General features: G+C 37.9%; 1 protein-coding gene across 1 annotated transcript; it reads left to right on the top strand.

The window, feature by feature from the left end:
- The first annotated feature begins 41,481 nt into the window (after positions 1-41,481).
- LOC137254343 (uncharacterized) lies at positions 41,482-68,638 on the top strand. Its single transcript, XM_067791995.1, has 4 exons — positions 41,482-41,660; positions 67,929-68,160; positions 68,253-68,420; positions 68,474-68,638. Exons 1-4 carry the CDS (start codon positions 41,482-41,484, stop codon positions 68,636-68,638), a joined length of 744 nt encoding a protein of 247 aa, XP_067648096.1.
- Positions 68,639-72,089: the final 3,451 nt, after the last annotated feature.

The following is a 72,089-nucleotide window of genomic DNA, read 5'->3' as shown; positions in this document are numbered from 1 at the left end:
CGATCTCATCAATTTTTTTAGGCAACAATATGTGCAATATACGAAAGCATATGGTGCAGTTTGAAGCTTCAATCTGTTAAATTGGGTAAGATATTACAAAAATCCTCTTTTTCTGAAAAATCGGTTGTATGGAGGATATATGCTATAGTGGTCCGATCCGGTCGGTTCCGACAAATGTCTAATCGGACACCCAAATACACCCGCTCACCAAATTTTATCAAGATATCTCAAAAATTGAGGGACTAGTTTGCATACAAACAGACAGACGGACAGACGGACAGACGGACATGGCTAAATCAACTCAGCTCTTCAACCTGATTATTTCGGTATACTTAATGGTGGGTCTATCTATTTTCCTTTAAGGACTTACAATTTTCGGTTTCGTGACGAAATTAATATACCATTTCATTTTCATGAAAGGTATAATGACATGAGCGCGATTTAAATTTTTTAAAATAGGTTTTAAGTTGGTGGTGTGCTTTTAAAAGTTGCGAGAAATTAAACAATTTGCTATTTAAACGCGTTGAACTTAAATGGAAGTGAAACAAGTAAGGAGGGCTAAGTTCGGGTGTAACCGAACATTACATACTCAGCTGAGAGCTTTGGAGACAAAATAAGGGAAAATCACCATTTAGCAAAATGAACCTAGGGTAACCCTGGAATGTGTTTGTACGACATGTGTATCAAATGAAAGGTGTTAATGAGTATTTTAAAAGGGAGTGGGCCTTAGTTCTATGGGTGGGCGCCTTTTCGGGATGTCGCTATAAAGGTGGACCAGGGCTGACTCTAGAATTTGTTTGTACGATATGGGTATCAAATTAAAGGTATTAATAGGGTTTTAAAAAGGAGTGGGGTAGATGTGTAGGTGAAGGCGTTTTCGAGATATCGACCAAAAGGCTTGGACAAGGTCAAGGTTACCTTCATTCCGAAGGCCGGGAGAAACTATGGTGTTTTTTATTTGCAATAAAATATATTTTGTATTTCATATTTTTAATTTTAAAAATAATTTGAATCTTGTTAGCTTTTGTTTATGAAAATTTTTTAGCATTGTGGATATCTTATCCGTCACTGCCTGACAGGATGTTCAATGCGGCTAATTTTTAGCGTTTTTGCAGCGTTTTGACAGGGTGCTCAATATGGCGGCGCATAGAGCCTGCAATCTTCAGCGGGTGATAGAAAGAGATACAGAATGAGACAGCGATATTCAATTAAAAATCAGGTGATCCATTCTATTTGTAATTTTGACGTCTATGCAGAAGCTATCACACTTGTCTTTTCCACAATTTTTTTTAGTTTTCTAAATTAAAATTTTTGATTTTTAATTTTCTAACTTTCAATTTATTACTGAACTTTTTTTTAAATATTAAAAGGTATTTAATTGTGGGTTACCATTATTGGCGATATTGATATACAAACGAACCATTACGAATTCAATCAATGTGAAAATAATTGGATATTTTGAAGCCATTCCGAATTGAATCAACGAAGCTCTCATGTATAATCTAAGGATTTCAGGCTAATCAGTCTATCTTCGTTTCTTCTTAAAACGTTGGAGGTCGATGATTTATCCGTACCTATGGGAAAGGAGGTTACTGTCGGCTTCACAGCATGCCTATAGTAAAGGCAGATCTACGAGAACGGCTCTCCGTTCAATTGTAAAGCAAATAGACGAGGGGTGCGTAGAACACAAAGAATTTGCTCTGAGTGCCTTCCAAGACATCGAAATATTATTTAAAATATGTTCAAACTTATGTATATTTTCGTGCAACAAATTGTGGGAAATAAAAATCAACCCTGCTTCAAGGGCATTCCTCTCGTTCTTATATTTCGCTCACCAAAAAAAGATTGAGCCAAGGCGAATTCAGTACGGAGGCATGGTGTTGTTATCCCAACAGCCGATTGATGTCAGTTAATCAAAATCTTTGAAAATTTTCTTTTGACTTGAAATTCTTCTGCACGGGGAATTGGGTGAATTTGCTTTGCCACCACTTGGTATGGATTCGCTTTGCCTTGGATTGACCAATTGTTTTTTATATTTTTTCGTCATTTTATGCTTTTTTATCATTTTTTGTTATTTTATGTGTCAAAAGCCAAAGTAGTCAGCAAACATTCTAGTTCATTGGCTAGAATTTTGTGGGGTTATTCATACTAGTTAGTGTATGAGTAGTTATTTGACTAGAATTTTGTGGGGTTATTCATACTAGTCAGTTTTAGAATGGTTCATTGACTATGATTTTATGGTGTTATTCATAGTAGTTAGTATTGAATAATTTATTCGACTAGAATTTCGTCTGTCGGACTCGAGAAAATGCGCGAGTGCCAGTTTGCAATCCATACTTCAATTGACAATGCTAGATATCGTCCAAATCAATGGGCACATAAACACAAGCATGACGAGTCGACCCTCGCCGTTACATCAACAGAGGTTAAAGCAGATATCGAAAACGCCAAGCCTTCCATATCAATAGTTCCAGACGGATAACCTATGCTGATGCCAAAACACCTTGGCCATGAGGGCATCAGCAGCCTAGCAAATTTCTTCTACTTGGCGTTAAAAGCCTTTGCCATGCCAGAATAAAGAAGAATGGCAAGGATAAAACCACTACCAAATACCGGAAACCCAGCCAGTACCTAACGATATTATGCGTTTGGTCAGTAACGAAAACGTTTGAAGCCGTTACGATTCCCTCAATTAAATGAAATTCTTCGGTTATCCAGCCATCAGCATGACTTCCGTAAAGTGCATATCACTACCACCGTTCTGAACTCCATTAACACTAATCATAGGACGGTGCTAGTGCAGCTTGGCCTGTTTTGACGTGGTCAACAACGACTGGTTCGTCCTTCTCCGTTAGATAGATAGATACTTTATTGAAGATTGCACTGCGACCACTGGTCTATTGTGCCCTTACCTCCTTCGCAGTACATCATCCAAGCCGACATCCTTGATGAACCCTAGCCGTTCTCTTGGCTTGAGGGATTAAATGTGGGAATGTTCTGGCCATGGTGAGCTCATAAAATTAGCCCTGTGACTTGAGATTGCGTCACAGGATATGGTCCGCCGTCTCCGCTGATCGATCACAAAATTGGCATGTGTTATTCCGTTACTTTTTAGGTTTAATATATATGTACATATTTTTATCAAAATTTATTCCAAAGTATAATGTATTGAAGTGATAAATTTTAAAGTGATATATGCACGTATATTAACTTGGGTCAATTTGTTAACCAATATCGCGCATCGATTTTTCGATAGGATTTGGGTTCTAGAAAAAAAAGTTCCACTACGCATACCCAAAAAAATAATTTTCGAGCTTGCGAAAAAAATAATGGCGAAAGAGTAAATTTTTCGACCAAAACACTCCCCAAAACTCAAAAAATATTTTTTTTTCAAAAAACTGTTGTAAAAATCAATGGCGCGATATCGGTTGATAAATCGACCTAGTCTAATATACATACTTTTTATATATATGAAATATAATGAATAAAATGAATTTGAGCTAATTTATCAATTTTCAAGTAATTTCTCAACTCAACTAGGACTAGTTATTAACCAGTAGGATGCTGATGCAAATATCGAATAATATGTCAACTGATATTACAATGATGCACAGACTGAGTAGTATACCAACTGGTATGTTGATGTTGAATACACTAACTAGTATGTCAGTTGGTATGATATTGATGTATATAATAACTAGTATGGCATCTGGTACAATGTTGGTGTATATAATGACTTTTTTGTCAATTGGTATGATGCTGATGCAGAGACTGGCAATTGACATTTCGTAGGACATCGCCATGTTAAAAATACCAGTTGCTAATATGAAAAATTTACAGAACTCATACTAATTGGGATTTTTGGCAAACTAGTATTCATCTAGTATACATCTAGTTGGTTTGACTGCAGGGATTTTAACACTCCGTGCACCTTGCCAGACAAAGCAAATTGCTTTAAAATATTTGCTATACAAATTTTTATTAAATTTTGGAAATTAAAATATAATATTTTCTTGATAATAGTAATTTACAAAATTACATCTTAGATATTATTAAAGTCTATATAAAGCAGCGACCACCGTGGTGTGATGGTAGCGTGCTCAGCTTACCGCACCGAAGCTCCTGGGTTTACGCCCAGTAAAGCAACATCAAAATTTTAGAAACAGATTTTTTCAATTAGAAGAAAATTTGTCTAAGCGGGGTCGCCCTTCGACAGTGTTTGGCAAGCACTCCGAGTGCATTTCTGCCACGAAAAGCTTTTCAGTAAAAACTCTTCTGCCTTGCAGATGCCATTCGAAGTCGGCATTAAACAAGTAGGTTCCGTCCCGTCAACTCGTAGGAAAAATTAAACGGAGCACGACGCCGAAGGAAGAGAAGCTCGGCCTAAAAACTCTTGGGAGGTTATCGCGCCTTAAATTTATTTATTTATATAAAGCAGTGAGCAAAAAATAGCAGCAGCAGTTTTTATCAAATTTTGTTTATTAAATCCGTCTTTGTTTGTTTTCGATATTTGAAAAATCCCTTCCATGAATTAAGTAACTAAAACTATGTGATTGTTTTACATCAGAAATATTTTCGAAAATATTCGAGAAATTTTTAAAAAAAATTTGGAACGTTTTATTTGGAGATAACTGTTTTTTTTAATATACAGTTTTGTAGCCTAATGAATTTAAAACTAACAAAGCTCAAGTTATAGGGCTCACAAAATTCGAATTTATTTTTGAAAATGAGAGGGATAAATGAAATACCCCGCGGAAAACAATTGTTAAAAAATTGTTACAAATAAATGCAAATATTGATAACCTGTTACTTTTTCTTTCTTATACTAAAACTAGTTTGACTATATAGCTGCATATTCGAAAAATTCAGGGAACTTCAAATAAAAAGCTCGAAACCTACGGAAAATTTGGTCGAAATATTTCGGAAACGTTTCTGAGTCTGGTTTGCATAGCTTTAGTTACAAAATTCATAGCAGTTTTGTCTTAAAATATCGAAAATAAGAAACAATGAGCTGAGTTGATGAAAATTCATTAAATTAGGACATTGAATGCTTTTCATAAAAAGCCTTTTAAATTTTCAATTAACACGAACTAGTTAGTCTAGGTTAGGTTGAACTGGCCGGTCCGTGAGGACCATGAACTAGTCTAAGTTATCATTTGTTTTTTTATGCGTTTCATCAGATCATATATGTTTTTAATTATTTCTTCTTATATAAGCGACAAGTGACATCACTCCATTGTTTACTTAATTTACTAAACGAATCGCAATGTGAAAACTTGTTTATCGGAGTCTTGAAGCTTAATTAAAATAATACCATACTGTTATTTACAAAAAAAAAAAAAAAAAACTTAGCTAAGTAGAAATAATAGATAAATTTTAAAACCAATGGACACATGTGTGCTTATCTTTCCACACGCGCTACATACAATTTTTAGAAATAAATAGCAAAACTTTTTATTTTTTGTTTTTAAGATAACTTTTTAGTTCAAACACCTACCAAACACCGTTTTCCCTACCCATCCATAACCCATTTGTTGTCTTGCTTATCAGTTAAACGAACGTTTACAGTTATGTACATACGTATTACAAATAAATTTTCCTACCGCAGGTGGTTGCACCGACAATAGCGAATCTTATCTCAATGGCCATGTCAGGCACTTTTATGATATTACTTGAAGCTTATATTATTGGAACAATTTTTTTAAACAAATACATACATATGTACCTATGTATATATAGGGGGTTACAAAATTAAGTGAACAGACTTCCTCCACGCCTACCTGGGAATAAGACAAACAAAAAACAAGTAAGGGCGGGACTGTCTTCGGCTGTGCCGAAGACTTCATACCTTTCATGAATGGGGCTGAACAATAATCTTATCCCATTCGTAATCTCCAAATACATAATGCGCTGTATAAGATAAGAAATATATAGTGAACAGATGTACATACCTAAACAATTTTAAGATAATTAAAAAAAAATATGTCAAAAACCCCCTTATCTGAACGATCGGTTGTATGGGATATATATCACATATAGCTCCGATCGAAATGATTTTTACAGGAAATCTTCTATGATATGTTATAATATACATATATCACCAAGTTTCACGTTTTTATATTGGAAACTAAGGGAGAAATGGCCAAAAATCTTTCTATCTGAAGGATCGGTTGTATGTGATATAGCTATATATAGCTCCGATCAAAGTGATTTTCTCAGGATATCTTCTATGATATGTTAGAATATGTATCACCGAGTTTCACGTTTATACTTTCTAAATTGCGGCAGGAATGACCAAAATCGTCTTATCTGAACGATCGGTTGTATGGGAGATATATTAAATATAGCTCCGATCGAAATGATTTTTACAGGAAATCTTCTATGATATGTTATAATATACATATATCACCAAGTTTCACGTTTTTATATTGGAAACTAAGGGAGAAATGGCCAAAAATCTTTCTATCTGAAGGATCGGTTGTATGTGATATAGCTATATATAGCTCCGATCAAAGTGATTTTCTCAGGATATCTTCTATGATATGTTAGAATATGTATCACCGAGTTTCACGTTTATACTTTCTAAATTGCGGCAGGAATGACCAAAATCGTCTTATCTGAACGATCGGTTGTATGGGAGATATATGTTATAGTGGTCCGATCCTACCGGATCCGACAAATGTCTAATATAATACAAAAATACATCCTTATGCCAAATTTTCTTGAGATATCTCAGAATTTTTGGGACTATTTTTCGTTCAAACAGACAGATAGACGGACAGACGGACTTGGCTATATCAACTCAGTTCGCTGCCCTGATCAAATCGGTATACTTAATGGTGAGTCTATCTTCTATATTTCTCAACGTTACACACATCGGACCAAAGTTAATATACCATTTCATGTTCATGAAAGGCATAATAAACGATGCGTTTTTCCCTTAAAATTTTTTCGATAAATCGGTGCTTAAAGTTTATCATCAATTGCGAGCATACTTTACTCATCGTAAGGAGATCAGATATGGCGCTTTGGAAAAATATTTCAAAAATTCCAAAAATACTCTCAAAAATTTCGAGTTAAGACCATTAAGACTTTTTGCAAAATTTGTGTATGCTAATTTGCGTTTTTCTCGCCGGAATCGAAAAGTTCAGAAAAATTCTACGGAGATCCACCAATTTTGCGACACACCAATTTCAAAATCTAGGAAGCCAACAAATTAACAAAGATGTAACAAAGAAGACGTATGTGCAGACGTTCTGCAGACTTCCCATTCGTCTTGGTCCCAGCAAAACGAAGATGTAGTATGTGCACGCAATGTTGTATCACCCTGTATATATGTAGGTATAAGAATTTCCTGGGTGCAAAGTTATAAATTAATAAAAATCTGTACTAATTGAGGATAGATAATAGCTAATCGATTTTTAAGTAGGAATTAGCTATTTAACGCATTAAAATATAACGAAAGTTAAGGATTTTTTATAGCTCAATTGTGCGTATGAAATTATGTTTTTAAAGACGACTAGCTTTACCAGGCGCACGTTGTAACGCCCGAGATCGAATGAATGTTGCGTTATTTTTTCTGTTTTGTTTGTTGATAATTTAATTTATTGTTCTGTTAATTGAATTGATATTGAATATTTGGTTAAATTTTCTGTTAAAACATTTTATTCTTGTATCTTATTTTATATTATTGTATTGCTTTTACCGCTGATGATTGTTACTTTGATTACATTCCGAATAAGCATGACTGGTGAGCCAATTTTCAAAGTTGATATATGCGCAGGCATTCCTTTTGGTTCTAAGGAGTATCGAAATTCATTTGGATAATTCACAATTTTATCTTCATTTGTAACTGTGTCGATCGATTTTTATTTCGTCACTTCACCAGGAAATTGATTTTGAAAGCGATCATTGATCTTTTTAACATGATCATTTTTGGGAGCTAAGATAGTTCTTTCGCATAGCCAAAAAACAAAAATATTTAAATTTAAAATTCTTAATTCTGAAATATAAAAAACTTTTCTCTTGATCGAAGGAACCTCGAGCCAAAATTTGGTGATGATCGAGGTATAGCAGACACGCTTTCATAGGGAACACATACACAGAATTTGATTTTTATAGAAGATGTAGATAGACTGAAGCTAAACAATTTTTTGAACAGCGGCAGATTACTAAACGTCCAAAAGGCATAACAAATAAACTCAACAATGCAGTCAAACTTTAAGTGTTAAAATAACTTAAGTTTGTACGGCAGCCATAGTTTTTCCCCATTCCACATTTTACTGGAGGTTTTGGGACTTAACGTCACATAGCTCCTTACCAATTTTAATTATCCTACCATTACGACATCCAGATATATGCAGTATAATATATTCCATTTGTATGGGAGGTGCCACGCCCTCTTTTTCCCAATTCCATATTTTCTTGGTGGTGTTAGGGATTGACCTCATATAACTCCTCATTGAATTTCAATGTTCTGGTATGTATACCTTCAACGGTATGCAGTACTAAATATTCCATTTGTATGGGAGGTGCCACGCCCCTTTTATATATCGAAATTATTTTTAGCCTAAAACCTTCCCGTTGATCGAAGGAACCCATAACCAAAATTTGGTGATGATTGATGTATGGGAAATACGTTTCCATAGCGAATACACACACACACAGAATTTGATTTTTATATATATATATGGCTAAACCAGTTTGGGATTTCAAAATCAATTAACCATCATCTCTCCTTCCTGTATCTTTCCTAAAAATGTCACGGCAATCTGTCGAGCCGTTCTCGAGTTATGGAGTGACAATCAAAATGTACACTTCTTTTTATATATATATCATTACGAATGTTTGTCAATTATTTTTTCTATGAAATCAGCCAAATTGTAAGGTCTTGCCATTATGCTACCGGAGGAATGGCCTTATATTAAACACTTTGCCAAATCGCTGCTCGATATGGATCACAGGGTTAACTCTCAGTTGAGCCATGGGCAGATATATACAACATATAAATCAAAATCTTAAATTTTGGAAAGATTTAACCTCTGCCAGTACAGTCTACAAATATGGCTACTTGAAATAAAAATTAGCCCATATATTTCTGAAATATTTAAAAGTTAAGTATTAAAATTTTCACATCACACACGAGTGCTTAATCAATGCTGTAAAATTTGTAATAGTGTGAGCAGTAAATCAACTTCCTTTCTTCAATTCGGCTAACGAATTGCTTCGTCGTGTGTGTTGCTTACATTTAAGATAATTCACCATCGGCTGTAGCCTACTCGAATAGGTATGAGCTAAATACCAATATAAAAAGGAAAGCGGAAATTGGATGCTACCACACTACCAACTTGCTAACGACTAAAAAGGATTACGTTGGTCAAGATTGAAATTTAGATCAGCTAAAGTGGATCTTTTTAAGCTGTTTATATATACCAGCAATGTATTTTCGGAAGTAGCCAAAGACCTTTCTATTCTCTGCGATAAGTTCAGGCATTAATGACACTTGCTTACAACGTGTGTAGCCGATAGATCTATTAGAGCTAATAGCCGTGATAACGAAAGAAACGAAGAGATGCCTCGGATGCCGTTCTGACCATGGACCATGTTGCAAATGTCCCCAACTCAAACGTTCAATACAAACGTTCCTGCACCTCATATACTGAAACTTATAAACCTAGTATCCCCAAGTCCCGTAACAGTAGAGCCTTCAACATCAAGGCAGCTTTAACCAAAAACAAGTAAGGAAGGCTAAGTTCGGGTGTAACCGAACATTACATACTCAGTTGAGAGCTGTGGAGACAAAGTAAGGGAAATCACCATGTTGTAAAAGGAACCTAGGGTAACCCTGGAATGTGTTTGTATGACATGTGTATCAAATGGAAGGTATTAAAGAGTATTTTAAGAGGAAGTGGGCCATAGATCTATAGATGGACGCCATTTAGGGATATCGCCATAAAGGCGGACCAGGCCTGACTCGAGAAATTGTTTGTACGATATGGGTATCAAATGAAATGTGTTAATGATAATTTTAAAAGGGAGTGGGCCTAAGTTCTATAGGTGGACGTCTTTTCGATATATCGCCATAAAGGTGGACCAGGGGTGACTCTAGAATTTATTTTGTACGATATGAGTATCAAATGAAAGGTGTTAATGGGTATTTTAAGAGGGCGTGGGCCTTAGTTCTATAGGTGGACGCCTTTTCGGAATATCGTTATAAAAGTGGACCTGGGTTGACTCTAGAATGCGTTTGTACAATATGGGTGTCAAACGAAAAGTGTAATAAGTTTTTTAAAAGGGAGTGGGCCTTTGTTCTATGGGTGGACGCCTTTTCGGGATATCGCCATAAACGTGGACCAGGGGTGGCTCTAGAATGCGTTTGTACAATATGGGTATCAAATGAAAGGTGTTAATGAGTATTTTAAAAGGGCGTGGGTCTTAGTTCTATAGGTGGACGCCTTTTCGAGATATCTCCATAAAGGTAGACCAGGGGTGACTCTAGAATTTGTTTGTACGATATGGGTATCAAATGAAAGGTGTTAATGAGTATTTTAAAAGGGAGTGGGCCTTAGTTCTATAGGTGGATGCCTTTTCGAGATATCGCCATAAAGGTGGGCCAGGGGTGACTCTAGAACTTTTGTGTACGATATGGGTATCAAATGAAAGGTGTTAATGAGTATTTTAAAAGGGTGTGGGCTTTAGTTCTATAGGTGGACGCCTTTTCGAGATATCGCCATAAAGGTGGACCAGGGGTGACTCTAGAATTTGTTTGTACGATATGGGTATCAAATTAAGGGTATTAAAGAGGGTTTTAAAAGGGTTGTATATGTGAAGGCGTTTTCGAGATATCTACCAAAATGTGGACCAGGGTGATCCAGAACATCATCTGTCGGGTACCGCTAGTTTATTTATATATGTAATACCACGTACAGTATTCCTTTCAAGATTCCAAGGGCTTTTGATTTCGGCCTGCAAAACTTTTTCATTTTCTTCTACTTAATATGGTAGGTGTCACACCCATTTTACCAAGTTTTTTTCTAAAGTTATATTTTGCGTCAATAGACCAATACAATTACCATGTTTCATCCATTTTTTCGTATTTGGTATATAATTATGGCATTTTTTTCATTTTTCGTAATTTTCGATATCGAAAAAGTGGGCGTGGTCATAGTCGGATTTCGGCCATTTTTTATACCAATACAAAGTGAGTTCAGATAAGTACGTGTACTGAGTTTAGTAGAGATATATCGATTTTTGCTCAAGTTATCGTGTTAACGGCCGAGTGGAAGCACAGACGGTCGACTGTGTATAAAACTGGGCGTGGCTTCAACCGATTTCGCCCTTTTTCACAGAACACAGTTATCGTCCTAGAAGCTAAGCCTCTACCAAATTTCACAAGGATTGGTTAATTTTTGTTCGACTTATGGCATTACAAGCATCCTAGACAAATTAAATGAAAAAGGGCGAAGCCACGCCCATTTTGAAATTTTCTTTTATTTTTGTATTTTTTTGCACCATATTATTACTGGAGTTGAATGTTGACATAATTTACTTATATGCTGTAAAGATATTAACTTTTCTTTTAAAATTTGAATTAAAAAAATTTTTTTCTTAAAAAGTGGGCGTGGTCGTTCTCCGATTTTGCTAATTTTTATTAAGCAGACATAAAGTAATAAGAGTAACGTTCCTGCCAAATTTCATCATGATATCTTCAACGACTGCCAAATTTCAGCTTGCAAAACTTCAAAATTACCTTCATTTAAAAGTGGGCGGTGCCACGGCCATGGTCCAAAATTTTACTAGTCTTCTATTCTGCGTCACAAGCTCAACTCACCTACCAAGTTTCATCGCTTAATGCCTATTTGGTAATGAATTATCGCACTTTTTCGATTTTTCGAAATTTTCGATATCGAAAAAGTGGGCGTGGTTATTGTCCGATATCGTTCATTTTAAATAGCCATCTGAGATGAGTGCCCAGGAACCTACGTACCAAATTTCATCAAGATACCTCAAAATTTACTCAAGTTATCGTGTTAACGGACAGACGGACGGACGGACGGACGGACATGGCTCAATCGAATTTTTTTTCGATTCTGATGATTTTGATATATGGAAGCCTATATCTATCTCGATTCCTTTATACCTGTACAACCAACCGTTATGCAATCAAAGTTAATATACTCTGTGAGCTCTGCTCAACTGAGTATAAAAATATTGAGCCCACAACTCGCTCTGAGGCGACTGAGCCTGGGGCTTAGAAGAAGCTGGTTGTGGTTCTTCCCAAAAAATTAGTCTTTGTGCCAAGATTTGTAAGGGAAATTACTGAGAAGTTCTGTATATCCTTCAATATTGAACCCGATGACATTTTTTGTAAATTTAATTTTAGTTATCAAAGAAATATATTTATCAGTTTTAGTTACTTATTTTTTGTTGCTTAATCGTTTAAACAGTTCAGCATGCCATCAAATCGTTTCCAGTTTTACATATACCTGGATTCAACTGAAGATTCCAAAGTATCTGAACTCCTTCTCCATATGGTCCTTTAAACGTGGATGTCTCTCTCTCTCTATTTGTACAACCTGAACTATCCAACACAGCCCATTGCTCTTAACTCACTGAAACATGCCGATGCTTGCGAAAAGCTCTAAAAGCTGATCGTTAAAAGTTCTTAGGTAATTTCTTTCATTGAGGCGTAGCAACCAATAAATCTGTCGAAGAGCTTTTCTTTGAAGTACCACCATACCGCCTCGTATGATGTTGTCAGCGGTCTTGTTTCAGCGCCATAAATATAACTGTTCTAAGTAGTACAGCTTTTTAATAAACGCAGGTGCGCTGACTCTTCGACGTTTAGACCGACGATAACAGGGGCCCTTATGTCTTAAACCTCGCCTTGTTGACAACTCTGACTGACCTCAAAGTTATAGGTTAGATAAGGTTAAGAACGCGTTCATGGGAACCTCACACACTCCACTAGAATACATTTGTATCCTTTGTGAATTCACTCAGAGAGTGGCGGGTCAACTTCAACGAACTACTTTCTTTCTCAGATGAACTTAAGTGGGAGCGAAGGATTTACCTAACTACTTCTATCAGACTGTCGAAAAACCAAGACATCGGGAGAGCAAGTTAAGGATCTCTTCTTCCTTCTCCTCCTAACAGCTTCTGCAAGTGGTGCTTGTGAGCATGCGTCACCACCGGAGCATCGGTTAAATAGTGCAATGACCACAGGTTTTTTTTTTTTTTTAGCTTGAGAAGAAAGCCTTTCCTATCTAAACATGACCATAAGGACTTAGAGACCTCGCAATTATAACGGTTGGTTTCCGTAAGTCCGTTGCCTTGTCTTATTTACCTCAAGAAATAACCAGGCAGTGGTCGCACGGTGCTGTTGGTCGCACTTATGTCAAATTCGCTGTGCTTAGGGACTTAGCAAAGGGAGATATTGAGGTGACTTATGAACGACAGCGAGGCTCGATACCCCCGCACGATATACAAATTCACCTCGTTAGATTCTAGTACTTTTAAGGCGGTGCCCACCTGGAGCAGCGTAGATTCTCCTTCTATGGCATAGACCTCCGCCTGTAGCTAAGAAGTCGGTACGATGGATTTGCCTGCAGATGCTTTAAGTACAGTCCAGCCGCAGCTCCCCTTTTTTCCGATTTCGCACAGCAGTAAACGAGCATAATACCACGACTTGTATCATATCGCTCATTGGCACCTACGTGTTGCTTCTGGATTGAGATGATGGAAGAAGGGTATCCTAAATTCTATCTGCCACGAAAAGTATGATCATATCAAGATAGCTATCTTGCCTACTCGCTGTGTGTGTAACTAAATGCATCATCCCGTCATCGATGGTGTATAAAGACCCAGCGTGCTAGATGTGCCGACTATCCGCTATCGCCACAGGCTTTATAAGGTAAATCAAATAGAAAAGAACCGAAATGATGGCTTTAGTCTTTTTACGTCTCTTACCAAGGTACCGGTTCTAAAGCCAGCAAAGACCCGTTGTATCGATAACACTCCCTAAAATAAATCGCTTCGTTTTACTTACGATGCGGAGCACATAGATGTATGTATGTATGAAATAATTGAGCCTGTCGGTGTAGAATGAGGCATTCTCTACACATTCTCAATAGCTGGCGTCTCCACCCACAAATATTTACCTCCGCTAGACAGTTTGTACGCAATTTGTCAAGAATGATCTTTGAACTTGAAGCTAATAAAACATTCCAAACGAAACTAATTTTAACGCTTTACTGAAACACTTGCAAAAATATAAAAAAAATTGCTAAACTACAACAACAAGTATATACAATTACAAAATCGAATGTTTGTGTGGCTGAGTTGGTGAATGTGCGAATTGTGTAGCGCGATTTTTTAAGGTGAATGAGCGCTAGATTTTAACGAATCTGTCAACCGGCCAACAACAACTGCATGAACGCAAGATTTATGCGAAAACGCGCAAAGTGCAACACACGGCGCATGCGCGTATTCTATATTCACATAATTGACATCAGGCTGGATATGTTTTGCAGCATTTTTGTTGTACACCAGTGACTATCAAGCGCAAATTGATGCCAAACAAAAAGAGGTGGAGCAGTTTGAATGTTTAGAAGGCATTACGACTGGCATGTGCGCACATTTGAGAACAATTTACTCGAAGTGATTTTTGTTGTAATTGTTTTATTTTTTGTATTTTTTGTTAGTAAATATGGGTAGGTGCGTGACGCCCGTTAGCGTTTCATTGAATGCTGTAATCGCATGAGTAATTTAAGACACAAAGTGATTACATACGATGGGGATATAATTATATCAAAAAAAAAAAAAAAACACACAGAAGCCCAAATTATGGAATTTAGCTCGATATATCGCGCCTGACTCATATATCAAAGACTTGAGATTATTTTCAGTCAACTGGGCTATATTAGTCGGAAAAAGCTCCGAATGAGTTTACAAGATACAATATTACACTAAAATGCAACATAGGACTACTATTCAATTGAACGTCTGCATTATCGTCGTTTTGGTACATTTTCAATCATTCTAAGGGCTATCGGATTGTAATCTTAGTACCACAAGATTATGAGGATAAGAATGATGATGAGGACTAGGTATCTCAAAATTCACCTAAGGTTAGATTAGGTTGAACTGGCCGGTCCATTAGGACCTCGAATAGACTGAAGGAGTCCGTAGTGTTACCAGAAGTTTATATATAACGACCAAACTGAAAAACCCTATCAAAAACCAGGACCTATGTTATAAAATAACTCCGTCCTGTTGGCATATACTAGACGCTTTCTAGGATTTACGCCACTTGCTGCTTCTAGATCTGACAGCTGTATCACTCTTAATAGCTGCAGTCTTAGCTTGGCAAGCGCAGGGCACGGGCACAAAATGTGTTCGATCATTTTCTCCTCCAACCCGCACTTACTACATATGCTAGCACTGACCAAGCCTAATTTAAAGGCATGTGTCGCCAGAAGGTAGTGCCTAGTCAGAATACCCGTCATGAGTCTACAGTACACTCTTTTTAAGAATAGCATCAGCTTTGTTAGTTTAAGGGTGTAAGACCTACACATAATCTTCAACTCTTTACAGCCCCGCGCTTGGACCCACGCCTTTCCCGCTTGGTCGATTATGTGCACCTCGAAGGCGTTCTCTTAATCTTACCCTATCTAATTGGGATGCCTACGGATCCGCTTTTTCATTCCCATCTATTCACATATGCCCTGGGACACCATATAGATGTATGCTTTACCCCGTCCCGACTCTTTCCATGGATTGCTCGCACTCTAAAACACTTTTTAAATGCTGTGCTTTGCGAGATTTTTGCCATAATTGCTGCTTGGCTGTCAATATAAAAGTTAAAACGGCTGCAGTATAAGCTATTCACATTGATCGCTGAAATTTTGTTCCCGAAGGGTGTTTAGATTTTCTTCCACATAAAAAAGTGACTCACACCTTGCATGGATTTGAATGATTTTAAGATTTGTTTGCAGTTTCAGTTAAAATATCGAAAATAGAAAAATAAGAACTTAATTTATAAAATTTAATAAAAATTGTCACTGCCCTCTTTCGATTCGTTGTTGTGAGTGAGGAGGTAAAGAGTGGTTTAGTGGTCTGCATGAGGCAGTTTCAGATATCAACCTCGCAAAAGAAATATATCGCCTTTGAATCACAAAAACCCCTCTCTAAGATTCAAAGTATTGCTCCGTGTGGACAGATCCTTGTCGGATATGATTTCGATACGCTCCGGTACTATTGTGACGAAGCATCACTATGCTGTTAGTAAATAATCACAACAACAAATACAGTAAGCAGCCAAACATATGTACATGCACACATATAACTTGTAGCTCGAAGTGAAGAGATATATCACATACACATATGTGGCCATCAGCTAAGAGAAGAAGTAGTTACTCACACATATACACGCATATGGCTACAAGAAAAGCATAAACAACAAATATACATGTATATAGCTGGGTGACCAAGCATGAGACACGACTATTCTCGAACAGTTTTTCGCGAAACAACTAGACCTTAGGAGAAATGGGCGAAAGAGAAAACCGAGAGTAAAAAAGCAGCGCAAGCTGAGGAATGACGAATCAGTTTGATTTAAACACGCTTTTGTGAAGTTCGTGATATCGAAGTATAATTGTAATACTCCCAAAATAGACTAATTAAAAACCATATTGCAATACTGAATATTGGAGTTATTTATTCGACAGTTCAGCGATACGAACGTTAGCAGAAGGTGCATTATAACCAGGATTTCCTTAAATTCGTTACACTATTATATTCTGGTACTAGCCGACTGCTCGAACCTACGGTTATAATTATTTCATTTGCCTTTTCTTACAAAAGCTATGTATAAATAATATTTGATTTGCAGCCTAACTTTCCAATTTCCAGTTCTACTCCCTCTTTTCTTGCTCCGCTTGTAAGTTTTTTCTTCCCTCTACCTTATTGTTGTTTCTCTTTCTTTTTCCCTCATTCTTCTAGTTTTCCTTCATGTGCTTCAACTACTACCCGTTATTTCTTTCACCCACCTTATTCCCGTCACATTGAAAAATAGCGAAAGATTCACGGAAAGTTGCTATGAATGTACGACGAAAAAATATTCCTATAGACCATCGAATTCTGAACCAGATTAATGAAGAGTCGTTAATAAATTATCTTTAAACTTGGTCCGATCCTGTGAATTTTTTTCTACCTAAGCCAACACCTAACGCATTTATGTCTTGAGACTCCGTCTCATCACCGAAGCCTCCACATTGACCAAAAAATTTGGAAAATTTGCTCTCGCCCTTAGCGAAGCTTTTTTGGTACTCTCAGGTCGGTATGAGTTTTTGTGCCTAAATTTTCTGCCCTTTGTCTTAAGGTTAGATATTTAGATCAAAGGACATCTTGGCCTTACATACCAAGCCACTGCTCCTATGCTAAAGCCTATCATAATGCCACCTGTGCTGTGGTATAGCAGCAACCTTCACGGCGCAGTGCTACATAAGGCATTTTCTGCAATTCACAGGGACCCAAAGGTTTGTTCCTCCTACGCAAGGCATCTGGCAGTGCTGATCCATTTTCACTTAGGATTTTATTACATCAAAAACGTACTTGTATGGTTTGTCGACACCTGTCTTGAGGTGATGCGAATTTGGAAAGACTTTAGAAAAATGTCCAATTTTTTAGTAATTTACTTGTAGGGATTTTAAGGAGTCCTTAAGGGACTCTTTGTTGAATTTTTCGGGACTATTTCGGTACCATTTCGGAATTATTCGGGATCCTTTCCACATTGTTTGACGGTCGACGTGCTGTGGTTGTAGGGTGTGGTAATGGGGTGGTCTGCCTACCACACCGAAAGTTCTAGGAGGAGTTCGAAGGAAATCAAAAATACTTTTGAACGAAATCTATTATTCTATGCAACTTATTTGTAAGAACTTGTCGGGACTCATAGGGGATATTTTGGCACCATTTTGCAACAAACATGGAGACCATTTCATAAATGACTACTTCCAGAGATTAATTCGAATATCAGCTGAGGTCGGCATCGGAACTTTTTCGGGACCATTTTGGAAATGCTTAAGGAACCTTTCGAAACTACTTAGGGAACCATGTAAGAAATTTTTCAAGTTCCTCATGGATCTAGGGGGTGCGAGGGCGGGATATCCTAGAAGGTTTTATGTGGTCATACTAAAACGTCTGTTACCGGAACGTACCGGATCTGCATCCGGCAAAGGACATTAAAATCGATAACATTCTCCAAAAGCTTTGGCGGGTGTTCTTATCGCTACAACAACAACAACATTAAAATCAGGAGCTACGGGTGTCGCTGAGTTTTTAAATTTTTATCGGATTTTTATCGATAATAGATAGACCTGTCGACGAGTCATTAGTTTATCGGCGAGTTGTAATTGCTCTGTTATCTGTAACATAAAATGCTGGCTATGAAAGTGTTATTAAATTGCTATGCGCGAAAATCTGCGAAATGTGCTCGAAATCAATTTTCTCAGTTCACTTTCTCTAGATGGAATGGTACAGTTCCTCGACATAAGGAGTGTGCATTCAATAGGACAATTGTGCTCCTATTGCATATGCGAAAGGAAAATCACTTTTGATTTTTGAAGACTCATACTCTATATGATTCATCTTAAAACCCTGACTTTCGCCGTATAAACATAATTTTTGTTGGCATACTTATTATTCCCACTGCCATTTACAGGCTAGGGCTGGATCCAGTCCTGCCTGCGAAACCTGCTTCATCGACTTGAAACAAATGCTTACGTTGTGAAAACAGTTTCGTTATTGGTTGTCGCCATTTCTGTGAAGATGCCTGATATACGATTGAATTGATACATTTCATTCGATAATTCATTTATTCGTTAACATCCAAACAATCGATTACATGACCAACATATCTACATACCTTTTTGAGTGTATCTGGTCACCTCTGCAACTTTTTCGTTAGCAACAAGTGTCTACAAAATTATTGTTCGCTGACAGGCATTAGCAATAATAGCGCCATGAATATGTTTGTATGTATGAGTGCAGCATCCGCTAGTGTTACTTCGGACAAGATCATGTGCATGTGCAACAAACGCCAAGTTGCTAAGTGCTTTGTTGCAGACTACGTCAGGCAACTTGTTGTTAGCACATTCAAATATAACAACTTAAATACAAAGATAACAACAGCAATAATAACCATTTGCCTTATAAGAATTAATTAAACAAAATTATAGTATTTAGTTGCTATGTTGTTCTTTATTGTTATTGTTGGCATGATTTTGTGAATAAGTTGTTGCAGCGCATGGCTTGCGTGCAACCGAAGAACTTCCCATTTGACGGACATGACAGCACGTTATTTTATGTTAATGTTGTTTTTGTTGTTGTACTTGTTACGCTATTGTTGACTATTGCCATGTCTGTAAGTGTTGTTGTTGCTTTTGTTATCATTATGACGATCAAATGATGTTGGCAACCATTTGTTTAAATGCACACGATAAAGATCTAAATTAGACGCTAATTTTTAATAGCAACACTAAGTTGCAGAGAACGAGAATAATGGCGTGAATGAGAGAAAGAGCGTTAGAACGAACACATCAAATCTGAATAGCAAAATTAGGGATTGTGACAGTTATAAATTGAAACAAAAAAAAGTTAAATAAAAACAGTCCCACTATCGACGCTCCTAGTGTAGGACTACCTTCTTATCTTGATGGGCAACCCCCTAAAACCTAACCTTCCAAGACTCGTGCATTTTCCACACGCGGTAATGCGTTTTGCATTACTAGGGGTACGGCAGCACGCGGCAAGAGCACTTAAGCTACTCTCCCGGAAGTAGGCGTGGCTAGTTTAAAATTGCTTCAGATAGAAGTTAACCCCTACAGCTCGGAAATCAGTTCGCTTGTCCATAGGAAACCGATAGTCTGCGCAGTCATCTCATTTGCCTGTTCAAAGTGTTCTGAGCAGATTTACTGGCTAGCCATTCTTACCATAAGGCATTTCGTGGAGCTGCATTTTTCTACATGCTTGTCTCAACCGTTATCCCATTGAATATGGTGGGAACTAGCTCTTCGTGAGAACATTACTTACACTGCCAATTTCTTGATTTAATTTAAGCTGTGTCACCTCTCAGTTACGTACTGTAATTGTGGCAGCCATGGCATCTGCGATAGCGATAAGAAAAATGCTTCCTGACATATGCAAGCGGAGGAGGCTGTCAGACGTGGCGTACCAGAGGTCTGGACCTAACACCGATCCAGACGCCAGTTATTCGAACTTGATTTAGGTAGTATCTTTAAAATACAAATAGATATGTGGATACTTTGAAAGAATGCTTAGGCTCATGAAGCATTTCGTACCACCTGACGTTGTTGAAGGCATTTTCACATCCGCTGTACCCAATAGGGCAATTGGCATTGTTTAGTGTTACACCATTTTCGCTTTTCCTACAGAATATATGAGTATAACCACGGCCATGGCGTCTATTGTGAGTGGCCATTTCGTAAGCCATGCCGCCACATCCTCATTTCCTGCTGTCAGCCGTAGTTTAAGGAGACTTTCCATCATTTTCCCGGCCCTGTCGGCGGGAGTCGGAGTCTTCTTTGCCTTTCAGTATGAGGGCGAGGTGTGACATCTTCCTCCTTGCGAGGAATGTACTGACCTTTTTAGCTCGCCATTGCTAAAAGGTTGCGTATCGTGATCTTCGTGAGAGACGTGGTTGCTCTCTCTGTCTGGGCGGGTTAGAAATAGAGCATCGACGTTACTTCACAGCTTGCCCTGATTCACCCATTCATCGCTTGATTCGATCAAAGGATTTTCCCCATTACAATTGTGTACTATTGTCGTCAAGGATCACGATTTACTTCTTGGCAAAGGTTTTTTCCAGCAATTTAGTTTGCTTTGCTTTTTGGCGGCACCAGTTGCCCGTACGCACTACGTGCGAGGGCTGGGAGCCTTCGCATTATGTGGCAAACCCTACGTAGCTTAATAATTTCATTGCTCCACCTATACACTTTTTTATCTCTCCAAGTGTGGCATTGAGGTGCTGCAGACGTGGTTCAATCAGCGCATGGTCACTTCTACCGTACCGTTCACAGTTTCGGTACTTTTGACTATCTGTCCAGCGCCAGTGTGAGCATTATTTCTTTAATTTTGTAGCAACAACCTCAGAGGCATCTCACCTGGCTTTAATGGGGGCTGCTCTTCTTGTTCGACTTTTTCCTTTGTTGAAAGTTGCGGTAGTTGTGTATACTTCACGTAAAATCCTCCATCACTCTCTATTCAGCAGCGCAAGACAACACTTTTTCCGATACTAGTGATGCATCATGGATAGAGTTAGCAAAGCGTGGCCAACGATATGTCGGGTAGTGCCGTGCTCAAAACTACCCATCTGGTATCCATTTGACAGATCTGCGTTGATGTCTCAAGCGACCACCTGGGTACAAGTTTGTTCAGGGAGGTCGTCTATAGTCTGAGTAACAAAGAACGTACTAGTGTACATCTTATGATGCTCTTTTGGTCTAAATTTTTACAATTCACAGTCAATCCCTGTGCAAAAGCGAGAAGAAGCAAGTTAAAATATAAAGAGAAGGAAGTGGCACACACCTACGTAAATTAATAGAAATACCAAAAAAAGAAAAATATTTATACAGTAGCCAGATAAAGCTGTAAGCTACGTTTCTAATTTTTTTTCTATTTTTTTCCTTCATAGCTTTTGTGGCAGGCGTGCCGTTGCAAGCAGATGGTTGGCGATTAGGCGACGCATTAAACACGTTTTCTTGATTAATTATACAGCCATCGTATATGTGAATGTATGTGTGTCTAACAAATTAAAGCTAGCTAGGTATGCTGCACATTCAACTTTGTACGTAGGTTCATATTTACATAGATCTATGCATTCATAGTAGACGTTAACGTTTTTTTTTTTGCCACATAATTGAAATGGCGTGGACACATTAGCCTGGAATGTTGACCACCGCGAAAGAGGTTAATGCCGATCGACAGGTGCAGACCAAATGATCATAAAAAGGTGTGCTGTTGACCATTTGTATAGCCATTAGACGAGATAAGAGCAAAGGAGACGATGGCGGCTATTCGGACTTGTCGATTTTAATTGCAACTCATAGTCGAATATGTGGGCCAATTACGCACACATATCTTTAGGTGCGTGCATTTATTTGTTTTTTGTAGAATTTATGCACTTTTGTAATTTGACTTTGTACTTCTGCAGAGATTTATGTCCCTATCGTTTGTTGTTTCACAACCATGAGTTGCACTTAATGACTTTAGTTAGTGTTTGCACTTTAACTGCGCCGTGCGTAATTTTCATCGCTTCTGGCACACCGTAAAAATAACAGAGCATTGTGCAAATAAACCTGACATATTACTGACATTGCTTTACCTTGAAGTGAAACACCAAAGTTGTATGAAACAAGTAAGGAAGGCTAAGTTCGGGTGTAACCGAGCATTACATACTCAGCTGCCAAATTACAGCTTGCCAAACTTTTAAATTACCTTCTTTTAAAAGTGGGCGATGCCACGCCCAGTGTCCAAAATTTTACTAGTTTTCTGTTCTGCGTCACCTACCAAGTTTCATCACTTTATCCGTCTTTGCTAATGAATTAAATCACTTTTTCGGTTTTTCGAAATTTTCGATATCGAAAAAGTGGGCGTGGTTATAGTCCGCTTTCGTTCATTTTAAATAGCGATCTGAGATGAGTGCCCAGGAACTTACATACCAAATTTCATTAAGAAACTTCAAAATTTCCTCAAGTTATCGTGTTTACGGGCAGACGGACGGACGGACGGACATGGCTAAATGAATTTCTTTTTTCGCTCAGATCACTTTGATATATAGAAGAAGTCTATATCTATCTCGATTCGTTTATGCCGTTATGGGGTACCGTTATGCGAACAAAAATAATATATTCTGTGAGATCTGCTCAGCTGGGTATAAAAATATATATATCTTGTAGTCACAACATTCAGAATCCCGCCAAAAAATTTTCCCATACATTTCCAAAAATCCTGACATAACAGAGACTAGACAGATATTTATTTCCTCACTATGACGTTAGCTCTCACCCTGCCTTCTGGTTTTTCATGGAAAACGCTGAATTCTCAGTAGCAATGAGTCAAAATTCCTTTCGCAAGTATTAGGAGAAGACTGCTGAACGCCATTTACTGTGTTTATCTTTAAGACTCACATAAAGCTCTTTGTCACCCTCCAACACCTTCGTGAGTAAGTTTACGTTATACTCTTTCCCCTTCTCGAGGCACAGATAAACACAGCCTGAGGGCAAGCTCCGTGTACAACACATCCTCCGACCACTTTTTTTGGAGTATGTAGTTGTGACCCTTCTCCGGAGGCCGATATACGCCAAGTACTTTCCAATCCTATGCCGATATATTGAGTTTCAGCTGCTCCAGATGGAGTGGCGCATTCTTCGACTTCATCGTAGATAGAAAACATGCCACGCCTTTTAGTATTCTAGGTTTTGGCGCTCTCTCAGCCTCATCCAATTAAAAGCGCGCATCCTTCCTATAGAAATTTGGGAAGTTTGAAACAACTTCCTCCACGTTTTGGAAAACATTTAGCGTCACAGTTATTGCTATGAAACGTCACTATTTCGCAACGTCATTCCTCTTGGGAATAACGGGAGCTTTGGTAGCACTGAGCCCTTTGCCTTATCACCCACTTTCACAGCCGTGCTCTGCAGCTAATTAATATCCACAACTTTCCACATCTCTCAGACTTGCACCTTTCGAGGTTGTTGCTTCTCCCTTATTGGGCTCCCTCTTTTTCCCAGTTTTGAACATGAATCCCTAGTCCATATGGCTCACCTGTTGCATAGCCCTGGGGCTGGGTCCTTTGCGCCTTTTAAGAGGAGACGAAAGTTCGTTTCCACCAATTTTTTTTGCAGTGAACTATATTTGCCTTTTTTATTGCCTCGCGAGCCCAAGCCAAGGGCGTTCTCCAGAGCTTGCATCCACTATGGCTCCCAAGTGCTGAAAAATTCATAATGGAGAGTTCCAACTCCTGTGAGGGGACAATCTCATTCTCTTTACTACTGCTGCACTCTCCTTCTCTAATCATACTCTCCTACCGGCCCATCTCTTAACTCATTGGTTCTCCGCTACCTACACTCTCTACCCCCAACGGGTTAGGGGGTTAGAATATACCCACGGTAGGTATGCGTGCCGTAAGAGGCGACTAAAATACCACACAGATTCAAGGGGTTGTGTAGAGCAACCCTTTCATGTTGCCAGCGCAATATATAGCTTCTCCAAACCCAATTGTCAACCTCACCTATCCGTGGACAACCCTCCTTCATTTACAGCCGAGGCTCTGGCGACCCAGAACTCCTCATGGATCTAGCGGGTAGGAGGGCGGTATGGCTTAGAATGTCTTATGTGGTCATAACAAATCGGTCCCGAGATGGTCGGGCTTGGTACTGGAACATGCCGGATCTGTATACAGCAAAGGACCATCAACATCGATAACACTCCCCAAGGCCTTCGGGGAGTGCCCTTAACGCTACAACAACAACAACAACAACAACAACGTCAGACTTTCCACTTATTGCAGCCTTGCGACTCTATTTTCTCACACACATAAATATGATAAGGGAAAACTGTCCACCACAGTAGCGCCTCTTGCTGTGGTGGCCTGTTATCGGAAAGGCTCCAGTACTATACAGCCGAATATATCCTCTGGTTGCAAATCATCTTATAAACACCATCCCTATATCTCTCAGATTTAAGGCTTACAAGTTTTTGGTCTCCGGCTTGCTTTCAACCACCTTAACCAGCGTACATTCGTTCACTTAAGCAGGCGGCAGGCAAGGTGCTTACTAGAAACTTTGGGAAAGTACGAGCTATTTTTTAAATCTTCCTTCTTGCTACTTCAAGACCTGATAGCTGTCTCGTTCCTAAGAGTTGTGGCCGTCCTTAATTGTGTGAGTGCGCAAGTCAAGAACACAAAACATGCTCAACCTCACACTTACAAAGGTTGTTTATATAGCTACCAGCGTGCTGCAGCTCTCGCACTGTCTTTCTGTACACGCATCTGGAATATACGCATGACGCATCCTCGAATACTCGTCCAATGTATAAGTATCTCCCCTTAACCTTGTATAAATTGCCACTACCGCTCCTGCATACAATTGGGTATGTGAAACTTTCGCTATCTTGTGCTCACGTTGTCGTGATTGTTGCTATCGCATCTTTAGTTTGCTAGTGGTGATTTCTGTTGAAAATTATTCCCAATAAGTTTTTTTTCGGCACGCAGAAGTCAACAGCAGGAAATATCACCGGTGTCTTTTAACATTCCAACCACCGAGTGGTTATCGGCTTTGACGTCTTTAAAATACTGTCCCAATGAAATAGAGATGGTCTTTTTGACACCTTAGATTAGGAGGTTAGCATGTCTTGATCGCCGACATGCTGCCTTCTGTAAGGTGGATCAGCGTAAATGTGATCCCACTAGCCCCCATATCATACACAATGTTCTACCATAGTGTGGAAATACTAGAAACTTTGGGAAAATAATAAAAACATTCTCCTAGGAGAAATCTACCTTTCTAATAGCTATCACCGGCTTAAATTATGCTCCCAAATGCCTGCTAGTGTGGTGTGGTTTCTTCATTTTCAACTGGATTCAAGCTGGATTTATCACATTTTCGAATACTCCTCTGATGTATCGGCATCGCCCTTCGCATTGTATTCATTGCCACTGGTGCTCATGCGAACAAGTGCATATGTTTAATTTTCGTTATCTTGTACTTATGTTGTCGATGTTGTTGCTGTAGCAGATTTAGTTTACCAGTGGTGATTTCTATTGGAAATTATTTCCAAAAAATTTGTGCTAACACACAATGACAGCAGTGGGAAAAATTTCCACTCTTTTTTAAGATCCTTACACCGCGTGGCTATAAGTTTTGATGTCCTAAGGGTATTGTCTCAACTTCATCATTTCGACCTATCAAATATTGAAAGCATAAAGAGATGTCTGTCCAAATTGCAAAACCAATAATAACATGTGCCAAAACCATTACATATTTATTTCTAAATTTGCTCAGAGGAAAGCTGTAAAACCATAAAGTTGATATAAAATGTAAAAGCTACAGCCATAATCGAATTCGCTCGTCTTAAACATCTGTCATAATCTCCTTTTATGATATTAGCTGATAGTGGCTTATCGATGGCTGGTATCTACGAAGATGAAGAAAAGGAAAAAAAGGGATGATTAAACTCAAGTGTGCAACTCTCTTGCTGTATACATCTGAAATTACTCTATTATTTCTCAAAGTCATACCACTTTGGTCATACTTACATATATCAAAATACAAAATAATACATACCTACATCCACATTAGGGTGATCCCAAATGTAAATAATTTTTTTAATAATTTGGGAAAAATTTAAACAACGTGACATCAGGATGGACAAGGCGACAACTGTTTCGATTATACCTTGCAAATCTCTTCAAAGCCTTTTCTCCCGGGAGTGGGAGTCGAACCCGCACTCGTACGACAGTTGAAATGGTTACAAACGCATTCAGCTACGTCATGCCTTAGTTGTTGTAAAGTTTTACCCAATTGCCTTCTTTTGTATATTTTAATCCCAAATTATTAAATAAATTATAAAATTAAAAAAATTGCTTCAAATAAATGTTTTCATACATTTAAAAAATCAATACGGGCAATCCCCGATTAAATCATACAAACAGAAAAAATTGGCTAATTCGTCGTAGTTCTATAAATAGAACAAAAACAGCAACAATACCAAGTTTCTCTGAAACCGCCTTACCAACATGCATAACTTCAACACATAATTACATACGAGTTATGTGATGGGTAGAAGATAATATATGCAAAAGAAGGCAATTGGGAAAAACTTTACAACAACTAAGGCATGACGTAGCTGAATGCGTTTGTAACCATTTCAACTATCGTATGAGTGCGGGTTCGAATCCCACTCCCGGGAGAAAAGGCTTTGAAGAGATTTACAAGGTATAATCGAAAGAGCTGTCGCCTTGTCCGTCCTGATGTCACGTTGTTTAAAATTTTCCCAAATTATTAAATAAATTATAAAATTAAAAAAATTACTTCATATAAATGTTCTCATACATTTACAAAAGCAATACGGGCAATCCCTGATTAAATCACGTAAATAATTTTAGTTTTCTTTTCGTCAACGGGCTCCGTGGTGGAACTGCTGTTGAGTGCAATTGGAAAAGTAGGGTGGAGAAGGGTACGGAGCAAGAGGGAGTGAGGGAGCTATCTTGTACATGCAGCATTAGGGATTGTCCAGAGCAACAGACCTAGAAAGTTTGCGCTTGAAATGGGTCCGTGTCAAGTGGTAAAAAAAGGCCGAAACCGTTCAAAAAGCCTGGGTATTACAACCCATACGAGGAGGAATAAACTTCCAACGGCAGAATAAAGAAACAATGTTCGGCTGGAGACTAAAAGCCGGCTTTTATGGGTAAAAAAGACCACGGTTGACGGGCAGGCCAGCCACATAGATGTTACAAGTGGGTCTTAACTTTTAGAATATATGGGCCTCAATTGCAAGTTAGTAACTACCTTGAAAGCAACATCCTCGAAAGCTGCAATTCAGAGAAAGGGTGAGAAAAGTGGCACTTGCCAAACGCGGATGTGAAACCAAAAGGAGGATGGAGGACCTCGAAAGCTTTAAACCAAAACTGTAAGAGGAGGACGTTGACGTCACGATGAAAGTGTTGGGGGGAAACAAAGTGCAAGAGAAGGACGTTGACGTCACGATGATGGTATTGGGGGCAAATAGCCCAATGGCGCTGCAAGTTTTACAGATAAATCTCCCAAACAGGAGAGTGACATCGAGCGAACTCCTCCCAACCCTTGAGGAGGATTTGTTTGACGTGGCGCTGTCCAGGAGTCATGGCTCCCATGAGGAGAAAAAACTGACGGAAAAACTAAAGGGCGATGAAGCACCCCTAAACCATAAAGCAAAAAGCTGTTGTTTTTACAGGCTATCTTTTTCGACGTCCTGAATAATATGTTCAATATATCAAAACGGAAAAAAACATATTGGTTTGGCCCACCCTAATATATACAAATTCGTAAATATATGTCCCATTTACTACCAGTGCGCTTAAAGTGTGAAATGTGGTTCAGCATCGCTTTCTTATTTTTTTGAGGCAAAAAAATAGCCAACTCAATTAGTGTACGTCTCAAGCATCGCACACCTCATCGATTTGGTCGGCATCATCCAAGCTAAAACCTTGACAGCTTGCTGTTTACGCTTACATGTAGTGGCTAGAATTACAAGTGGCCAATGGCGCTCGAGAGCTCGTCATACAACTGTCCGCAAGAGCTTTAGCCGCATGCCACACATGTTAACATATGTATGCCTCGGTCGAAGATTGCTTCTACGTGAGTTCGTGTCATATGCGTTGATCGATACGGGCGAGTACAAGAAAGTTATGAATAAAATATGACACCTGGCATCCTGCTGTTGCCTTCTTTCCATAAGTTTATGTATGTAAGTCTGTATGCTTATTCATATAAAATGTGTTGTTAGCTTAACCCTCCCTTATTAATTTGACCGCCCCTTCACTTTCTAAAAATGCTGATTTCCCAATGGAGTCGCTTAGCTTAGCAAAAAGGGAAATCATGTCTTAAAATAAAAAATTTCCATCGTTTAGTTAATGCAATTGCCATGAACCAAATTTTCGTACATCTGAAAATGTATGGCAAAAAGTTACATCGAAGTGACACTGGCTGTCTCAAACCCCTCATACCACAATCTCGCAATGAAGTCATCAATAATACAACGCGGCATCCAATGGCAACAGCAAAAGTCATCAGCCACTTGACACAAGCCATCAACGTGCGATGCAAAGTGTAAATATGCCGTGACTGTTGAACACGCCTCATTTTAAGATATTTTAGCGGCAGTAATTAACGAGCTTTACTTGATTTCCATTTCATTCATCGAACTCAACACATACTGTTACATATATGCATCCAAATTCGAAAAGTAATAAGAAACATTTTTCGAAAAGGAGCCGTTGTTAACCTCTCAAGCAGATCTTTGTCTATGAAAACGAAATTTATCGCCCGCATATAATGTCAGCCAAAAAAATACAAGATGAAGTAGCAAGAGCTATTTTGGCCTAACAAGGTTTCCTCTCGATGAACAAAACTCACACTCGCAATAGCATGATATTCTCTCTTTAATATAGGGCACTGAAGGCAGCACATTAATGACATTTGGAGTAGGAGGAAAAACCATTTTGAATCGACCTATTGTGTCACCCGGAACCGGAACCTAGAAACATTTTTATAAGACTGTTATCGTTTGATCTCTTCGGCTAAAAAAGTTTTGTTTTATCGGAACCCGCCAATGGAAGCAGAGGAACCCCACATCGCTGAAAGGACTAGGTGAACAACAATTTAAACTCCCTTTGTGTGACCAATTGGTACCAGTTGGCAGAGCGAAGATGTGACTGGCTCGCCTTGTTGGAGCCATATCTCTTTAAACAGTTAAGCGCCAATTAAGAAAGTAAGTAAGATATCGTTTGATCGACATTTTACTCCAACCATTTGAAATGGAAAATGAGCCTATCAACATCATTTAAGAAGTGCGATGGTAATTCCTTGCAATCAGCCAGAAGGAACACGTTCCAAGCATTTCTCTTAGTTAGTCTCCAGTCATAGAACAATTAGTGAAGATTTCTTCGGAGCATACTTGGCCACTGCTAGTATGAATATCTATTTTTATACTCAGTTGAGCAGAGCTCACAGAGTATATTAACTTTGATTGGATAAATGTTGGTTGTACAGGTATAAAGGAATCGAGATAGATATAGACTTCCATATATCAAAATAATCAGGATCGAAAAAAAATGTGATTGAGCCATGTCCGTCCGTCCGTCTGTCCGTTAACACGATAACTTGAGTAAATTTTGAGGAATCTTGATGAAATTTGGTATGTAGGTTCCTGAGAACTCATCTCAGATCGCTATTTAAAATGAACAATATCGGACTATAACCACGCCAACTTTTTCGATATTGAAAATTTCGAAAAACCGAAAAAGTGCGATAATTAATTACCAAAGACGAATAAAGCGATGAAACTTGGTAGGTGAGTTGAACTTATGACGCAGAATAGAAAATTAATAAAATTTTGGACAATGGGCGTGGCACCGCCCACTTTTAAAAGAAGGTAATTTAAAAGTTTTACAAGCTGTAATTTTGCAGTCGTTGAAGATACCATGATGAAATTTGGCAGGAACGTTACTCCTATTACTATATGTATGCTTAATAAAAATTAGCAAAATCGGAGAACCACCACGCCCACTTTAAAAAAAAATTTTTTTAAGACAAATTTTAACAAAAAATTTTATATCTTTACAGCATATAAGTAAATTATGTCAACATCCAACTCCAGTAATGATATGGTGAAACAAAATGCAAAAATAAAAGAAAATTTCAAAATGGGCGTGGCTCCGCCCTTTTTCAGTTAATTTGTCTAGGATACTTTTAATTCCATAAGTCGAACAGAATTTTACCAATCCTTGTGAAATTTGATAGAGGCGAAGATTCTGGGACGATAATTTATTTCTGTGAAAAAGGGTGAAATCGGTTGAAGCCACGCCCAGTTTTTATACACAGTCGACCGTCTGTCCTTCCGCTCGGCCGTTAACACAATAACTTGAGCAAAAATCGATATACATTTACTAAACTCAGTTCACGTACTTACCTGAACTCACTTTGTATTGGTATAAAAAATGGCCGAAATCGGACTATGACCACGCCCACTTTTTCGATATCGAAAATTACGAAAAACGAAAAAATGCAATAATTCTATACCAAATACGAAAAAAGGGATGAAACATGGTAATTGGATTGGTTTATTGACGCAAATATAACTTTAGAAAAAAACTTTGTAAAATGTGTGTCACACCTACCATATTAAGTAGAAGAAAATGAAAAAGTTCTGCAGGGCGAAAAAAAAAAACTCTTGAAATCTTGGCAGGAATACTGTTCGTGGTATTATATATATAAATAAATTAGCGGTATCCAACAGATGATGTTCTGGGTCACCCTGGTCCACATTTTGGTCGATATCTGGAAAACGCCTTCACATATACAACTACCACCACTCTCTTTTAAAAGCCTCATTAGTACCTTTAATTTGATACCCATATCGTACAAACACATTCTAGAGTCATCCCTGGTCCACCTTTATGGCGCTATCTCGAAAAGGCGCCCACCTGTAGAACTAAACCCCACGCCCTTTTGAAATACTCATTAACACCTTTCGTTTGATACCCATATTGTACAAACGCATTCTAGAGTCACCCCTGGTCCACCTTTATGTCGATATCTCGAAAAGGCGACCACCTATACAACTACCACCACTCCCTTTTAAAACCTTCATTAATACCTTTAATTTGATACCCATATCGTACAAACAAATTCTAGAGTCAACCCCGATCCACCTTTATGGCGATATCCCTAAATGGCGTCCTCCTATAGAACTATGGCCCACTCCCTCTTAAAATACTCTTTAATACCTTTCATTTGATATACATGCCATACAAACACATTCCAGGGTTACCCTCGGTTCATTTTCCTACATGGTTATTTTCCCGTATGTTGCCACCATAGCTCTCAACTGAGTATGTAATGTTCGGTTACACCCGAACTTAAGCTTCCTTACTTGTTTCTACTTGCTTAAGCTTTGGTCTGTGTAAAGTTGTTCTAGCTGTTTCCCTTTAGATTCTTTCCTGGGCCTGCTTAAAAAGCTGCATGTTTTCTTCGTTTTGCAACCGGATTATGTTTGCTTAGAGTACCAGTTTCTAGTGACGATTTTTTTATATCTGCTGATGTGTACCTTTTGAGCGAATGATGCAAGTTTCCTGTGATGTTACTGAATAGTCGGTGTAGAGTAAGATAACCGCCTTGAGATAACCACCTGCTCACTGCCTCAATTACCACTTCAGTCCCTTCTTGAAAGGAGCCTTATTATAAAGTTATTGAGAATGAATTATACTGAGGATACCACCATTGCCAAAATGCCTCTCGTTCCAATATGGAAGCTCTCTGTTACTTATGGCTGAAGGTTATGTGGTCCATTTAGTACGTGAGTTGGATAACATATAAGAGCAACTGTTAGGCCTGCATAGGCTGTGTATAATTTAAATATTGCGTCTGCACGGATGGCTATTATACCATGCTACGACATCTGCGTACAGCCCATGAGAGGTTTGGAAGGGCGGGCTTGGGCGACGAAAGCTGGGGAAGCACTTAACCAATACAAAATCGGTTCGAGAACATATTTTATTTACTAAAACACGTAAATTTGTTGATGTTATCTAAGAGAAAGACACACATCTACCGCATCAGAGCGTTTTAAAAGGGGATGAGCGGTATACGCGATGCGCGAAAAATTACTGGTTGCTGAACAAAAAGCGCAAACCGTGTATCGGCTGACGTAAGCCGAAAATTAACGGTGAATCGTTATAACGGTGAGCGTTGGCTGATATACGGAGCGAAGAGCGTAATTAGGTGATGGTGCCTGGTGATTGCTGAATGGTGGAATGACAAGTGGCTAGTAAGTGTCAAAGTGCCCACAAGATGTAGAACGGCGGAGCTGGTGCATTACAGACCGACCGATGACGATGGTGGACGAAGGAATTTTATAATAATTTTCGAATTGATGCATGATGAGCATATGGCCAGAGTAACCAATGGATGGGAAAACCCATATGCGTTGAATGAGGTGGCCCCAATACGTATGGTTGCAGCGGATGCAGTAGTCTCTAAGAGACAAATACAGTAGCGAAAACGAAAATAACAGTAGTAATTTATTTTTTATTTTACCAAATAAATTCTTCTTTATTTTGATAATTTAATTAAAAATATGAATGAACTTCAACTGAAACTATGAAATCCAACCTCAAAACAAGTTTTTGAACAAATTAGTTAAGACAAGAAAATTTTACTTGTTTAGAGCATGCGGGTTAGTAGCCCAATCCATTTTAGTCAAGCAGAATATTAGTTACAACAATCAGCTCAGTCAGAATTGGAAAAAGAAGTGGTAAATATGGGTTTGATGGTGAATGAGGACAAAATTGAATACCTGCTAACATCGGGCAAAGATTCAGCGCATTTGCGCCTTGATAACCACGCTCCTGATGGCAGCCATAATTTCGAAATAGTAAAAGACTTCGTTTATATGGGAATCAGAATTACCACAAACACCAACATCAGCTCTGAAATCCAGCCAATAAATGCTACTTTGGACTAGGTAGGCAACTGAAAATTAAAAAGTTCTCTCTCGGCAAACGAAAATCATGCTCTACAACTCCTTAACGTACTCGTCCAGCGATATGGTGGCAGAAGCATGTACAATGACTACATCAGATTTATGGACCCATACGCGACAGTGAGCACCGAAAAAGATTTAATGATGAGCTGTACGAGCTTTACGCAGACATCAACATAGTCCAGCGAATTAAAACGCATCGGCTACGCGTGCTAGCCCACGTTATGCCAATGGAAGATGACGCTCCGGATAAGAAAGTACTTTTATCGGAACCCGCCTATGGAAGCAGAGGAAGAGGGCGGACCTCACTTCGCTGCAAGAACCAGGTGGAAAACGATTTAAATCCCCTTGGTGTGACCAATTGGCACCTGTTACCAGAACTACTGGTGCGCCTTGTTAAGAATAGAAGTTACAGTTCTCTCAAAATTGGTACTGATTCTTCACAATTTTTTTAAAGGTTGTTGTATTTATATTTTCTTCCATACGAAAAGCTCACAGTTTTGCTTTGTTAATAGAAGAAAGTATAGAGCATCCTTCAAAAAAAAAAAACTTCAAAAAACAATCCAAATTTCGGGAGATCGATAACTTATAATTTGTTAGACTAAATTTGATTACGCTACAAAACTGTTTGTAAATTTTTTTCTTATTTTCGAGTTTTTCCAAAAACGTTTTAGAGATGGGTTTACATAGCTTTAGTAAGTTTGTTTGGAAGTTTTTCTTAAATAATAAAAAAAAAAAAAAAATTATTAATCGACATAAAATGATACTGAAGATGGCATAGCGACGAAACCGGGTTGTGCCTAGAAGAGGGATGACCGCAAATCCATCCAATAAATAAACATCAATTATCTACCTTTTCGGATAATCAAAAGATAAAATGAATCAGTTAATGGTGATTGTTATGGGTCTAGCACAGATATAGTACGTTAGAGTCAGGATTATATTTTATGAGCTATAGATAGCTTTTAATGAAACTGTAAATTTTATGAAAAATTTATGAGAGTGAAAATTTAAAAAATGTGACACAAAAGTCACAGGTTAAAAATGCAGTTCGTGTGTTTGTTCGCTGTGAATTGTACGACCACACTTGCTTTGATTGGGATGTATTTATATGGACGTATTTTTGTGATCGAAAAAAAGCTACCAACAACATAGCCCTAGCGCCTAAAGTTTTGTTTTGTTTGTATGTATATATGTATATGCATGCCCGACGAGAGGGAGGGAGGAATGGAGGGATTCCCCCGGCCCGGGGTTTCTCACGGGGCCCGCGATTTAGAGGTACTAAGACATTTTTTTAATTCAGGAGAGTCTTTAGTTGTTCCATGTGCAAATTTTAAGCCGAATTTCAAAAGCAACGAATATTGATCAAACAAAAGTGTATGTTTACATGAATCCGAAATCGTAGAGTTTTAGTGGTGACACTGATGAAGGTTCATCTTCAAAAAGTCTTCCAACAATACCACCAACTCTGTATCAAAGTCCAGATTATTTAAACGACGTCGATATCGGTACCGTCAATAATGAGTTTTTGCGATCTGAAGAAGTCAACGAAATAATTCGTCGAGGTCATCAAAAGTGTCTTGTTATTTTTCCTCGTGATTGTCATGACGAGGCATTTCCTACCTCGTTGTTAAACAGGAGCGGGACTGGTTAGAGTGGAGTGTCACTAGCAATGCTTTTTATTGCCTACCATGTCGTCTGTTAAGCACAAATACTTTAAATCGACCTAAAATTTGTTGTCCTGGTGGATATTCGAAATTCCAGGTATGGAAGAAACTATACGATAAACTGCCATCACACGAAAATACTCAAGATCAAATTAAATGTTATATTCAATGGCGATCTTTACAAAATCTAACTCAAAAGGAGGCTATAATTGATACAGTTATCAATGAACAGCTAATCACTGAAATTTAAAAATGGAAAGAAATGTTATATAGAATTTTGGACACTATTTTATTTTTGGGTGAAAGAGGCCTATCTTTCAAAGGCGAAAGTATATATCTTGGTGAACGAAACAATGGACATTTTTTGGTCATCTAAGATCTCATAAGCCAATATGATCCGATACTTAGAGATGATTTGGAGGAAGTTAGGATTTCACAACAGCGGCACAAAGTTCACTATCTTTCCCCAGACATTCAGTACGAGTTTATAGAAATTTTTGCAAAGCACGTGAGGGAAACTATATTAGAACAAGGCAAGAAATCCAGGTATTTTGCTATTATTACCGTTGATGCTATGCCTGATGCTAGTCACGTTCATTTTGCGCTAACTCCATTTCAATTCGAAAGCACCAAATTTTACAATTCAAGAACGGGTTTTGGCTTTCGTGAATTGTAACCAAAAAACTTGTCAGAAAATCTCTGATTTAGTTTTCCATACTCTAGGTAAACATGAAATCCCATTAAACGATTGTCGTGCACAAGGCTACGATAACGGCGCCAATATGCAGGAAGCTTACAATGGAGCACAACGTCGCATTATCGACAAAAACTCGAATGCTGATTACTCGCCTTGTGCAACCCAGAGTCTCAATTTATGTGGTGTTGATGCTGCAGAATGTTGTACGGCTACAATTACTTTCTTCGGAGTTGTACAAAAATGTTTTACTATTTTTAGCAGCACTCCACAACGATGGGGCATCCTCAAAAAAAAAAATGTACCGAGCCCTCTTGATAGTCTTTCAGACAAAAGCCAAATTTGACTGCGCAAGCATACGGAGTTATTACCGGCATTCTCAAGTACATCAAGAAGTTCGAATGTATCTTGCTGTCCTCAGTTTGGTTCAAAATACTGACTACCATTAATGAAAGAAACGTGGTCTTCCAAGCTAGAGACGCCACCATAGATGTTGAGGTCCGACATCTGGATGCTAGCTGATTTGAAGTTGACCGGGAACCAATGGGAAGCAATTTTAAACGAATGCAAAACAGTTGCTATTCAATTGAACATTGAATTGCTAAATGCCATCTACATATTGTAACGAATTTACTGAAATTCCTCTTATTTGCAACCTTCTACTAATGTTCGAATCACTAAACTGTTGAATAAATAACTCCAATATTGAATAATGCAAAAATGGCCTTTATTAATGTACTTCACAACAACACTTATAATTCGCAACTGATAGCTTGCTTAAACCAAACTGATTGTCATGCCTCTACTGTTGCTGCCTTTTATACTGTCTGGTTTCCTCGTTGCATATTTCTAGGCTTTTCTATTCTAGAATTTACTAGTTAGTTATCAGCTATAAAATTACCAGCTATAACTACGTTTATAGCTTCTCATATGCACGTGTATATGTGAGTAATACTTGCACAAATTATTGCCTTCTTTTGCGAGCATCTCAGATAAGATATATGCATGTGTTTGTGCGTCTCTTATGGGTAGACATAAAGATTGATTTGTTGATGTGCATACGAGTGACTGCTTAGTATCAGCTTAGAGATGATAGTACCCCTTAGTGTTCTTGGGTATTCGTCACAATATGTTCAAAATCTGTATACAATTTTTTCCAACATTTGTGTTGCCTTACGTATCTTTTGCCTATACCTGTCAATGTAGCTAGTGCAGAACGTTCCTTCAGCGTCTTTCAAGAATCAAAAACTTTCATAGATCGCGATCATCTCAAATGCGAGTTTCAGGATTTGCCACGCTTTGCGTTGTATCCGTTTTGGCAAGAGAGTTAAATTTTGATATTATTATAAAAAAATTTACAGCGAAAAAAGGAAAAAAGCCACTCTTTGATATCCGAATCTTCTATATTGAATAATTAAAATTTATAATCATCGTTAAATTTATCAGAAATGTACTAAAATGTTACCAAATAACTAGAAAAGATTATTTCAAATAATAATATGTGACTGTTAAAACATAATTTTATTTCTATGTTACAATAAAATACATACTATAAATAGTAAATATTCTGTGTTAATTTTATTGTCAGCTCTTAGTACAAAAATCATTTAGTTGATGTGGCAAAAATTTTGCTTGATGTAATCCATCAATAATGATTCATGAATGAGACGTCATTAATTCAAATTAATCAAATGTATTAGTGGATGTTTTATAGGGGGCCCGTAAATTGTTTAGTCCCGGGCCCGGATTTTCTCTCTACGGCCCTGTGTATATGTATATATGTATGTATACATTTCTTCTGTTTGTCACTGAACTCCTCCTAAACGACTGAACCGATTTTGATAAAATTTTGTGTATATATTCAAGGGGACAGAGAATGCTTTAGGTTCTCAATTTTGTCCGGAAAGTGGACCAAGGCCGAACTGAGCCAGAAATTCTTATTTATAGTGCGATTTGCTTGAAATTTGGTATAGGGGTACTTCCTTTCATTTCGGAAACTGAACCAGGGTCTGATCTATTGTAGTAAACCGTATTTATTGTGCGGACTCGGAAAGTGTTCCTATGAAGTTTCTTTCCGGGAAGTGGGCCACGAACCGATCTATTTGATGAAATTATATTCACTGAAATTTGGATTGCCTGAAATTTGGTATATTGGCAGCACTTTTCATCATAAGCCACTGATAATTGAAGTTCCGTTTCAATCATTACCGGAAGATGATATGGCAGTGGATATTATTTAAAAATAATAACATTCAATTAATAAGCCAGTTCATACTAAACTTAGTGTAAGAAAATAAATATCTATTTATTTAATTTTTCAAATATAAACTAAACTTTATTGACTAGCTTTTTCCAGTCCTATACTGGCCTTAGCCGATAGCTTGCTACAAATGGTTCCATTCAATTGCATGGAAAACCTTCGTTTTGATTTCAATCATACTTAATATCTTCTAATCGAGAGAAATACGGAGCCTTTAAGATGGATTGCGAAAGGCACCTTAACGTTAATCCATGAACAAATCGGCTCCACATGAGCTGAAGTGAAATCGACTCTACTCGAATCTATCCGTCAACGTTTTCACATATGCTTCACATTCAATGACGAGCTCCTAAAAGACTAAAGCATGCGTGTGCTTGGTACCAAATGATGAGTAGCAAAAGTGGCATAGATCATTAATAATAATGTGTATCTACTTAGTGATAAAAAACAGATAGAGAAATGGAAAAAGAATCCAAATCAAATGCGGCTTCTTGTCGGCGATACCTGAATGGTGAATATCGAAATACAGCTGTGCGCACTCAAGTGCGGATAATTAGCATTTTAGGACAGTAAAAGCTGCAGAAGTAATGTGGGCGGCTTTTTAGCGTTTTTGTTGTCATTTTATTTTTGTTTTAGTATTTTCGTTTCATATTTGTTGCTTTGTGTGTGTGTGTTGAATCCCAACACGTGCGGGGCAAGGTTGCTGTCACAAGCACTTAAGCGTAGCGTCACAGCTGCTTCTAAAAGCTTTGTTTGGCAGCTGTGACCGTTACCAGGTGGGCGTATTGTGCTGCTGACTTTGATTTTTAACTCATTGAACTGGCTGTTGTTTATTTTACAAAACAAACATACATACATATCATATATCTACACTTCTTCTGTATGTATGTATGCATGTTAATTCATTGCCTATTTGATTTACATACACACAAAAGCTCTAGTATTGTTTATGTATTGTTATTGTAATGCATCACAGCAGCAACAGCAGCAGCCGGGTGATCTAGAGGTGATCATTGAGGCATACGATCGTCACACGTCAACGACGATGTCTAAAATTACTCATAGCCTCATACGGACTTACATAAGTGATCTCATATAAATTCGTATAAATATACAAACAATCATACATACATACACACGTTGCATTTGTAATGCAGTTTGGAGGTCTTGCCCGTATTGGCTTTTGATGCTAACGATTTGTTTATTATTTTAAGAAAATTTTGCTTTTTTATTGTTGCAGCTGGTGGCCGTCGCAGGCCAATACATACATTCAGTACACACATAAATATATTTACGATCTTTTGTATATTTGACTTAAGCAAAATTTTTCGCCTTTGATCCATTTATACGCTTATTAAATTGGGGCTGTAAGTCAATTTATTGGTTGTGACGTTTTTGGCGCGACTGCGTTATTGTCTTATGACTTTTTACGGCAATTTTATGGGTTCTCTGCATTTAACGGATTTCAAAATTGTTTCATTGGGTCGATCGGGCGCAAAAATGTATTTATTTATAGTGTCACGGTAGCAATGCAAGGGAGGTGTAAAGGGGTGTCAATAGGTACCAAGGTTAAATACTGACTCATTCAATCACAATGCTTTTTTGATGTTTGCCGGCGAATCCAGCGTTTAACACCAACTGGGAGCTCAACTTAATTATACCTTTTATGAAAATGATATGCTACTAGCAGACCTGGCAGACGTTGTTCTGCCCTAAATTTGGCATATCTGCATTTTTTAATAAGCTTTTTCCGTCTAACTCTGCCTTCCCCCACCCCTCTTCACTTTTTCCTGGTCCTTTTATTCACTCCTCCTTCCGCCTTTTTCGCTTCATCTATCTCCATATTCGTCTCATTCTATTTCTGTCTCAGTATCCTTCTACTTCTCTCTTTTCTCTTCTCTCACCTTCTTCTCATTCTTCTTCATCCCTTATTGCCTGTCCCAGAGGGTGGTATGTATTTTGTTCCAGTCCCAGTCCCACTCCGAGTCTCAGTCCCGGTCCTAGTTCTAATCCCAGTCCCAGTCCGTCTCTGGTTAACTTCCCGGAAAAAAGGATCGTAAATACTAATATAGGCAAATTTATGTACCAAATTTTCAAATTTTGAATTTTTTCTAAATAAAAATCATAACTCAAAAATGGCTAAACCGATTTGGGATTTCAAAATCAACTAACCATCATCTCTCCTTCCTGTATATTTCCTATCCGGGCAATCTTTCTATACGTTCTCGAGTTATGGAGTGACAATCAAAATGTACACTGTTTTTTATATATATAGATATTAAGTCTGCCACTAATCTCAAAATTGTTAGTCCTTAAAGGAGAAGAGATAGACCAAGGAGTATACCGAAATGATCAGGACGACGAGCTAAGTTGTTCAGCCTTGTTCATCCTTGTTGTCCGAACAGACCGATTCGCACCACTATAGCATATATTCTTTATACAAACGATTTCTCAGAACAGATGGTTTTTGTCATATCTGCCCCAATTTATCAAACAGAAGCTCCAAATTTCACCAATTTTTAAAATTATGCTGCGTTTGTTTCGTTTAGTTTCATAGGGATTTTTTAAGCAGGTATAAATTCCATATATGAGCCCATTTCGGGGATACAGATCAAAATGTGGACCATTCCAAGGTATGTTTTTACAATATGGGTATCAAACAGAATGTGCTTATGATGGTTTTAATAAGAGGCTGTGGTAAAGAGGAATATCGAACGGGAATCCCTTTCGCGAAAAGCCACAGGCAGAAGAAGTGGGAAATGGAAAGGAAGAGAAGGAGAGGGGGAAGTGGAAGAAAAATGGAGAGAGGATGAGGAAAGAAAGTGATAGTTGGAAATGGAGATACAAATGGGGAAAAAGCAAAAGAAAAGGGAAAAGTAAATGTAAAAGAAGATTACAGAAAAGAAAGAAGATGAAAGGATGATGATGGTGGTAGTGTTAATGAAGAGGCCAAAACAATGCCGAATACGAAGATGTAGACGAATGGTATAACGAAATAAAAAGTAGGAAAATTACCTTTACAGTTTCTCACTGTCACGGTTAAGGTTACAATTGCAGTTACAGGCTCGGGTACAGTCACATTTGCAATTATTATGGTTTTATAGCTATGGTTATGATTTCGTTTAGTGCTATGGTTTTGGTTACGAACACGCCGTTGGAAAGTTGTAAATTAGTTTAGTGAAGAAAAGTACTTTCACGTTTCCTTACTGTTACTGTTAAAATTGGTTATCGCTTTGGTTATGGCAATGGTTTCATTTAGTGCTTTTCTTTCAATGGTTAAAGTTACGAGGCAGCTATTATAATCTAGAGTTATGGATACGGTGACGGTTCTGCTGACTGTGAACCTTACGTTTTCAGTAAAGGTAATTGTAATGGCAACGATAACGGTTAGGGTAGGCAAAACGGTAAAGTTGGATTATTGTTAGCGCTGATAATATCTCATTTATTGTTACTGTAGAAGTTATGGTTACGTTAATGGTTTCGGGTACGATTGGGTCATTCTAATAATGAGAGTTATGAGTATGGTGTAAGCTTTATTGCCTGTCATGGTTACGGTTTCAGATAAGCACATTTTTATGATAACAGTTACGGTTATGGATACGACAATTACGGTTATAGTTACGGTTATGGCTATGACAACACGTGCTATTATCATTAAGGTTATGGATGTTGCTTGCTTTGCTTACAGTTCACAGCACGAAGCTTCAGAAATTCTTGATATTAAGTAAGTATTCTTGTAACTCTCAGATGCATTGATCCCAACATTAAGCCATAAAAATTCGTTCGGCTTTTGAGTCACTGTTAAGAATAACGGCAATGTACATTATCATTCTTTCGGGGTTTCTCTTCAGTTTTACATTCAGATGTGGCGACAATTCCAAGCATGTTCATTGTTGAGAAAATCTGCAGGGTCTAATGCGTTCCTCTAACTACTTTAAAACTGATCCAAAATGACGCTTAATAATGTTTCAAGACAAAAACTGCGCATATACAATTGAGAGGTTCGAGTTTCCCTCAATGAAATTATCAAATGACCCTTTTTCAGGCATTTTTAGATACAACGATCATATGCTTTAGTAACTTTTATGGTATAAGTATATTACTTAAAATGGTTCATTCATTAAATGTACATTTTGACTGTGAACCTCGTTGAAATTTTCAACGAAAGTCAAGTCATTATCTGTATTTAATTAGCGGGAAACTTAGAGACTAATTGCAAAGCGAGCAGCGGGGCTAAAGGCATCTGCCTTTACACTAGTAGAAAGTGGAGTCATCTATTTCTAATTCATTGGGATTTTGTGCCTCCTTCGAAGCCACCGGTGGTCAGTGCGCCAAAAGCTTGTACTGATCCACATCAAACCTCTCTTTTGTATTCCTTGATTACTTTGTTCTACTAAGTTGGAACGATAACCTATTGTGACGAATATTATCATCACTAAGCAATACTATCATCATTTAGCCGATACTAAGCAGCCACTCGTATGTACGTAAACAAATCAATCATCATGTACACACACACATACAAGGCAGCAGAGAGATACTCAAAAACGCATGTCATCATCAGCGGAAGCAGGACTAACATATACATACGCATATGGCTACAAACTACAAATATACATGTATATACTAGCTAGTAACCAAGCATGAAATGGGTGAACGAGGAAACTGAGAGTATAAAAGCAGCGCAAACTGAGGCATGGCTAAGCAGCTTTAATTTAAGCACGCTATTGGTTGTGAAGTATACGTGTTATTGTGAAGTACTTTCAAAGTAGTCTAATAAAGACCATTTTGCATTATTGAATATTGGAGTTACTTATTCAACAGTTTAGTGATTCGAACGTTAGCGGAAGGTTTGGAATAAGCGCAATTACCCTAAATTCGTTACACTATGAAAGTGCCATAAATCGCTCATAACGCAAGTAAGAAAAATCGACAAGGTTAAGTCGTAATGGAGTTGTCTTTAAGAAACTTCCATTGGCCCATATTTTGGCAGTATGCCGTTAACGGATAGCACTGTTAGTAAAAATGTCCAATATTATACTTATTTGCTAGTTTTAAGTGAGCCGAAGACGAATTCACAATTTTAAAGAACGTTGTTTTCGTCATATCGCACATCGAACGCTCAAATGAGTAAGTTCATTAACATTTAGCACTCCGAAGAAATGAAAATTGCTGTCCAACAGTGACAGTTTCCAAAAAGTCTGGTGGAGCATATTTTTTAACTGTGCTTAACCTTTGTATCATCTGTTTTCCCTGCTTGTACCTATTCTCGATTATCGGATAACAAAATTGAATATCTTAGGTTGGGTTGTGCATTGAAATCGACTCGAGTGTTAAGTTGATAAACTCCCTTTTTTTAACTGAAGTTTATTATTGGAAATATAATCTTTGGATCAATGCTTCATGTGTGTAAAATGCAATATTTTCCCTTGCTATTTAACAGAAAAATCAGATTATAACTTCTGTTTCTCATTAGTTTTCAGATCAAACGAATATCGTTTCATTCACATCGAAATCTATTTGTTTTACCACGTGACCAGTGTTTTTTGATCCTGTCCACATGACCTATACATAAACAAAAACAAACATCATTCATCTAATTGCGCGAATGTGAATAAACAACAGTTTTTGAAAAAAAAAAAAACAACAATATAAAACAAAGGGACAAATTTAAAGTTTGAGAACAAGAAATGTGTATTGGAAACACAAAAAGTGCAGAAATTGGCGTTAAAAACATATTGGACGTAGAAGATGGCTAAAAGTGGTGAAGTAAGCGTTGCCATACTTAAAAAATTTACTCCGAAATGATTTTCTTAGCTGTTTATTGCAAAGAAGTTGCGAAGAAGTTTCTTGACAGGAAAATAAGAATTTTCATCCAAATATTTTCTAAATTTTTTTAGACGCAGCCTTTGCCTATGGCTTCACCTTTCTGACCTTTTAATTTAGAAAATAAAATTCTCGACAGTTTCTCCTACCGCACCATGTACAAGGCATATGCTGCAACGATTTCATTTAAAAAAAAATCCACTAAACCAATTTTACAACTGATATCGTAATACAATGGGTACTTCGGTATACAGTTCCTCCTTCGTTCCTCTTGGCTTAGCTCGTCACTTCTTATTGGACTAGTTCTACTTCAATCTTCACTATTAATTGGCGCCTATCCGCCTTAGCAATTTTGGCCGTTATGTACCAAATCACGCCAGCTATCTCTGTTTGGCAATAACTGACGCCAATTGGAAGCACCAAGGAAATTCTACTTGAAGCATAATATTTAATGCGTCTCAGAGCTATTTGACATCTCCTACAAGTTATATATTCGTTTTATATGTAGTACTTACTTACTTAATTGGTGCTTAACCGTTTAAACGGTTATGGCTGTCCAACAAGGCGTGCTCTGCTAACAACCGCCAATTGCTTACACCAAATCGGTTTACGCCTGGCTCTTTGAGCGGAGTGGATGCCGCCTTTTTCCTCTGCTTCCATAGGCGGGTTCCGCTAAAAAATATTTTATTGGCCGGAGCGTCATCTTACATTCACATAACATAGCCTAGCTAGCGCAGCCGCTGCGTTTTAATTCGCTGATATGTCATAGTACTTACCACAGTTTACTAAACATCACAAGGTATCCCCGCATAAATATTTCATAAATCTCGTATTCGAACGTTCCTGTATTTCCACAAAACTTTCTTTTTTCATAATCCACTGGTAAAATGTCAATTGATTTACTCTGTGCGTACTAGCCAGATATTTGCATAATCTGCTAAGCCTTTAATTAAATTTTAGCGAAACTCTTTGTATCCACTTAATTGTCGTTAGATAGATAGATAACTAATTGAGGATCGCACTGCGACCATTGGTCTATTGTGCCCTCAACTGCTTCACAGAACCTCATCCAAGCCGACTTCTCTGATGAACCCTAGCAGTTCACCTGGCTTGAGGGATTTGATGTGAGAGTGCTCTGGCCATGGTGAGCCCAAAAACTTAGCCCTACGTCTTGAGATTGCATCACATTCCAGGAGTATATGTTCCGCCGTCTCCGCTGATCGATCACAAAATCGGCATGTGTTATTCGATAGTATGCCCAGCTTCTGCATGTGGCTGTTCAGTCTGCAGTGTCCTGTAAGAATAGCTGTTAGGATCCTCAGGTTATCTTTCGACAGGCCCATTAATGCCCTATATCGAGTTGTGTTGTAGCCCCCCAGCAGTAACTTAGATTGCCTTAAGCCTGGCATATTGCGCCAGTGTTCTTCCCTCTTTTCCCTTTCTTCTAATTCTAATTGTCGTTATGTGCCCAAATGTTGGGCGCCATTTTTGTGTCGTATTTGAATTTCTTAGTGCATAAAAGTGAAGCATTTGTTTTCAAAAGGATTGCGGCTGTAATCTCAAAAGCTCAATTACTATATATTCCTTGGAGCCCAGTTGGTGAAATTGTTCGGATATAAAAGAGATTTATTTGATTGACACTCTGTTCTTCCTCACATCGTACTTTGACTAAGATATTTGTATATACTAAATTATCTGCGTTGGGCGCCGTTTTAACCTATAAGGTTTGCGTATATAATCTAAAAAATTTAACCATCCAATATATCCTGCTCTTCGTCACATTTTGCTTTATCATATTGTGTCGAAGATATTCATGTCTACAGTATTATGTTACGTGCCCCAATGTTGGGCATAATTTTTATCTGAAATGATGTCGTTTACAACTTGAAAAGTTTAATTAGTAAATACTCCTTATTCCTACTATTAAAAATATCTGTTTTTCCTCATACTGTGTTGTGATATATTATTATTTTCTAAATTATCTGTTACGCACCCGGATGTTGGGCGCCATTTTTACCTAAAAGGATTGCGTAAATAACCTGAACAGCTAATCACTAGATACTACTTATTCTTACTATTCAAAATATTATTGTTTTGGGTATTTTATTGTGATGAAATTTTTTTTTACTGAATTATCTGTTACCCGCCCAACGTTGGACGCTTTTCTTCGTATTTAGGTTTTTTTTGGCATTAGTTAAGACCTCGAATCAAAAAGGGGTTGCGTACGAGGGACACTAAGAACTTTTTATATTTAATAGCAAATATATTTTGGTGAATAAAAACGTGAAAAATGCTCACTATTATAATCTAATTAAGGCAGATCATCTTGATTGATACTCGACTGATAAACTGCCAACTAAATTACTCTGTGCGTACTTCCTTGACTTAAAAAAAATCTATTATGTCTTATATTGTATGCTGACTAAGGTTTTCTCATCAAACAATTTATAGGTTCCAAACCCCCACGACTCATGGCAAACATCGGAGAACGAATAGAAAGCAAAAGAAAGCTGCCGATAGAAATCACCCTGTGCGGCTCCGAATTGTGGATCAACACAATTCGTATGGAAAACAGTTGTAAGTTTCTAACAGCTGTATAGAGAAAAGCAACTCTGAGAGTAGCCTCAGCATATCGCACTGCATCAGCACCAGTCGTACAAGTGATTGGCGGAACAATCGCCCCAATCCCCCAATTAACCTATTAGCGCTGGAAAGAAGAAGGTTAAGGAAAACAAAAAAAAATATACAGGTCAATAGGGTATGAAAGTCGCTGGCAAAGAGCGCAGGGAAAAGGCGTTTAGGTTGTGACAATAACGGCGGGAAAAGGAGCAACGAAGCAGATGGACAGCGAAACTAATAATAGATTTTAGGGCGCGGAGCACCAGAAGCTTTGGCTAGGTAAATTACTATATTACCCGAATGCTCTTCAGTCACTGGTACTTCAAAAAATACTTGCACGTGATGAAAAGGACAAAGGATCATAATTGCATTTACGGCGATACAAACGAGGATGATGCTGAACGAACATTCTTCAAATGCTCGCGATGAAGTCAGAACCAATAAGTACTCGGGAAAAGGGTCGGCCAAATCACTGTCGATGTTACAGCAAGAATTTAGAGCAGCCCAAAGGGTGGCAACAAATCAGTTACTTAGTAGAAATCACATTCAGAGCAAAAAAGCGGGAAGCGGACGCAGGAGCAACAGAAACCTCTTAAAAAGCAAGAAATATTGAGCGCCACCCTGAAGGTATACGAAAGAGGCCCCAGTATAAGCGACGGTTTTAAAACATGTGGTTTTTAGTCCACGGACACACGGTTACTGTGACGGCAGCAATTATCGTGCATAAGGCATTTTCCATCTTAACCCGCAAAAACCAACCCAACGTTGGACGCCATTTTATCGTCTTCGTTTCAATTTCAAGGCACACGAGTTAGACGTTTTGAATAGGATTAGGCATGTTTTGAAAAATTGAATTTTGTTAAATAATTTCTTATAAAGCTTATTTTTACGACTAAATTTTGAAAATTTTTTCTTAAAAATTTTAAGATTTTAAGACAACTTTCTCTGGTAGCTCTGGTTGAAGTACCTACACTGCTCGTTTGAGAACTTTTCTAAAAGTACATATATGCTTGCATGTTATCTGATTTTGAGGAGTGCAACAAATACAAACATCAAATGACGTTATGCAGACTTTTCCTCCAGTAAGGCATTGCGGTTGTAGTACAAACGTAAAAGTAAGTATGTGCGTGTGAACGGATGTCTTCTAAAAGTACATCCCAAATAATTGGCCTAATTTACACATTAACCAAAAAATTCCAGAAGAAATTAAAATGTTACACAAAAATGTAGATACAAGAAATAAATTAAAATGAAGAATCGCCCGCAGCGTAAATCTTTGTGTGTGGCTTCCTTTAATCACAACTTTTTGGTTGCAGCTGCAGTTGGGTGTATCGATGGTGATGTTTATGTGCGCTGCTATGAATTTATGATGGCTCAATGTTCAGCTTTCAATTAAACGCGAATTTGTTGGCGAGCTTGGGTGTGCATGTAGAGGACGGTTGATTGGCGCCAAAATGCCTAAATCTTTTGAAAATTCGCAACTTGTGTGGCGATCGTTTAATGTACACAAATGAACAGCAAATTCATGATAATAAAACGGTAATAGTTTGGTAAAATACATACCCCAACGGCAAAAAGTAGTATTAGGGTTGTCTAGGGCTTCGTTTTAAGTCATATTGACGTTGAGTCATGATTTCATAGTTAATATTTAAGTATGAATAAAATCTTACCGGTCGACAGGTTATAATAGTAACAGAGCTTCACTCAAAGCTCAAGGCTCCTGTATATAATGGCATACCGGCTCGAGAGTTCCAGAAACTTACCAAAGAATTTTCGACAGCCAGGAACAAAATGTTAAGTTTTGATGGGTTTCCGAGTGGGTACAACGGTATCGAGATTGTACATGAGATGGCCAATAAAAGAGTTTGCCATTCACTCAACACATCTACAAAAAACACTGGACATTATGCTATCACTGTGGTGATCCGACCTAAATATTTGCTGTGCAAAAGCTATCAAAGAGTTGATTAATCAATTTTCTTATCCATATACAGGAGTACGGGAAAAACAACAAAATTATTGGGACTGCGTACTCTCGATGGTCTATTGGAGCAAATTAAAGTGAATCTTTTTCACTTTAGTTCATATAGCGAAATAAGTGCTTTAATGCAGACTATGACATTAAAGAAGGCAAAAAACTATCTTTATATTTATATCATGTGTTCTCCTAAAAAATTGTTGACTCTTCTTACGGAAGGAGGGGATGTTGTGACTTGAAAAATTAAACGTGGTCATATCAAATCCTTTCTCAGATGGCTTTGCTGGTACCTTATTGATGATTTTGCTAGAATGTATAGGATAAGTATCAAACAAAAGGCCATCAACATCGATAAAACGCCCCAATACCTCAGGAGAGCCTCCCTATCGCAACAAGAAGAAGAAGGATCGCGCTTTGTCGAGTAGCTGCCAAAAATATGAGTAATATTATTATAGGCCTTAACAAACGCACGGTTTGGCTTCCATGGACTGGATTTACAAGAAAAAGGGATTGCCCTCGAAGAAAGAGTGGCCACACTCGCTTCTCAGCAGCAACGTCAATGTTGATGAATATAAAGTCAAGAGCGTGGAAGACTTCGTCTATCTGCGAAGCAGCATTAACGGTTAAACCAATGAGTGTCAGCTTAATAATCATACTAAGAGTAACTCTTTCCAACAAGTGACACTTTGGACTGAGTAGGCAAGTGAAAAGCAAAGTTCTCTATAGGCGAACAAAAATCAACTCTCAAGTCGCTCTTCATGCCTATCTTTATGTATGGCTCAGAGTCATAGAAGATGTAGAAAGAAGATGAGGTGGCCCTTGGAGTGTTCGGCAGATGAATACTCAAAGTCCAAAGCCTTCGCTGGTTAGATTACTAAGATACAGATCCGTTACTCTCTGGAAATCACATCCTTTGTTACTACTAATTTTTTTCAGGAAGTGATCAAGTAATCGGCCTCTTCTAAAAAATCGTTTTTATTATTTTCTTAGCTGCCTGGATTCTGTGCTGCTCGGATACTAGTAACCCGAGCCCAAGTAGCATACGGCTCGCTATTTTTCACCCTTTCTCCTGGAACAAATGCTGCTGTTTTCAATAGGGCTAGTCAGTGCTCCGTTCAAACCATTTGAGTTCGATCAATCAACCAACCTTTTACGGCGCATTTTACAAGTTTCTGAAGTTCTGATAGTATGCAACTGCCCATAGTTTGAAATCTAGTGTGTGCTAGAGTTTGACATTTGCACAGGTAGTGCGTGACTGTTTACTTGTTGTTCTCCACGCCGCAGCTCACGCAAATCCTTTTGAAAGGGATCTTCATTCCATCAGCATGCAGGTAAAGTGGCCAGTGTTTCGTGATTGTGGAAGTGGTCCTGATTTATTGATTTTCTTGAATAAGGAGGTCCTGTATTCTGCTATGTATTTTAGTTGTAATTGATGTGAGTGGATGATGCATTTCAACCTTCTCTGCAGCATTCAGAAATGACGCTGCCTGTGCAAGTTGGCATGTCGTCACGTTACCTTCAAAGTTTTTCTGACCAGGAACTCATATAGGTGTTATGTTTACGATCTTAGCTTGAAGCGACCTCGTGCAACCGCTGCCGCCCTTATCTGAGTAAATGCATACATCGTGTTCTTTCACCAAGATCTTGTGCCTGCAAGATATTAATCGAGTTGGGAGATCGGTCTGACAGGGACACTGTAAGTTGTTGCTCTTAGCCACACATAGAGCCTATTGCAAAGACTTAGCCATTCTGGCCGACCTACTTTGTTGAACCGCTGTTTGGGCGCTGCTTACCCAGTTGGACGGGACACTTCTTTAGACCTCTCACAAAAGGTTTCAAGGTTATAAGTAAATATGCACAGCTTTTTGGTGTGTTGGGTGACCTTTTTTGATCTTCATATATCCAAGAAGTTTAAACAGAAGAAAGAATCGTCTTACCCCCAATTTAATATTTTCCAAAATCTATCCGACTAAGTAAAGCTTTCATTACTGGTAATATTCGATCATATCCCAAAGCGTCTTACTAAATCTCGACTGTAATCTTCATACTCTGGACATCACCATCGTTATAATTACATTTGGGTTGAAGACGGTGTTTATAAAATTTTCAAAAGTAAACAAAGCTTTAAACGACGAAACGTGTCAGTGTCATAAACAAACAAAACCCAAACAACAACAAAAGCTTATTCCAACAAACTGCGTGTGTTCGCGATCATGTTCCGTGAACGTGTCGACCATGAGAGTAGAAGGACCACCGGACATACTACAAAGAGCATACTTGAGTTTGTTGTTGAAATCTTGGTGGTCTGCAACCAATCAATTTTCCCCTTGAAACACACTCACAAATGATCGACGCTCTTTTTTGTGGATCGTTCAATTCATGCTAAGAATTTGATTGCTGTGTAAGCACTGTACCATAACGGCACGTTTAGCCGTTGGTTAGACATCACAGAAGCAGCAGCCGTGTCTGTTTGTTTTTCATACGCACATGTTGGCCCAATTATTGTAGCGACCGTAACGATCGCTTGGCCTACAATACTATGATCGATGCGGGCGGCCCACAATGATGAGGGCATTTAGGCGCAGTCGAGCATGCATGCATTTACATACACAAATACACACCCACATACAGATTATAATTGTAAACGTAATTGTTTGGTTGAGAAAGCGTTCTACTTGCATATGTTTGCCATGATCGAATGCTGGATAGTCTCAGCTATCTCCTCTGTGTTGTTTGCGCCTAGAGGGCTTTTTGTAAATATTTGTTTTGTATCGGATTGGGATATTATATTTATACTACGTTCTTGGCTTGGAAAGCTGCGAACACAGCTGCTATATTTAGGAAATTATGCGACTACAATTTATTTCATTCGATATTGCATGGGAAATTACCTTCAGCGTGGTGTTTTTTTGTGAAAAGGCGGCGGTAATTGATTTCTATCGCATATGAGTTAACTTAATGCCATGACGACAGTCAGCCGGTGGTGGTTAGTCCCGCTTAAAGGACGCTAGATGTTTAGTGGAACTGTAAGTCGAACTGCAACCCAAGCGAAGAGTGACGTAGGTAGGTTTCTCGCTAACCTTGAAGCTAGAATCACAAACGTAATAACTAGACATTAAACGGCTAATATCGTGGTTCTAAGATGATCGCACTCTAAGTGATCAACCAGCTGACAGATGTTGACATTTCATTGGTTTTTGTTAAGCCTGTGAATAAGTATACATTTTTTGTGTGGTACCTGTGGATATTCACATATATATACATATATTGATTCAAGTGTGATATAAGTTTTTTTTTTGTCCTGATCTAAATCATTATTTTTCATAAGCATTGGTATTTGGCTCAATAGCCATAAGATACGTTTTTTTTTATCGATTTCTTTGTATAGAATTAAGATTTAGTAAGATTTAGAATTAAGATTTAGTGTTAGATTGAAGTATAAAAGAAAGATATAATGGCGCGCTAAACTTAATCGGTGGGGGTGGGGAAGGATGACGTAAGGGTAAGTGAGTGGGGTCATTTGGAGCAGAAGTAAAAGGGGACTCGCTGCCAGGCGAAACAAATCGAGCGGTCCAAGGTAGGGAGGGCTTTCTGCGAGGGGTACGCATGGAAGTCAGAAGATAGAGATGATTGTAACATCAGCCCCGCATCAAGGTGGACAAGGGTTAAGGGCCCCGACCCCTCACACTGAGCTAGCTGGGAGCAATCCACCTTGATTGCGCAAAGGGGCGGATCCACGCTAGGTGTACGTTACAATAATTATATGATAAAGACTTTCAAACGATTTCAACTTCCAAAACATAGTATTAAACCAGACATGGATAATGTCTCATGAATAAGCCTATTTTCGGTGCAACATCATCATTGATTGGTGCTTAACCGCCTAAGCGATTTTGACCGTTTCGTAAAAAGTCACTCCAGCTTTCCCTATCTCGCGATAATTTACGCCAATTGGGATCACCAATGGAGATCAAGTCTTCCTCCAACGGGAACTTCTAACTTAGTGAAGGTTTCCACCTTCTCTTTACTACCAAACTGCGGTGTCGATTTAAATACTTTTTGGACGGAGTGCCTTCGTCCAATCGCATAACATGACCTAGCCAGCGAAACATTTGATTCGTTGCTCTATCTGTATATCTACGTAATGTTCATACAGTTCATCATCATAATCCTTCTAATTCGCCATCGGAATCACAGAATGGACCATAAGTCTTCCGGAGTACTTTTCTATCGAACACTACCAGAGCCATCTCATATTTTCAGGACAGTTATGATGAGCGACTTGTAGAGCGGGATTTTTGTTTGTCGGGAGATACTTTTCTTTTCAATTGCCACCTCAGTCCAAAGTAGCACTTGTTGTCATTCGGTTTGATTTGTATATTCTCCGTTTGATTTGTAAGCTCGGCTTATATTCGCTGCCACGGCTGGTTCTGCCAAGGCGCGAACTCTCCGACTCTTTCTTGAGTCACGTCCTCATTTCCGCAAGACCCACATCTATAATACAAGCTTAAACTAAAGGGTCAAAGTACCTTTCAATGGTCCCACCTCGGATGGTCACACCACTTGTTACCTTAATGGCGTTTTATGCGATATAAGCATCCTATCGATGCCAGGCCTAGTTGTGCCGTCGAGCCGCGATCCGCCCATTAATGTGATTTGATTTTTCTGATGGATACATTTTCACGCCCACGAAAAGGACTTGTGGCTAAATTGATTGATGTCGTTTGAGGAACAAATCTGTCATGAGAGCTTCAAGACATAAAGGCCAAAAGAAACAAACGAGAGATAATGTTATAAATAGAGAAAAAGACAGAGATGGTGATAGAGATATAGATGAAATTGGAAGCAGAAGAAGAGACGGAATAGAGGTAGAGATAGAGATATAGCTAAAGACATAGAAATGGGTAGCAGTTTTAACGACAGAGAACTCCGCTTTGAAACGAATGAGAAACTAAGAAAACGCAGTATCAGTGGCGGTGTCCCACAGGAATCTGTTCTGGGGCCAACGCTACTGAATGCGATGTATGACCCACAGCGGATTAGGAGGTTTAGAATATACCAGCGGCAGGTATGCCTGTCGTAAGAGGCGACTAAAATACCAATTAGATTAGGGGTTGTGTAGCGCAACCCTTTTATGGGGTTGCCAGCGCAAAATATATCTTCTCCAACCCAAATGTCAACCTCACCTACCCGTGGTGAATACTGTTTCTTTAACAGCCGGATCTCCGGCGACCGCAAGTTCCTCATCGATCTAGGGGGTGGGAGGGAGGTATGGCCTAGAAGGTTTCATATGGTCATGCCAAATCGTTCCCGAGATGGTCGGGCTAGTACCTTAATGGTGATTTTTACCGGAACGTACCAGATCTGAATCCCGCAAAGGATCATCAACATCGATAACTCTACCCAAGGGCTTGGGGGAGTGTCTTTATCGCTACAACAACAACAACAACAACAACAACTTGTATGATCACGTTCCACAGATCGCCCTTCCCGAAGGCATACAAATTGTTGGCTCTGAAGATTGTACCGTCGTCGTAGCAGTGACCAAGAAACTCTGTCTGCTCAGAGCACTATCTTATAAGCTTGTAGGAAGAATAAAGGTATAGCTTACTAATATTGGGCTAGAGCGGGTGGTGGATGAGTTAGTCCTAACTATCGGGAAATATCAAATAAATTTAACGCCGTAAATACTCGAAATATCAGTGAGAATAGAAGGATAGAAACTTTTTAAAGTTAACGGAGCAATTATGCAAGTAATACCAAACATCGGTAACTATACTCTCCCACCAAACCGTAAAACGCAGAACAGTTAATGTTTCATTGCCGTTAGTTCTTCTATCGTGAAAACACATAGATTGTTGAACTTTTGTGAGCAAAATGGGGTTTCCAGTTATGACAATGTTGATGTATGCGGAAGGTAGCGCAGAAAAATGCCTACTCAAAGTAATGGCGGTCCAACGGGGTGTGGATGCATGAACAGTACTGGCCTGTTTTCTTTGTGCCACTTAACAACTGAGCGCTTACACAACGTCCAAGAAAAGAATATAGATAGATAGAGAGAATTAAATAGAGAGATAGGAAAATAGATAAAAATATAGATAAAGCAAGAGGTAGAGAAAATTTACAGTTAGATATATACATAGAGCTACGGATAGAGAAAATTTAGAGGTTAGAGATAGGGATAGACACATGGAGAGAGATAGATACAGAGAGGAATGGCTGACTAATACGGGACTGGAGTTGGCTAGCCAAAAGACAGAAGTGGTGTTAGTAAGCACCAAACGGTTGGCGAACGAGTTAGCCTTAACTGTTGGGGATCATCAAATCACCTCAAAGGATTCTTCAAAATACTTAGGAGTGCACGTTAACTCTAAGTTAACTTTCAAAGAGCACTTCAGAGCGTTGGGAGAGAAAATTACCAAAGAATTTATGCGAATAATGCCTAACATTGGTGGTCCGAGCGAAGCTAGCCGTCAGCTATTGTCCACCGTAACCAGCTCGATAACACTATAGGCACACCAGTGGGGTACGGATCTAAACGGTGCTTATCGGACGGTGTTCGACGACGCGATCCTGGTCCTAACCCGGAAAGTTACAGTGGAAATACTCGCAATCGAAATGGCCGATTTGTATAACACTCATATCGAACAACCATCTGAAGACGCCAAGAAAAGAGCAAGGACACAAACAATAACTAAGTGACAAGAACGGTTGGAGGCCTCGAGTAAAGGGCGTTGGACCTTCAAGTTAGTGTGGAGGTAGCTCAATAGAATGAGCGGAAGCACGGCGAACTGAACTACCATCTCACGCAGATACAGACTGGACATGGTGGTTGCAAAGAGTATTTATGGAAGCGTAGGATAGAGGAAGATCCTCTTTGCCCAAGGTTTACTACGGAGTTGAAAAGCGCAGGACATGTCATGTTTCACTGCCCTCGTTTTCTGGAGGAATGACTCAACTTCCATAGAGTTTTTGGGGAGAAATTTAGTGTCACAAATGTAGTATCACAAATGTGCAACAGGAAGGAATGCTGGACTGCTGTGAGCAAAACGGCATTTATAGTCATGACACGCCTGATGGATGCTGAGAGGGAGCGCAGAGAAATGCGCCGGCGAAGCAGTGGCAATTAATAAATTGCTATTAAAGAATAAGAAATATGGAAAGCCATCCTGAGGTAATGCGAAAGTGGTACCAGTGTGGGCGACAGTTCCAAAACGGGGCTGTGTTTTAGTCTACGGACACACGGTTGCTGCGACGGCAGCAATTATGGTTTATTAGACTTTTCAGTCCTCCCGCAGCAACAAAGATAGGGGTACGGAAGAAGATAGAGACATAGATGGGGATAGGGATGGATAAAACTTAGAGTTAGAGGTAGGCGTAGGGATAGAAATAGAGCAAGAGAAAGGGATAGAGATGTAGATAGTGGTATAGGTAGATATATGTTTATACGGATATCGAGACTGAGATGGACATGGAGATAGAGGTAGAGGCAGATGCAATAAAGAGTACGGGAAAGAGATGAAGTGGAAGATGGAGGTGGGGATGGACATAGAGCTAAATAGAGATAGAGATACAGATATAGATAAAGAAAGAGAAAAGAGATAGAGATTAAGGATGGGTGCGGGTTCGCCTAAATTTTAGGTACGTAATTTAATATTCCACTGGAACTTTCCAGCACTGCAACAATTTAGGAAAAAGCTGTCAAAACTGTGCGAGTTGATTTGAAACTCTAATTTGTTTATTTCTGCTAAGAAAATAATAACAATACGGGAAATTTGGTAATTTTGACGCATTTTCATGCTTAAAAAACAGAGGTCAATTAGGGTCCGCGGTACGTACCTATCCCAAGATAGCAGTACAAGAAAATGCAGTGGCTCCGTTTTATAAGGCTTTTTTTCCGGACATAGTGGAGCACATGCACAATGACCTTTTCCACAATCTCGAATTCAATAATGTGATGTTGATATGCCTCCAATAACTTCTTTAGGCCAATTAGTGCACTTAGCTGCCAAATATATTCAGATTGCGGTCCATATTTGAGAGGGATCCAATTCTTATGTCGCCAAAATCAGCTTGAACAAAACGGAGCTCACCATCACGTACAATCGATCGGACCTTAATCGCATCATGATTTACTTAAATTGAATGGACAAGAGCCATTTATTTGCATATACAATATTGAAAAATCAATATTATTGTTTTTGAAATGTGACATTTGAATTTAGGTTGAAAAGTATGCTCATAAAAATTCTAAATTATTATATTGCACTGCCTTGCCGACAGCTTCCAGTGATTTAGGTTTTTTCTCTATTTAGGTAGAAATTAAGGTCAACTCGCACACAGCCTAAGATGGAAGTAAACATAATTATGGAAAGAAAAACATAAAAGCACAGATGCATCAAATCTTTGTACGGATCGGAAAAGGAAATAAATCCAACTCGCCAATGTTTTATGTTTACTTTGCTAGAAAGCTAATATATTATTATATACATATGTATATATGCTAAGAAGTTAAAAAAATAAAACATACATCGTTGGCAGTTCAGCACACATAAGTACGTAGATAACTATTTTTACGGATTTGTTGCTGGCTTGCGGTGCCCATATGGACGGACTCTTCGCCACCTACTTAATCAAGTCGATAATTTTTATGAACTTATTTAAGATATATATGTTTACTCTTTTTTTTTTTTGCCATGCCTGCTCTGAAGCGAGAACGCTATACGCTACACCAATTGGATGCTGTATACATTAGGGTGTGCCATTTCACATAATTTCTTTTTCTTTATGGGTGCTCAGTGAAATCAAATCTTCGTTATATAAATCAAATAACTTTAGTTTAGTCAAGAATATTGGGCTAGATATTGGAAAAAAATTTAAAGTTCCGCGGGCTGTAAAGGTGCTTGTATCACTAAAAAGTTTAACCTTAGGTAATATTGCATCAAAATCCATTTCTTCGCCCACCTTAATTTATGTATGTACATTAGACTGGACATACTTTGCATGAAAAAAATAAAAGTTTATGAAAAAGCGGAACCGCCCCCTCAAATTATTCCTTTGTAAGTAGGTAATTAATTTACAAACTCGTGGGCAGATAACTTAAGGTTAAGGCGTGGCACATTTCCATTGAAAATGCCCAGAATCGGGTGTTTTGTTATTTTCGAGAGCCAAGCCCGACAAACCCTTATAAAAAGTTGTTAATACTCTATTTCTTTTCTAAAGTATATTTATAACAATTAAATGAATGGTAACAATATTTGGAAACGGGCGTGGCAGCGTCTCTTATTTGGTCATGCATTGCATACCGTTTCTGGAGCCATAACTCGATGACCGATTGACGTAACTTAAACATTTTTAAATGGGTGTGGCAACCTCTTTTGACTAATGAAGAAGAATTGATCTACTGTGAAGAAACTCTTTACACTTATTTCCTGTATAAAGAGGAATACTTTTTATAGAGGACTCAAAATTATTAAAGAAACACCCCTCTTTCGATGATACTTAGGTTCAAAAAACTGAACTAAAAGAACTGTACTATAGATCCCTAGCTACATCCGTTTACATCCGAACTTAGACAACCTTTCTCGTTCTTCTTTCATGTTGTATTATGGTTCTGCATTAATTAAAAAAGCCACTCATTTGAATCAGGTTAATTTTTAACAGCATTTATTTATCTTTTTGATACAACTTTCTCACCATAATTCAGTGAGTTTCCTGGCTCCGTATCCCGCTCAGTTCTTACGGGAATGCCCTGGACCATTGGAAGGCTGAGAAAACAGAGGTCGTGCTCAAGGCATATATTTTTGAAAAGGTAGAGTTACTGCATTTTATGCAAAACTAAAGACAACAAATTAACAAATTGATGGGTTTGAGGGTGAATGAGGGCAGAACGAAGTACCGGCTTTCATCGAGCAAAGAGTCAGCGCATATGCGTCTTGGAAACCACGCTAATGTTGGCCGCCATAATTTCAAAATAGTAAAAGACTTCGTTTATTCGGGAACCAGCATTAACGCTAAAAACAATACTAGATCTGGAATCCAGAAAAAATCACTAACGTCAATAAATGCTGCTTTGAACTAGGTAGGCAATTGAAAAGTAAAGTCCTCTCTCCGAAAACGAAAATCATGCTCTACAAGTCACTTATCGTACCCGTTCTGCTATATAGTGCAGAAGCATGGACCATGACAACATCAGATGAGCTGTACAAGTTTTACGCAGACATCAACATAGTAGCGCGAATTTAAACGCAGTGACTACGCTGGCTAGGCCATGTTATGTGAATGAAAGATGACGCTCCGACTAAGCAAGTATTGTTATCGGAACCCGCCTATGAAAGCAGAGGAAGAGGGCGGCCCCCACTCCGCATTATTCTCGAAAATTAAAAAAACAGGGTTTTGGGCATTTTCAGTGTGAATGTGACAACAAATTTTTAAGACCACTCTAATGTACATACCTATTCTCACTCAATAGAGTACTTATTTACCCCCATCAACAGCGGCCACTTGCCAGCATAGCATGGAAATAAACACATACATAGATACATAGGTACATAAGCTTATATATTTTCATAATGCAGAATCCAAACATTTTTTTCATTTGCTTTATGTTTTTACTTATTTTGTCGATCAACTCGTTCTTCTTGGAGAGCTCTCGAGCTGCCAATATTTATTTGTTTTTTCGATTAATAATTTCATTTGATTGTTTATAATTCGTTTATAATTTTAAGCTTTTTTTTTTAAATTTCTTAAAAAGTCTAGCGATTTAGGCTTTTTTCTTGCGCCTACTTTGACTGTGCTTCCCCCAAGCAAAGATCGTGTGTTTTGATTTGTTTATCAAAAAAAAAAAAAAAAAACCGTTGAAAACGGAAATCACTTGATGAATGCTTGGTAAAGATTATGAGAAGTGTTGATATTTAAACAAATACAGAGTTGATTTGTTTGAAAGCTGCACACGAAATATGTATGTGCCCTTACATACTTACATGCATGTACATATACTTAAATACGAACATATAGGCGTTCGAGATTTACTGTTTGCTAATATTTATTTAGCATTCGAAATGAAAAATTATTTTATCAACAATTGGTAATGTATTGGGTTTTGATTGAGCATTTCATGGGAAGCTAATAAAAATTGAAATTTGCAAATAAACTTCGTAGCTACTTGTTTATATAGTTGGGTATGCCAGCACATGGTTGGAAAAGTAATAGGTGTTCGATTCCTAAATAGTTGCTACTAATCTTTGCTTTTAGGATTGTTTAATTTCCAAGCAATTAGTGCTTATCGCATTAATTCATACCCTCCCATATGATATCATATCAATTCAGAACAAATGATGCTAAATCAAATCATATTGCCTATTTATGACATTCCTTATAAACGAAACTCATATCACAGTCTGAAATTTGAAATTGCATTGCATCATATAGTCGCTGCAAAATGCAATACCGGCCATCTTACTTTCCGAAAATAACTAAAATACAAAATTGAAAGTTGTGATTACAACATTTTCTGTATAAATCCTTATATGGTGAATTTTGTCAATTATATAGTAATTAAGTTACTCAATCCCTAATACGCTATGTCACGTCATAATATTGCATGCATCGTACTATATAACCTAAAATAATTCCACTAAAATGTCTTGTATTTTAACATGTCATTTCATACCACATCACTTTAACGTATCATATATGGCCGTCTGTCATGTGACATCAAATCGCATGTTAGTATCATGCAGTCGTTGAAGATGATCTTTTTATACCAAGTAATTTGTTTAAAGCTGTGACATTGCGTGACCTTTTCATTATAAAAATTTATTATATTTTGAATTTTGTTAATTATAGACACTATGTTTTGTTATTCATATCGATATATCACGTCATAATGTCACACATATCGCAAGTAATACAATATAAATCTAATCACACAATACCGTTTCACGTCATATAAAAACATTGTGCTGTTGAGGATATGAACGGCCTTTGTGGTAGCAGCCCTATTGCTTCTTCCCTTCCATATGATATCGTATAATCTCAAATCAAATGATGTAAATATCATTTACTGCCCCATAATCAAACCGTATCACAAATATACGTCTGTCATCAAATCAATTGGATTTTCAAGTACTCTGTTTTTTGGATGACATACAAATTTTAAAGCTGTGGCCAACACTTAGGCATTTATTATATTTAGACTTTGGATTGGACTTCGCGGTATATCACGTCATAATATCACATACATGTATCGCAAATGATGCAATTTTAATCATATCACACAATGCCACTTCGCAACTTATGATTTCATACCACACGAACGTTTAGGGAAACTTACTGGTATAAACAGTTTTTGTACTAGCCTTGTGAACGACTTTTTTTACCACAAGAACCCTTGAGTCTGTGTCACCTCTTATGACCTAACGCGAAAATATTCCAAGCCCTTTACGGCCTTTTTGTACTTTCTTTCCAGATCCTGGCAACGTTTTGATTTGCATTGCTTCTTTTAATCATATAACATCCTAATACGTTTTACATCGAAAACGACAGTAACAGCTCTGAAAGATACAATGATTTATAAGTTTACATGATATCATGACATATCACATCACATCGTACCATGGATATCATATCAAAGTAAATCAAATTATATCATATCTCATCAGTCCACATCAATGCGCTGAATATCATATCATATCATATTGTAGCAGATTACAACACATCATATCATATTATACCATATCATAGCAAACCACATCCCACCAAATAGTAAAATAATCAATAGATATCAATACACAAGGCGAATTATTTATACATATTTTATTTATTTGCCAATTCGCTGAGACAAACTGAAAACATAAATAGAAAAATCATAGAACTTATTTCAGTTTATTTATATTTACCGATCATATCATATATATATAACTTAACAAGGGGCAGACACACTTACTTGTAAGAATGTGCTGACACCACACTTCAACAAACACGAGCAAAGCCAACGCAGGTAATTGATCCGATATCATATTGCGTAAGCAGACAAAATGCAATTCATGGGAACTGCAGCGTAAGCGATATGATATGCGGACAAAATGCAAGTCGTGTGATTCGCCACGCAAGCGATAAAATATTATTTTGGCCAATCGTGGGAAGTGCAGTGTCAGCAATTAAGAAATCACTTAGACTAATGTAGAAGCTTAGATCTTAGTTTAAGTTAACGATAAAGTCAGTCTGTTTTTGATAATCAAGAGGAATAAATGGTAAATATTTTTAAGCAGACCTAAAACTATTTTTATTTGGATCTTTGCAGGTTGTAATGGGGCCGCGGGGCGGCCCCCAACTTTAATTTTTTGGAGCCCTAGTCCTTGGGCTGGGCTCCTTAACTTATATATAGTTATGTGATATCATATCTAACAGTGTTACGCTTTACTAATCTAATTAACTCCATACTTCATGCCACGTGATGTCACATCATATATATATACACATTAATTGCATTCCTGATCAATTCACAATATTGCTTTGATGTTCTACTGATATATCTACATATCATAATGAAAACTGTAATATCACATATAATTAAACTATATCTGCACTATATTAATCTTGGTAACTCCGTTGTTTTCTCTTGCGTGATATCACAATATACATATATTGTTTAACATGACAACAAGTTTACCCATTCGCAAACGATTAATATCCTAATCTTTGTGAATGCATTTAATATCATAGCATACGTTATATTGTGACACATTAAATACTACCGTGTTGAATCGCATCACGTTATAAGGTCATATTGTCTAACGTGGAATATAACAATATGTCAACTTAACAGATCTATCACAACAATTCACTGTCATATGATATTACATACTAGAACAAACCTAGGGGTTTGCTGTAAATCGATTAACGATATTTCACCAGCTCCTAGAACATTAAACCCCTTCACATCACATTTTACTATACCGTATCATATCACTTCAAAGCATATCACACCATCACGCAACACATTTCACCTATCTAAACTGCATCATATGACATGTTGCCATCCAATATCATGTCACTTCATAACATTGCGCAGATCATCATCTAACACGCCTTACCATTCACATCACTACACATAAAACTGTATCACATGATATTTTATCATAACATTTCATATCACTTCATAATATATCTTATATATATGATATCAAATTTATTTTTATTATTGTTATTATAATTTAAATTATATTTTTAGAAAAGTTTTTTTAAGCACTTGTTGGGAATGAAATTCACGCTTTTTGACAGAAAAATTTTTTCCTGTGATAAAATAACATCAGATGTTGTATTTGTTTTCGTCGAAACGTCCTGTAAGTTTAGAGATATATATATTATTTTACTTTTCCATAAAATATGGCCGATCATATGTCGTACAAATTCATAGGTCACCCAATTGTATAATGCTTGGTAGAATGATTTAATCCATTTTCTAATGTGAAATTAGGAAAATCGCATCACCTGGTCTCACGGTTAAAGCAGTCAGTCATCATAAATACGAATTTAGTTCTGTTAACATCGCTTTGGAAAGGCAAATATAGTGTGCAAAACTAGAAAATTTGTTTGGTAATATTTGACATAAGTGAAACATTTTTCATTGAATAATGAGTATCCAATTAATTTGAATGATTTTCTGTTGTCTAAAACTATAATAAATTTTGGGCGCAAAAAAATAAAAGAATGCCAAAAATTATTACTATTGCTCAGCGTGCTTTGAACACAGAGTATGTTAACTTTGATTGGATAACGGTTAGTTGTACAGGTATAAAGAAAGCGAGATAGATATAGACTTCCAACATAAAAATCATCAGTATCGAAAAAAAAATTTCATTGAGCCATGTCCGTCCGCCTGTCCGTCTCTCCGTTAACACGATAACTTGAGTAAATTTTGAGGCATCTTGATGAAATTTGGTATGCAGGTTCCTGGGCCCTTATCTCAGATCGCTATTTAAAATGAACGATATCGGACTATAACCCACTTTTTCGATATCGAAAATTTCGAAAAATCGAAAAAGCGCGATAATTCATTACCAAAGTCGGATAAAGCGATGAAACTTGGTAGGTGGGTTGAACTTATGACGCAGAACGAAAATTTGTAAAATATTGGACAATCGGCAGCGCGCCGCCCACTTTTAAAAGAAGGTAATTTCAAAGTATTGCAACCTGTAATTTGCAAGTCGTTGAAGATATCATGATGAAATTTGGTAGGAACGTTACTCACATTACTATATGTGAGGCAAATAAAAATTAGCAAACCGGAAGACGAACACGCCCACTAAAAAAAAAATCTTTAAAAGTCAAATTTAAAAAAAAAATATAATATCTTTGCAGTATATGAGTAAATTATGTCAACATTCAACTCCAGTAATAATATGGTGCAAAAAATACAAAAATAAAAGAAAATTTCAAAATGGGCGTGGCTCCGCCCTTTTTCATTTAATTTGTCTAGAATACTTTTAATGCCATAAGTCGAACAAACATTTACCAATCGTTGTGAAATTTGGTAGGGGCATGGGTTCTATGACGATAACTGTTTTCTGTGAAAATGGGCGAAATCGGTCTTATCGTCTGTCCTTCGATATATCTTTACTAAACTTAGTTCACGTACTTATCTGAACTCACTTTATCTTGGTGTTAAAAATGGGCGAAATCCGACTATGACCACGCCCACTTTTTCGATATCGAAAATTTCGAAAAATGAAAAAAATGCCATAATTCTATACCAAATACGAAAAAAGGGATGAAACATGGTGATTGGATTGGTTTATTGACGCCTTCACAACTAAGGGCCACTCCCTTTTAAATAATCATTAACACCTTTCATTTGATATCCATATCGTACAAACGCATTCTAGCGTCACCCCTGGTCCACCTTTAAGGCGATATCCCGAAAAGGCGTCCACCTACAGAACTAAGGCCCACTCCCTTTTAAAATACTTATTAACACCTTTCATATGATACCCATATCGTACAAATACATTCTACAGTCACCCCTGGTCCACCTTTATGGCGATATCTCGAAAAGGCATCCACCTACAGAACTAAGGCCCAATCCATTTTAAAATACTTATTTGCACTTTTCATTTGATATCCGTATCGTACAAAGAAATTGTAGAGTCACTCCTGGTCCACCTTTATGGCGATATCTCGAAAAGGCGTCCACCTATAGCACTAAGGCCACTCCCTTTTAATATACTTATGAACACCTTTCATTTGATATCCGTATCGTACAAAGAAACTGTAGAGTCACCCCTGGTCCACCTTTATGGCGATATCTCGAGAAGGCGTCCAGCTATAGCACTAAGGCCACTCCCTTTTAATATACTTATGAACACCTTTCATTTGATATCCGTATCGTACAAAGAAACTGTAGAGTCACCCCTGGTCCACCTTTATGGCGATATCTCGAGAAGGCGTCCACCTATAGCACTAAGGCCCACTCCCTTTTAAAATACTCATTAACACCTTTCATTTGATTCCCATATCGTACAAACGCATTCTAGCGTCACCCCTGGTCCACCTTTATGGCGATATCCCGAAAAGGCGTCCACCTACAGAACTAAGGCCCAATACCTTTTAAAATACTTATTTGCACCTTTCATTTGATATCCGTATAGTACAAAGAAATTGTAGAGTCACTCCTGGTCCACCTTTATGGCGATATCTCGAAAAGGCGTCCATCAATAGAACTAAGAGGCCCACTCCCTTTTAAAATAATTATTAACACCTTTCATTTGATACCCATACCGTGCAAACGTATTCTAGGGGCACTCCTGGTCCACCTTTATGGCGATATCTCGAAAAGGCGTCCATCAATAGAACTAAGGCCCACTCCCTTTTAAAATAATTATTAACACCTTTCATTTGATATCCATATCGTACAAAGAAACTGTAGAGTCACCCCTGGTCCACCTTTATGGCGATATCTCGAGAAGGCGTTCACCTATAGCACTAAGGCCCACTCCCTTTTAAAATACTCATTAACACCTTTCATTTGATTCCCATATCGTACAAATGCATTCTAGCGTCACCCCTGGTCTACCTTTATGGCGATATCTCGAAAAGGCATCCACCTACAGAACTAAGGTCCAATCCATTTTAAAATACTTATTTCTTTCATTTGATATCCGTATCGTACAAAGAAATTGTAGAGTCACTCCTGGTCCACCTTTATGGCGATATCTCGAAAAGGCGTCCATCAATAGAACTAAGGCCCACTCCCTTTTAAAATAATTATTAACACCTTTCATTTGATACCCATACCGTACAAACGTATTCTAGGGGCACTCCTGGTCCACCTTTATGGCGATAACTCGAAAAGGCGTCCACCTACAGAACTAAGGCCCACTCCCTTTTGATATACTTATTAACACCTTTCATTTGATATCCGTATCGTACAAAGAAACTGTAGAGTCACCCCTGGTCCACCTTTATGGCGATATCTCGAGAAGACGTCCACCTATAGCACTAAGGCCCACTCCCTTTTAAAATACTCATTAACACCTTTCATTTGATTCCCATATCGTACAAACGCATTCTAGCGTCACCCCTGGCCCACCTTTATGGCGATATCTCGAAAAGGCGCCCACCGATAGACCTAAGGCCCACTCCCTCTTAAAATGCTCAGTAACACCGTTCATTTGATACCCATATCGTACAAACAATTTCTAGAGTCAGCCCTGGTCCACCTTTATGGCGATATCCCTAAATGGCGTCCATCCATAGAACTATGGCCTACTCTCTCTTAAAATACTCTTTAATACCTTCCATTTGATACACATGTCATACAACCACATTCCAGGGATACCCTAGGTTCATTTTCCTACATGGTGATTTTCCTTATTTTATCTCCATAGCTCTCAACTGAATATGTAATGTTCGGTTACACCCGAACTTAGCCTTCCTTACTTGTTAACTTAAACTTTCGCTTTAACTTTAACATTCACTTTAACTTTAACTTTAATTTTAACTTTAACTTTAATCTTAACTTTAACTTTAATTTTAACTTTAATTTTAAATTTAACTTTAACTTTAACTTTCACTTTAACTTTAACTTTAACTTTATTTTTAACTTTAACTTTCGCTTTAACTTTAACATTCACTTTAACTTTAACTTTAATTTTAACTTTAACTTTATGATCCGGGGTGGGCGTGAGCTTAGCACCTGCTAACAAGCCAACCTAATATAAAGGCACGCAAGTCATTTTCTGTCAAATATGTCTCATGCACATACAACTTGTATGAGAGCAACTCAAATTGAATTTGCTACGTGAAAACCTAACTCGATTTCCAATTTTTGTTCTGCGAGACATTTAGATTTGACGTTTGCACTTATGCTTTACATTGTCGCAACGCATGCTTATTTGGGTTAGGGCAAAAAACGCCTGTTGTTTGCGTGCGCTAAAAATACGCATTGCGGTTTTATTAGGTTGGCTTGTAAGCGACCATATATGTATACGATAACCGATAGCACAATGGCTACTTCGTGAAGATCAACGACAGCTCTTTTAGTTTGATTTCGATGGTCGTACGGTGAAGAAGTGTCGCACGCGCGCTTAAAACAGAGTACCAAAGAGTGCGTGTGACACATGTTCATCGTTCAAGCATTGAAATCAAACTAAATAAATAATTGATTTTGTTTTCGTGCTCGCTACGCGTTCGTGTTTACTAACACATTCTCAATTTGGTAACCGTGTAAATGTAGTGCTGCCCACCGCTTTTTATGATAGAGATCCAATTTTACGTATTTGTCCTCTTGTTAACACCGAACCTTTACGAACCTTTTCGAACCTTTTCAAGCCTTTTCGGATCTTTTTTGACAATTATCCGTTACAGGTTTTTTTTATTTAGTCGCCAAGCCCGCGATAAAATCTATACAATAGCTTAAAACTACTTTTGTAAATTTTAAATTTTGCTTCGTCCGGGACTTGAAGTCAGGAATACGCGACCGCCTGGATTTTGGGAACTATTTAGTCGTGATTTCTAGGTTGTTTCGGGATCATTTCAGCCGATCATTCTTATATTACGAATGGCATAAGATTATTGCTCAGCTCCACTCATGAATGGTATGAGGTCTCGCCCTTACTTATTTTTTATTGCTCTCACTCCATAACAAATGGTATACTCTTGAAATTTGATCTGCTTCTTAACGCGGCATAGCTATAGCAGAGCCAGAGATAAGCTGTCATTTTTTTTACTATGGCTCTATGCTCTATACACTTTTCATGTTAACAACCGGAGCAGAGGCAGAGCATAAGGTTCGTTGTTACCGCTGCTCTGGTGTAGCAAGTACAGGCACTGATTTTGGTTAACCAGTAAAATCTCTTTATTCGGCACAACCCTAGCATTTGCCACAAATTTAAAATACATTAGCATTAACATAGCTAAATAGCGAATCATGTTCACTTTGTTTATGAATTGATAGTTTTAATTATATATTTATACATGAACAAAAATAATTATTAAAATGATCCACGAGCCGTTTAATTTGTGGTTGACTATATTAATGAACAAAAAGCATAAATAAACTGAATCCAGAAAAAGTATTAAAATGAACAAGCCGCTTAAATTAGTTCTCTTTTATTTGAGTTTTATTTCTATAAACCAACGACTAACGGAATCTGCAACAAAACTTACCAATATTGAATGCAAATCTTTAGATAAATCATTTTCAGATTTTAAAACTTGTCGCTTGCACGTACCGAAGCGGGGGGTAATTGCATTGGATGTGCATGTAGAACTCTTGCAGGTGCCGGTTAATAATGTCACTGTAAGTGGTAAATTGCAAAAAAAAAATAAATTTATACATATTTGGTTTATTATTTAAAATAAATTTTTTGTTTTCGTTGCAAACATTTATAGGTAAATTTGAGCTTTTGGAAGAAAGTTAATGGCTTCCGTCCATTTCTATATAACATCACAACGGACTTTTGCGGCTTTATGGCTAAGAAAAAGCGTTTTCCTTTTTTGAAAATATTTTGGGAAATTCTTAAAAATAAATCGAATGCTAATCATACGTGCCCCTATGTGGTACATAAGATTTTCTTTTGTCTTATTTTATTTTATTTTTCTTTTATTTTTAGCATGACATAATTGTAAAAAATCTGGTGTTGAGCGATCAAATGTTTAATCGGCTACCAGCTCCACCAGGTGAATATATGTTCAAATTGATAGTCGGTGCATACAATGAATGGAAAGCTGAAGTTAAGGCCTATTTTGACATTAATTTAAATAGTGATCGTTTTTAGATTGTATGTAATGATAATAAAAACTCGCTGTTGTAGAGGAAGCGATGTCCTGGTAGCAATAAAAAAAATTTATAATAAATGCTAGCTGCCTTTTATTATACCCAGCTGTACTTGTGCATAGCGTATTATAACTTTGATTGGATAACGGAACGTTGTACAGGTATAAAGGAATAGAGATAAATATACCAAAATCACCAGTATCGAAAAACATTTGACTAACCCACGTCCGCCCGTCCGTTAATTCCATAATTTGAGCAAATATTGAGATATCTTCACCAAATATGGTATTGAAAAGGAGCGAAATCGAACGATAACCACGCCCACTTTTTCGTTATCGAAAATTAAAAAATGTAAAAAATGAGATAATTCAAAAAAAAAATACCGCTAAGCTAATGAAATTTGGTAGGTGGTAGGTGACGCAAAACATAAATTCGAAAAAAATTTGGAATATGGGCGTGGCAACATCCACATTTAAAAGAAGAAAATTTTGAAGTTTAACAAGCCGTAAATCAAAACCATTTAAAGATATTACATTGAAATTTGGCAGGGACAGTATCCTTGCCAAATTATATAGACTGAGTGAAGATAATAAAAATCGGTTTATAATAATAATAATACCCAACGGATTAATTCCCTCCAAAGTCCGCCCAACCGACACGAGGGGCGCATTCGAATGAGGCATGGATTTGTTTTTGCCGAGTTGTTGATAGGCGGAGGTTCGTTAAGCGTTGAGATCTAAAACTGCTCAGCTACAGACGACGCCCACTTTTCCTAAAGCTCTAACCTTGACAAAGTTTGTAAAACCTCTGTGGTTTTTAACTACATTTGAGCTAAGAACAATACTTAAACAAATTTTTGAAGATTGGCATGACCCACACCTTATTTTGTCGCTCTTTCCAAAATATTTTTAACGCCGTAAGTCGAAAAAAAATCTCCCAATCCGAACGAAATTTGGCATAAACATTTTTTTCATAGCTACAGCTATTAAACTGCATTTTTACCCGCTCAGGTTCATTAGTGGTAGCCTCTGTATCCTTTTTTGCTTCTTTTGAATGTGAACGAGTTCAGAATAGAATCACATATGTGTTATTGCGCAGACTTATAATACTATTAACCAAATTATTACATTATTACATATATTACAAAGCAAACAACAACAGCGCTTCAAGTGCATATCTGGATATGTAACGTTCGGCTTCACCCAAATTTAGACTTTCGACTCCGAACGATGAATTCTCACAAAGAAGCTTTTCATGACAGAAACACACTCGCAATGCCGGCCAAAGCACTGTCGATGGGCGACCTCAATAAAAAAAAAACTTTTTCCTAATTGAAAGATATTTTTCAAAATTTTTATTATTGCTTTCCCTGTGACTTTACCCCTAGACCTTCAGTGCGTCTGGCGGAGCTCACCTTCATCACGCCACAGTCCATTTCGTACATAGAAAAAGAAAAAAATAATGTGGATTTTACGGTTTTTAAATTGCCAAATTCACAATTTTCGTCCCCTAAATTTAAAGACCTTTTTAATGTGAAACTAGCTTCAAAAAATATGCTAAACTTGCTCTGTTTTCCAAGTTTTGAAATCAACTTTATTTAAATGCAAGTTTTACATTATAATAATGCAAAATTTACAAAATTTCTTTATGCCTTTTTAAGGTGGGGGTTCCACTAAAATGACAGCCCTTGGTCGGGAAAAAATCCCGAGCCGCTCCGGTACAGAGAACCAGCTGTCGTGGGAAGCGTTTTTCGAACCTGCGGTTCCGTGGAATTAAATTACCTCTTAAGAGAGACATTTTTGCTTTATCGGTCTCGTCTTATGATACATTGTCCCGAATTAACCTAATGCTTCGGCGGGTATACGAACAAATTCAGTGTGATAAGGGTAAAGAGCCCCAAGTACGAAATAATATTTCTTTACCAATTGAAAAGTTATACACAAAAAAAGTTGTCCCCAATTTATAAAGAAAATTAAAAGAGAATACTTTTTTGTACATACATAGGTCCGCCTTAACAATTCTTGTATTCAAATCTGCTGGCACTTCCTTTATGTTTTCTAATCGCATTGTGAAGCAAGCAACGACATACAAGAAGAGAGAGGAAGGTATGCCTGTCGTAAAAGGTGACTAAAATACCAAACTGATTCAAGGGGTTGTGTACGCAACCTTTTCAAGGGGTTGCAAGCGCAATATATATCTTCTCCAACCCAATTGTCAACCTCCCCTACACGTAGCGAATCCTGTCTCTTTACCAGCCGAGGCTCCTGCGACTCCAAGTTCCTTATGAATCTAGGGGGCGGGAGGACGGTATGGCCTAGAAGGTTTCATGTGATCGTACCAAATCGTTTCCGAAATGGTCGGGTTAGTACCTTAAGGGTGCTTGTTACTGGAACGTACCGGATCTGCGTCCGGAAAAGGACCATCACCATCGATAACACTCCCCATGGTCTTCGGGGAGTATCCTTATCGCTACAACAACAACAGCAAGAGGGAGAAGCAAATATCAACCGAAAATTTAAAACAATTGGTATTACGGACGCACTAGTACTCTTCCCATAACTTCCTAACCCATTCACATATTTCGCGCCAGACTTGAATGCAAGACTTACAAATATGTTGGAAAAGTAGACTAACTTTTCAACGAGTAAAAAATAATAGTCGAATTTTGATATACCTAGATTTTTTTATTAATTTTCAGTGGCTCCACCTTTATTTTATTTGTGATTGCGACTTACTACAACAGATGTAACAGACCATCGATTTCGAATATGATTGTTCAGAAGTCCCGATTGATTTAGACTTTTGATTTCGAAATCGGTCCCAAATATTTGGAATCTCATGTATAACGGAAGACGTTTAGTCGAAACATTTAAAGGAAAAATATACATAAAAGCTTTCTTAGGTGTTAGCAAAATCTTAAAAAGCTTTCAGTGGGAAATTGCAATGAAACAATTATTTAAGTCTCATTGCAATTTCCCACTGAGTGAAGAGCGGTCAATTGGCAGAGGGTAGGTTAGTTCTAACCGGCCGGTCCGGAATGACTTCGCATTTACTAAATGTCCTAACTATGGACCTTTCAATGAAGACCTCACATAGACTGAATGCGTCCATAGTGTTACCAGAATTTGTTTGACGACCAAATGGAGAAACCTCATGCAGTTAACTAATTGCACTCATATAGCGAACCCTGTCGCAATTTTAACAGAATGAGTGGTTAGCAAATTTGGATGGACTTCAGTGAAATGAATGCCATCCATGATTCCAGATTTCCAGACTAGCACGAATATTTCCAATGTCCAAAGTGCCCTTGTTGTAGGGCATATCGGATAAGTTTGAGGGATTTTAATTACATTTTGGGCGATTTAGAGAACGCAAACGCTGATCGTAACAGTTATTTTACTCGATTTCATTGTTTATTCGATCCGAGTAGAGAAGTCGTAGGCAATATCTCC

The sequence above is a fragment of the Eurosta solidaginis genome, chromosome 5 (assembly GCF_040869045.1).
Source record: "Eurosta solidaginis isolate ZX-2024a chromosome 5, ASM4086904v1, whole genome shotgun sequence".
NCBI classification, from domain to species: domain Eukaryota; kingdom Metazoa; phylum Arthropoda; class Insecta; order Diptera; family Tephritidae; genus Eurosta; species Eurosta solidaginis.
The sequence above is the reverse complement of the archived record's forward strand: the minus strand, read 5'-3'. Positions and strand labels throughout refer to the sequence as shown.

Coding starts and splice junctions, on each gene's coding strand:
- LOC137254343 (XM_067791995.1), top strand. CDS start 41,482: ATGGTTACGGTTTCAGATAAGCACATTTTTATGATAACAGTTACGGTT. Junction 41,661..67,928: donor TCAGAAATTCTTGATATTAA/GTAAGTATTCTT, acceptor AACTGAATCCAG/AAAAAGTATTAAAATGAACA. Junction 68,421..68,473: donor ATCATACGTGCCCCTATGTG/GTACATAAGATT, acceptor TTTTATTTTTAG/CATGACATAATTGTAAAAAA.